The 72,089-nt window shown below is 43.0% G+C and overlaps 1 protein-coding gene and 1 long non-coding RNA gene across 2 annotated transcripts; both read right to left on the reverse strand.

Annotated features, from left to right (window-relative positions):
- Positions 1–30,676: 30,676 nt before the first annotated feature.
- Positions 30,677–34,990, reverse strand: LOC308317612 (protein kinase C epsilon type-like). The gene is made up of 2 exons (XM_080766750.1): positions 33,939–34,990; positions 30,677–30,747 (listed from the first exon to the last, which is right to left on the reverse strand). The coding sequence occupies exons 1-2, from the start codon at positions 34,284–34,286 to the stop codon at positions 30,718–30,720; spliced, it is 378 nt and encodes a 125-aa protein (XP_080622876.1). The 5' UTR covers positions 34,287–34,990; the 3' UTR covers positions 30,677–30,717.
- Positions 34,991–38,065: 3,075 nt separating this feature from the next.
- Positions 38,066–40,319, reverse strand: LOC308317614. Its single transcript, XR_013964274.1, has 3 exons — positions 40,236–40,319; positions 39,636–39,787; positions 38,066–39,500 (listed from the first exon to the last, which is right to left on the reverse strand). It is a non-coding gene; the product is annotated as an uncharacterized lncRNA (long non-coding RNA).
- Between the last annotated feature and the right edge of the window lie 31,770 nt (positions 40,320–72,089).

Below are 72,089 nucleotides of genomic sequence, written 5' to 3' on the forward strand. Positions count from 1 at the left end.
GACCCTTCTATTGCTGTCACCTGCCCCACCACTTTCAGCCATTTTGAGCCTGTATCCCTTTTTCAGCTACAGGAAATAATTTCCCAAATAAAACCAACTGGCTCCCCTTTAGACGTCCTTCCCCCTCGTCTGGCTAAAGAAAGCAGTGAGGCTACCGGGCCAGATCTCCTTTTGATCATAAACCAGTGCCTGGCAGGTGATGTACCAGCAATTTTTAAACATGCTGTGGTACAGCCGCTGCTTAAAAAGCACAACCTTGATCCTTCTGTCCTATCCAACTTTCGGCCTATTTCCAAGCTCCCATTTAATTCCAAAGTTTTGGAAAAATGTGCCCTGGCCCAACTGATGCCCCATTTGAACACACATGGCATTCTGGAAGTGTTCCAGTCCGGGTACAAAGCTCTCCACAGCACCGAGACTGCACTGTTAAGAATATTTAATGACATATTTTTGGCTACAGACTCTGGTGACTCTCTCATTCTGGTGCTCTTGGATCTTACCGCGGCATTTGACACTGTAGATTACAGTATCTTGCTCTCTCGCTTGGAGCACTGGGTTGGCATTAAAGGGCCAGCACTAGAGTTTTTTAGTTCTTACTTGTCAGGGAGAAGTTTCCGTGTCACCCTAGGGGATGCCACATCCACCACAGCATCCCTCCATTGTGGAGTGCCACAGGGCTCTATTCTTGGACCAATTCTGTTTATGTTGTATCTGCTCCCCCTAGGATCTATTTTTCGAAAACACGGTGTTTCTTTCCATTGTTACGCTGATGACAGCCAAATTTATTTGCCTCTAAAGCGTAACAATCCTGACTCTTTAAAACCACTCCTTGCTTGCCTCGAGGATGTAAAAGCATGGCTGGCTTTAAACTTCCTAAACTTCAATGACAGCAAAACTGAAGTTATGGTGTTTGGGCCTACACAAGCACATGTGTCCCCTCCTGGTGTTTTAGGCCCCCTTGAGCCCTTCTTGAAGCCTACTGCCACCAATCTAGGTTTCAAAATCGACTCTGACCTAAAGATGGACAAACAGATAAATGAAGTAGTAAGAAAGAGCTTCTTCCAGCTTAGGAGGCTATCTAAGGTTAAGTCTTGTCTATCCCGCTCTGTGTTTGAAACTGTAATTCATGCTTTCATGACATCCCTCCTTGACTACTGTAATGCCCTGTATATTGGAGTAAACCAGGTTTCTATCTCTCGATTACAGCTAGTCCAGAACGCAGCTGCTAGGTTACTTACAGGCACACGTAAGCGAGACCACATCAGCCCTGTACTAGCCTCCCTCCACTGGCTTCCTGTGCGATACAGGATTGACTTTAAAGTATTGCTCTTTGTCTTTAAGTGTCTAAATGGTTTGGCACCCAGTTATTTATCTGAGCTGCTGAAACCCTATGCTCCGACACGGACGCTCAGGTCCTCTGACCAGCTTCTCCTGGTGGTGCCTAAAACCAGGCTGAAGCTCAGAGGTTACCGAGCCTTTGCAGTGGCAGCTCCCAAGCTCTGGAATGAGCTGCCTCTGCACACAAGACAAGCCCCCACCCTCCAGGTGTTTAAGTCACGCCTCAAGACTTACCTTTATTCCATGGCTTTTCCAAGCACAGTATGAGATGTTTCGATGTTTAATGTGACACTGTGCATGTTGTTCGTGGTTGTTTTTGTGGTTTTTAAATGAAGTTGTGTTTTTTAATGTTTTACTGTAAAGCACTTTGGTACAACGTTGTTGTTTTAAAATGTGCTATATAAATAAAGATGGTATGGTATGGTATGGTATGGTACCTACAATGAAATACAAAAAATATATATATATTCACAGGAAGCAGGCATTGATCACACGCCCCCCACCACCTCGTACAATTCAGTCTCTCAGTATCTCTGCCAGAGACCATGGGGTGGTGAGACTGGGGTGGCATACTGGGAATGAGGGAGGGCAGAATCCTGGGAGTGAGGGACAAGGAAGAGCAGCTTGGAAGAGTGAACAGTGTTATGGACACAAGTGCTGACAAAAAAATAGATATGTATTAACAAAAACAACACATCACATACGGCCTGACACTGTGAACTATGTTCAGTGCTTCAAATAATACACCATTAAAACTCACCTTCATCAGCAGAAAATTATCAGACAATTTACTGTTGATGAATTTGGGCTTTAATGGACTCGGCAAAACTGTTTAAAAAGATGTCATTTCCCCTATTGGTCAAATGAACTTGATCATGCAGAAATAGCCCAGGAGTGTCAAACTTTATGTGAGGGTGATCAACAAAGCTGCCACTTAAACAATGAACATATGTAGCCATAACACTGTTCACAAATCGACGACCCTTGTCGATCTTCCCCGGATTGGCACCAGTCTTCCACCTGCATCTCTGAGTGATGGCAGAGAACATTATCTTCATCTGTGGAAGATGCAGATGGAGCTGGTGCAGGTCCTCCTTCATCACTGCGACAAGTTTGGCACTTGAGATGTCACCACCAAGGTCATTACCGCCGCAGTGAATCAGGAGAACATCCGGTACTGCTCTTCCTTGTAGGGCCTGGTAAAAGAAGGGGAGGAGGCTTTTCCACCGTAGACCACCCCAGCCAAACCAATGGATGTAGCTGGTGGCATCCACACCAAGATTGTTCCCCATGGTCTCCAGAGCTCGATCCTCCCCACGCCGGACATAGCTGTCCCCAATGATCCAGATGGACAGCATGGCTGTTGAGATTGAGAACCATAAACAATAGTTGGTTACTACACATTTTAAAATGAAAGTCAAGGAAATGTATTTATCTATTTGTACTTAAAATAAAATGAAACCCAGACTGGACAACAATAACATTAACAATAACAAAAATAATGAATGAATCAAAACCAATGCAAAACTACATTCTAGAAACATAGTTTAAACCTTAGCAGTAAAATAATTGTAGTAGCATGCTTTTACTAGAAGATCATGTAGGTAGGCCTACTGTTAGCAGACCTTCATGATTCATGTACTAAATTATAGCTTGAATGTAACCTAATATAGACTGCACAGAGATTATTTACAGAAAGTTACTCAAAACCCGGTGGAAGTCTTGACAGAGAGAAAGCTGTGCAAAATTAGTGATGATGACTATAGCTGCATGTCTAATACAATCAGAGTATATCACGCTGCTTTCATTATTACGGCTAGTCTTTTTAATCATGGTTGAGAGTAGCCCTAGAACGGCTCTTGTTGTTACATACAGTACAGTATATGTAACAGTTACAGTATCAACAAGAGCCGTTCTAGGGCTAGGTTGAGACTATCTGGCGTGACGATAAAAGAGAAGCAGCTAAGAGGCAAATAAAATGCATTACGTGAAAACAGTGAAGAGATTCAAAGTTAAAGTTAACGTTACACTACTAGGATTTGAAGAAGAAAGCAAAAGCAAGCACTGCTGGGGGGAACAAAATAAAACAATCCAACGTGAGTGCTGGTATTCATTTTTACACACTACTAGGATTAACACGTAGGCCAAGTCTAAATATACAATTTACCTTGTATGAAGAGACAGCAAAAATATCGTCTTGACGGAGCTGAAGTTATTCAGACATAGCTGAAGTTATTTCTTTGTAGTGTGTTTGTTTGTTTACGCTGCAGAGTGCAGACTAGCTTGTGGGCTTGGGGGCGTGATTTTGGTACTGAGTGACTGCCCCCGTGGTTCCACCCCCGATCCACCCCCCGCTCAAGTCAAAATAAAAACCAACGAAGAAGAAGGGGGGAAGTCCCGCCTCGTTGTCTGGGCCAGCCAATGGCCAGCTGGGCCAAAACGGATCTAGAAAGATGGCGGCCTCTATGGCAAAGAAATTTAGGCTTCATTTTACATGCATGTTAGACCCGGGGAACGCTTTGTCCATATATTTTACAGTCTATGGTCTGAGCACTATGTGTGTGGCTTGCTGGCTGACTGGCTCAGTCTGAGCATAGATAGATAGATAGATAGATAGATAGATATTATAGCAGTGACTGACTGAGACATCGAGCGTGCGTCCGCAACTGGTTGTGGCCCCCATCAAGTGACCTTTTGACCAATGCGGCCCTCGCCCCAAGTTGAGTTCGACACCCCTGGTCTAGAGGGTTCTGTCCTCACTATGTCCATGTTGGAATGATGGAGTCTAGAGGGTTCTGTCCTCACTATGTCTATGTTGGAATGATGGAGTCTAGAGGGTTCTGTCCTCACTATGTCCATGTTGGAATGATGGAGTCTAGACTAGAGGGTTCTGTACTCACTATGTCCATGTTGGAATGATGGAGTCTAGAAGGTTCTGTCCTCACTGTGTCCATGTTGGAATGATGGAGTCTAGAGGCACGCACACACACACACACACACACACACACACACACACATAACATAATACTGTGTGTGTGTGTGTGGGGGGGGGGGTCATATTATCATTATTTTGGGGGTCCCCAGTTCAAATATGATTATTTTGGGGGTCCCCAGTTAAAAATATGATTATTTTGGGGGTCCCCAGTTAAAATATGATTATTTTGGGGTTCCTCAATTCAAATATGATTATTTTGGGTTTCCTCAATTCAATTCATTAATAAATATGTACAGGTACTTCACAAAGGTTCTCATTAATCTGTAGATTAACTTTGGAGGATGAATTATAATGATTCAAATGGCCCGGAAAGCTCCATTGTCTTGTAACTTGTTAAAAAAATTAACCCATTTAGGCATGACGTCGAAATGTATAAAATGTCTTCTAAATTCTGACAGTTTTCTGAAATACCTATATGTTTGAAACATATAGGTATTTTCAGAATGATTTGCACAAATGTTTCAAATGTTTCACATACTGCATGTCTTTTTTTGTATTTTGTCCTCCTTGTTTCTCGTTGTCTGTTTTTATCAGTTTTTTGTTTGTTTGTTTGTTTATTTTTTTCTTTTATAAATGTCATTTGTTTTTTTTGTTTATATGTTGATTGTTATGCATATCCTCATTAGTATTTTGGAATACATTGGGATAAGGATAGGCACTAATAAACTATAAGCTTCTGCCTATGCCTTTTCGATCACCTTAAACTGTTTTGTGTAATGTCTCTCTGAAGGATCGTGTGTGTGTGTGTGTGTGTGTGTGTGTGTGTGTGTGTGTGTGTGTGTGTGTGTGTGTGTGTGTGGATGGATGGATGGATATATACAGTATGTATTTTTTAAGAGTAAAGAGAGCCTATACTGTCAGCTGTCCAGAAGTCTAAATATTATTACATTAAACTTCAGAATGGTAGACCTGAGGCCTATACCATACCAGGCCTGAGGCCTGCAGCCTACCATTGCGTGGCACATCTATGCACGGAATGTCTATGTTCACAGGCTTCTGTGTGCGGCCTAGAGGGCATCTGAGCATGTGCGGCACTACAAGTCTTACACTAAATGCGTTCGGGAAACCCAGCCATTGACAATGAAGGGAAAATGTACGTCATTATGTAGACGAGAAAATCACATAATTTCAGTTGTTCATGAAATGATGTGTAATGACAAGAGTGCCCCTCACTTTACACGGGTGTGATTTTTGCCTCGAATCATGAATGGTGAAACTGTGCTTGTACATTCCCACTAGACAGCGGAATAAACGTCACCCTTTTCACCTTGGCCCATAATGCATCTATGAGGGCTTGAAGATCTGTGTGAGCTTGTAGATCTATGTGAGCTTGTAGATCGGTGGGTATTGAGTGTGTGTAACCCTATAAGTACAGGTGTCCCATGAGAATGCAGTGGATTAAGTATAGGGTTTGGGTGAGGCGATGGTGGAGGAGGTTGGAAGGCAGCCAGCCTGATCCTCAGATTAGCGACATCATTGCAAAGTACCAAAAGTAAGCGATAGGCTACAAGTGGGTGAAGGATCCGACTTCTACTTGTATTGATTCATTTTGTCCACGTGAGGGCGACAAAGACAATAAAGTGCTGTGTAAAATGTATAGAAATACTATAATCAGTTATTGTTCTTATAGTTGATTATAGTGTTTTTTATAATGTATAGAAATACTATCATCATTAATATTCAATCAATCAATCAACTTTATTTGTTCAGACTCAAGGTCCAATAACAACAGACAACATAAAACACTACATACAGAGAAGAAACACCCCTAACCCATAAAAACATCATTTTACAATAAACATTCATACCAGTGCTTCCAAAAAGCAGACCGGTACCTGGTGCTACTGAAGCTGGGGTTACATAGCAGCATAATTATACAGTTTTTACTTTTTAGACTCATTGAGCCGACACATACATTTGTACATCAGGTTTCTCAGTAGGGCATGAAAGGTGTAAACTCCCACACTACAGAACAACTCACTAGCACTGCTCCACCTCGGTTTGTTCAATAGTATACGCATGCAATCGTTATAGGCAACCTGCAGTTTATACAGCATGCTTTCTTATATTTTACCCACAAGGGGGCGGTATAGAGGGGAGTACAGTTAGCTCTGATCCATATCCTTCTACTTCTTCTACGATTCTGCCCTGCGCAGTACAAGGCTATGGGACTTTAAATCTCAAATCGAAATCAGACCAGCCTCTCCTCTTTGGCGTAAATAAAAATAACGTTTTTGCTACTCACGTTTTTGCTACACTAAAGAGTAGAGGCTGGTCTGCATTCATGCGAGCGGCGGAAGTTGATAGTAACATAGCTCTAATGCACGCATTAGAGCTATGGAACAGAGCTAGAGTACAGTATGCTCTGAAGAGATTAACCTTCACCTCAGGTGAACATGAGCGCAATTTCCTCCCCAGCATGTTTGCCTGAGCATACAGTATACGGCGCTGCCTATACAGATCCTCATCATCAGACAGTTGGTCAGTTATCACAAAACTTAGCTTTACTGCAGATGGATACCACCTGATCTGATAAATAAAAGCTTTTTTTGGCATTATATTTAACATCATACGCTACCCCATATTCAGAGCATACATTTAGCAGCTGTTGAAAGCCAGCACTACTGGGAGAGAGTATTGCCAAATCATCAGCGTACATCAGATTGTTAACCAGGGAGTTTCCAATCATGCACCCTGTGCTACAGTTATTCAGCTGAACAGAGAGATCATTCATATAGAGATTATATTTTTATTTTCAATAATAATAATAATAAGAGAACTTATACCACTGTAAAAGCGGTTACACAATTAAATCATTAATAAAGACAAAGCATTCTTTTTAGAATAAATTTCAATTGCGTGTGAACACTCAAACAAACACCCACACAAACACATGCAGGCACCCCCACGCGTGTGCACACTCAGACACTCATAGCCTAAACTAAATGAAAACTATATTATAAATAAAAACTAGACTAAAATGTCAGGGAGGGACATTAACTAAACATTAATTATGTTTGGTTGTGGTCGGGTCTGAAAATAGCAGATCTACAAGCGCACAACACATCGCAGCGCGGTGCGTTGTGAGCTTGTAGATCTGCTATTTTCAGCATGCAACCGAGTCAAATCAGCCATTATGGCGCCGTCAAGGACGACCAGAATGCATTTTTGTCAACAAAATCAGCTGTAGATTTAGTCGACTGAAATCATATGATATTAGTCGACTAAAAGTAGACTAAACACCAAAACATTTCAAGTCTAAAATATGACTGAAACTAAATCACTACATTTTATTCAAAAGACTATGACTAAAACGAAATCAAAATTGGCTGTCAAAATCAACTCTGACCCACGCATACACAAGTGCGCGCACACATGTACGCATGCACACAAACGCACGCACGCACACACACACACACACACACACACACACACACACACACACACACACACACACACACACACACACACACACACACACACACACACACTTAAATGTGCATGGACATATACACAAATGCACACACACATGCAGAGGAGCCACAACCCCATTATACGATAGATAGATAGATAGATAGATAGATAGATAGATAGATAGATAGATAGATAGATAGATAGATAGATAGATAGATAGATAGATAGATAGATAGATCTTTATTGTCATTGCAACAAGTAGGCCTATACAACGAAATTAAAATGTATATAGCTCCTCCTCCTCCTCTATCTGACTCACAGAGACACTGAGGAGTCATAGCTGTAGAACCAGAACCCAACATACAGAGGTTCACTCACAGAGACACTGAGGAGTCATAGCTGTAGAACCAGAACCCAACATACAGAGGTTCACTCACAGAGACACTGAGGAGTCATAGCAGAACCAGAACCCAACATACAGAGGTTCACTCACAGAGACACTGAGGAGTCATAGCTGTAGAACCCAAACCCAACATACAGAGGTCCAGTGAACGTGGACTGGAAGGTGTGCAGGTGTGTGAGTGTGTCAGAGGACAATGTGTAGAAGGAGAAGGACACAGTGCCAGCAGCATGGTCTAGGCTAATAGGCCTACACCGTATATCGCTAATGCCGCATTCACATGGAATCAGGCGCAGACGGCATGACGGAAAAAAACCAAACTAATTTGGTTGGTCGGGGACGGTAAAACGGAACGGGACGTCGGCACGGGTATATCGATGTTAAAATATTTCATCTTTTTACCGTTCCAGCAGGTTTCGCCGTTTGCCGTCTCTATACCAGCATTAGGCAGTATAGGAAGGAACCTTTGTTACAGGTGGTATAAGCCTACTGCATACACAAACCTGTTAAGTGGTTGCACCAATGTTTAGATTTGAGCCGGAGAGCGTGTCGCAAACTCATTCAACCCATCTTGGGGGCGACGGGCGGGAACCCCTTTTGGTGTCTTGAAAACATCATGTTATAATTTAGCTATTGACAAATATGGGGGTCCGACGGTCCGTGGCCCAATAGAGAGAATTTCTGGGGGGGTCCTTGAAACATGAAAAGGGTTGAGCACCACTGACACATAGAAACATGGGTTTTAGAAGCAACTATATTGCCTGGTTGGATTAATTAATTGGATTAAAGGGAAGGCACATGATAGGTAAGACATTATACGTTATTGTTTATTGCTGCTGCTTCTGCCGCCATGCAGAAATGGGGTGTTCAAATGTGTGTCGCGTGTCATGTGTCGTGTGTCATTGACTGTGATTTGCATCATGTACACATGCTCTTAATCTCCAATACAAGTAACTGTATAAAGTCCAACACTATTGGTTCTATTGGTGAAATAGAACACTGTATTTGCTGTGTGTATGTGCGTGCGTGTGCGTGTGCGTGTGTGCGTGTGCGTGTGCGTGTGTGTGTACACTACATGCTGCGCTACGTGCTAAAAAAATCACACCTGTGTGAACCAAGTGGTGCAACTGCCCTCTCTAAAAGCTGAATAACTCCTAATCTACGGAGCTCTCCATGGTTTGGTCCATTAGCGCGATTTTCGGAGGTCTTTGCTGATAATCCGGTGGTCTAGATGGAAACATTGGCGCTTTCTAGAGCAAGGATGGCTATATTTTAGCTCGCTAGCATTGACGCTAATTATGTAGCAACAACATCCACACACCAGTGGTGCACGCTGGTGGCGCACACCAGTGGTGCACGCGCACATGCACGGCACTACACACACGGTTGCGGGTGCGTGCGCACACCAGTGGTGCACGCGCACGCATGCGCACACCACTCGTGCTCATTTGACGTACCTATACGACACAAACGGGTACATGGACATTGCGAGGTGGTTGTAGAAGTGGTTGCACCACTTAAAAACAGTTTTACTCTATCAGCCCCCATTGCTTCCAGCTCCCCTGCCATCATGTCCGCAAGGATTAACTCATCACGTAATCCACAGAGGCTCGGAATGTCATAACAATAAATGATGATGATTATGACGATGACAAAAGGTAAAAGGTAAAAAGGTTACTGCCGGAAGTGATTATTGCAATCGCCTGAAATGATGCGGAATCTATACATCATCACTGTGTCTTAGTATGACTTACAAAAATATACCGCTTCCTGGTCAGTATTATATATCTTTAACTCTTTATATATTCTGAAAGAATATATATTCAAAGATTTGTGCCACATTTTCACGATTTTTCTAAAATAGCAGACCTACAGGCTCGTAGCGCGCCACTCGGTGGCGCGCTACGAGCTTGTGTAGGTCTGCTATTTTTCAATAGCTAAAGCACATGACATGATGCTTTGTTAAAACACCGAAAGGGTTTCCCGGCCCAGAATGGGTTAAAATGCATGTAGTGTGCAAAGAGATTGCCTCCAATTGCTGACGGAAATCAAACCCTAAACCCTAAACAGTACGTAGCTTATATATAATAAAACCCTAAACCCTAAACAGTACGTAGCTTATATATAATAAAACCCTAAACCCTAAACAGTACGTAGCTTATATATAATAAAACCCTAAACAGTACGTAGTTTTAATCTAACGTATTCAATCGTCAAATGACCCAAAGTAACCTACTGTATATGACCCAATTAGGCTACTCTAAAAAAAAAACACCTAATTGACGTCAAAGCCCATTGTGATCATAGTCATGATGTCATTGAGATCAGTAAATGGCGTTATGACGTGCTGGCTATAGCTATGGGGTCAGCTATCTGTGCCTCGCCTCACCTCACACACACACGCACACGGACACGCACACACACACGCACACACACACACACACACACACACACACACACACACACACACACACACACACACACACACACACACCGCCTCCCTTCCTCTAAGGTCACAGGCCCCCCATTCATCAGCTGCTTTGTGAGCGTGCTCAGACACGCAGGTGCAGTTGTCACTAAATATAGAGCTAGCTAAGGAAGGAAAAGGCCCCTGTGTGTGTGTGTGTGTGTGTCAGTGTGTGTGTGTGTGTGTGTGTGTGTGTGTGTGTGTGTGTGTGTGTGTGTGTGTGTGGGTGCGTGCGTGCACGTGCGTGCGTACACCATGTTAGCATGTGACTCATTGCGGTGTGCATCATTGTATTACTTTAGCACCAAAATATCTCCCACATTGTATCCCTTATACTGTGTTTCTGTATGTAGGCTGCAACATGGGTGCATAAAGGACCCTATATGAACCTCAGTAGTATCAAGCCCTGGAGAAGAGAAGATTTGTACAGCTCTAGCAGTGATTCTCAACCCGTTTAATTTCAAGGATCCCCCCATAGTTTGACATGCATTTATAGTCTACGGACCCCCCATTTAATGGCATTTCTATTCCATCTCTGCAGGACCCCCCAATTAAGATTGTATAAAATCAATGTTAAATTTAACTCTGAGTATAGAAATGGAACCAAACGGACCCGTTTTGGGTTCCATTTGTATACACTCTCAGAGTTACAGACCCATAAGGTTCCATTTGGGTTCCAAACTATCATTTAGCTATACCATACTGCTGAAGCTAGGTATTAACCATAGACTGTAAAAAATATGGACAAAGCGTTCCCCGGGTCTAACATGAACGTAAAATGAAGCCTGAAATCCCTTGCACTGTAAGTCGCCATCTTTCAAGATCCGTTTGAGCCCAGTTTGACCATTGGCTGGCCCAGACAACGAGGCGGGACTTCCCCCCCTTCTTCTTCGTTGGTTTTTATTTTGACTCGAGTGGGTGGGGGATCCCGTTCATGAACTGTAACGGTAGCCACGCCCCTCAGAACATGCGCGACTTTATGGTCATTTTTTTTAATAAATGGCCATCATTTTCCAAAAAGAATATTATGACATTAGAAATGAGACTTTAAACTAGTGACTGGAAGCGAAAAGTATTCATGACCATGTTTATTAAGGTAATACAGTCTAGGTGAAGTTGGGCCCAAATACATGGACTTCTATGGGGCTATGGGTTTTTTTGAGCCCAATGACAGCGCCACAACAGGCCATTATATGAACTTTCATTTCCTTAGTGGCTTCACAAAAAATCTGTCTGACTGCCCCCCTGGTATATTAACCCATTTAGGCCTGACGTCAAAATAAATTTTTTTTTTTTTATTTTAAATGTCTTTTTTTTTCTTCTGAAAAACCTCATGTTTCTGTATCAGTGGTTCTCAATATTCCATGTCCAAGGACCCCCAAAAATGATTATGCCGCCGACCCCCCCCCCCCCCATCTGAACATATGTTGTTCCAGGGATCCCCTCCCCTTAAAAAACTGAAACTCTGTGAGGCACATTTTCACTATTTTTCAAAAATAGCAGACCTACAAGCTCGTAGCGCGGCACTCGGTGCCGCGCTACGAGCTTGTAGGATCTGCTATTTTTCAGTGGCTAAACTAAAGTATATAACATAATGCTTAAAACACCAAAAGGGGTTCTCGCCCCAAAAATGGGTTAAGTTGACCAGAGCGCCCATCTGTGACCTCAATCTCCGCTCTATATCTCCATGGACTCGGTCTCAGTTTTTGGCAGCACATTTCTATTTTAGTTTAGTCATATAAGTCTTTGGACTGAAACTTCATTTAGTTTTAGTCACATTTTAGTCACCTGGAATGTCTTAGTGTTATTGTAGTTTTAGTCGACTGAATGTCATAAGATTTTAGTCGACTAAATCTACAGTTGATTTAGTCGACTAAAATGGTATTTTGGCGGGCGTTGATGCCGTCGTAATGAGTCGTTTTTACACTCGCTGAAAATAGCCGATCTACAAGCTCGTAGATCAGCATGCAACCAAGTGTAAAATGACTTATACTGGATCTCTTGTCCACCACTAGTCCCTTCCGAACATTTTAGTCTAGTTTTTATTTGTCGACGAAATCGTCAGTATATTTAGTCTTAGTTTTAGTCATCGTAGCTTAGTTTTCATTTAGTTTTCCATTTGTTTTTGTCAGTGAAAAGTCTTCGTTTTAGTCGACGAAAACAACACTGAATGGCATGCCCCTGAACATTTTGTCATTTAATTCTTTGGCATCTGCCACTTGAATTAAAGTGACTTGATTAATTGACATCCTGTCCGCTCCAACCTGCACATTGTGATAGGACTGTACTTTCTTTTCAAGGGAGCTGCACACAAAAGCACTCCAAAGTTACAATACAAAACAAAACTCTACCAATTCCATTTCCCCCACTCAAATGTGTCCCATTCCAAGTGCATTTGTCTCAATTATAACGCCAGCACCCCTAAGGTACATTTTTTTTTTTTTTTAACCCATTCTGACCTGAGATCAGATTCATACGAGGTTTCCACTGGACACACACTGGTCTGATCAACCCATTCTGACCTGAGATCAGATTAAAAAAAATGTCAGTCGTTCTTCGATTTTTCAAAAATAGCAGACCTACAAGCTCATAGCGCGCCACTCGGTGGCGCGCTATGAGCTTGTAGATCTGCTATTTTTCAATGGCTAAAGCATAACATGATACAGCTAACACCAAAATGGGTTCCCGTTCAGAATGGTTTAAACTACTGTATTTCCAGCATCGAGCTAATATTTCTTTGATGGGTATATAGGTCTTGTTGAGCTGGTCATTTTGAAAGTATAGCTCTCAAGTCAAAAACAAAAGTGTGGGCACCCCTGGTCTACATGCTAACCAAAAGGTCCAGGGCCCCAGTAGTACACTGTACAAAATGTGAGTGGATAATACGCAGCTGCTGCTACCATACAGACCATTCTCTATATCCATATTATGGTTAAAGCTTATACTCCCTAGTTAACCGCTTCAAATGTCACATGGCCTTCATCATCATCATCACGTGGCGAGGGTTATAGCGTGTGTGTCTGCCATTTGAGTCTGTGTATACGCCTTTGTATGTGGAGGGGGGGGGGGGGGGGGGTCTAAAAACCAAATCTGCCTGTCTTTGTTGAGCACATTCTGCATGCATATTTATATGTATGCAGACAATAGTCTCTCTCTCTCTCTCTCTCTTTGACACGCACGCACGGAAATCAAATTGAAGCCCTTAATTCAATTGAGCCGTTTTCTCTCTATCCGGCCTCCTGTGTCCTCCTAATGCTTTTGTAGCATGTTGACACAATTACTAATTGTGCGTGTGTGTGTGCGTGCGTGCGTGCGTGCGTGCGTGCGTGCGTGCGTGCGTGCGTGTGTGTACTACATATGGTATTATATCACGGGCAAATTAGAACTGAGCGGTTTCAGACGTTATCTCCGTATTTAATGTCCGTATTCGGCCGCCATCGGCACCCTTCCACGCAGCCAGTCTATGGACATTTAACACATATACTGACCTGAGATCAGTTTCTAAAAATGCCTTCTACACCCTGACAGTTTTCCATTCCGACCCGAGATCAGATTCCAAAAAATGTCTTCCAAGTGTCAGTCGCTCTTCGATTTTTCAAAAACAGCAGACCTATACAAGCTCGTAGCGCGGTGGCGCGCTACGATAGCTCAATAGCTAACGATAGCTCAATAGCTAAAGCATACCGTAATGCTAACACCAAAAGGGGTTCCCGCGCAAAATGGGTTAAGGCATACTGACGTTGTCGACGTGGCGCTGGTCCTATATAACCCTTACTCTCCACGTGAGTCAGTTTCGTAGATGTTCTCACTTATAGGCGGCGGTAATGTCACTTCGGCATTCCCTGGTCGCCTATATACTCGTGGTATAGGCATTCAAAGCAACCAAAGGTATGGCTCCCCCGCATATCTTGCAAGTATGATCGAACCCTATACAAACCCTCCCGCTCACTCAGATCAGCCAACGCAGGGAAGCTGGAAGTATACCCTCACTAAAAACACCGGGACAACAACGCTCCACACGTCACCAAACTCTTCTCCCTTCTGGCTCCAAAACGGTGGAATGCACTTCCCGTTGCAGTCAGAACTGCAGCATCACTCCCAAATCTTCCGCCGTAGTCTGAAAACCCACCTTTTCAGACTCCACCATGGCCCGTAGCACTTACCCCACCCCCTTAGATAGCAATTCTGTAGACTTAGATAGCATTTGATACAGACTTATAGCATGTTATGTAAACAGCATAAGTGCATTGTATGTAGTCATAGCACGTCATAGTACATAATGTATATCATAGTAGTGTAGATGTATAGCTTATATGTATAGTTTCATTATAGATATTCCACTGTTACTTTCTTAGCTTACGCATGTTTCATGATAAATGTTTTTATGTGATGTATTCCCATGTTTTTTTTTTGTTCTTGCTTAATGTAAGTCGCTCTGGATTAAGAGCGTCTGCTAAATGCCTAAATTGTAAATTGTAAATTGTATATTGTCCATATACGGTACGTACAGTATATGTGGTCCATACTGGCTGCATTGGTCTTGATCAGAACACACTGGTGAGTATAGGTCGATAACGATTGAAGTGGGTGATATTGCACATGGCTGAAGTTGATGAAATGAGTACAATGGACCACAATGGGGAAACTGTAATGGTGTTAGCATTACGTTATGCTTTAGCTATTGAAAAATAGCAGACCTACACAAGCTTGTATAGGTCTGCTATTTTTTGAAAAATGACTGACGACTGCCACAGAAACATGCAGGCTTTTTCAGAAAACTGTCAGAAAAGGAACGCGTGTGTCGAATTTGAAGTCGGCGGGCCGAACGGTTCTCGAGTTACGTTGGATTTCAGACGTACAGGCGTATACGTGTTGTAAAGAGACTTGGTGCATTTACAGTTAGATAGATAGATAGATAGATAGATAGATAGATAGATAGATAGATAGATAGATAGATAGATAGATAGATAGATAGATAGATAGATAGATAGATAGATAGATCGATGTGGAAAAAACGGACATTTTTGATTGATTGTTCATTGTCCCTGTTAATTAATCAAAACAAGGTGTGTGGCCTGGGCCGGCTTAGCGCCGCCGGTCCAGGCACCTTGACTGGGAATGTCTGGTCTGTCTGTCTGTCTGTCTGTCTGTCTGTCTGTCTGTCTGTCTGTCTGTCTGTCTGTCTGTCTATCAATAAAGGCAAGAAATCTTTAAAAGACAATGTCCGTCCTGTTCTTTCACCATTCACTGTGTCCATGCTCCATTTGATATGAGCGGAGCGGGACTCAACCCTGTCTGAAGTTGCGCAAGAGAAAAGAAAGAGAGAGAAATTACATAAAGATGGAGAGACGGAGAGAAGGAGAGAAATACGGACAACAGCGGGAGCATTGTGCTTTATCTTTGCTCGCAGTGACAGAGAGCACACAGCGCCTGTGTGGAGTGACAGACACCAGAGCCTTCTGCCTGAGACACACACACACACACACACACAAACACACACACACACACACACAGACACACACACACACACACACACACACACACACACACACACACACACACACACACACACACAGAGAATACAGCAGTTGCAAAGAAATAGAGAGACCAAAGTGATTTCCAAGCGTGCACACTTGAGGCTATATGTGTAGTGGACTCCAAGAGATGTCCATTACAAGAGATCACGCACACGCGCGCGCGCACACACACACACACACACACACACACACACACACACGCAGGCATACGCACGCACGCACGCACGCACGCACGCACAAAAGACAAGCATGGAAAACACATGAGACATTCACACAAACACATTCAGAGAGCCCTAGAGAGAATAGCTTCACAGCTGGCCTGACTCCTGCTGCTAATGCACCGGCCCCACTTCAAACAAACCAGGCGCGCGCACGCACACACACAACCACACACACTCACGCGCACGCACACACATGCTCGCGCGCGAGCACACGCAAACACTCAGCCACTCATGCCTATCCTTCCGTTTAGCATGCATGTCTGTCTCTGCCATAAGTTGTCCCTGTTGAATAAATGATGCTTATAGCCTGTGAAAGGCAGGTGATTATTAGTGACTGGAACTCTATATATAGTGGTACAGTACAGTATGTGTACAGCATTATCCCCATATGACATGTTGCTTTAAGAGTATACAATACGCAGTAAAGGACAGGCGGCCATGTGGCTCATCGCGGTATTGTCAGCATCAAAGACGAAGGGCGACGTCATAGAGGTGTCTGTGTTTTCTCTCAGTCCAGGAGGGCCCATTCTGACCTGAGATCAGATTCTAAAAAATGTCTTCTACATCCTGACAGTTTTCCATTCTGACCTGAGATCAGATTCTAAAAAAATGTCTTCTACATCCTGACAGTTTTCCATTCTGACCTGAGATCAGATTCTAAAAAAATGTCTTCTACACATCCTGACAGTTTTCCATTCTGACCCGAGATCAGATTCTAAAAAAATGTCTTCTACATCCTGACAGTTTTCCATTCTGACCTGAGATCAGATTCTAAAAAATGTCTTCCATGTCAGTCGCTCTTCGATTCTTCAAAAATAGCAGACCTACAAGCTCGTAGCGCGCCACTTGGTGGCGCGCTACGAGCTTGTAGATCTGCTATTTTTCAATGGCTAAAGCATAACATGATGCTAACACCAAAATGGGTTCCCGTTCAGAATGGGATAATGTCAGCTAGCTCCCTTTCATCCATATAATGTCTGTCCAAACACCGTATGAAAGGAGTCGGAGCAATTGGAAACATTAACCCATTCTGACCCGAGATCAGATTCTAAAAAAAATGTCTTCTACATCCAGACAGTTTTCCGAAAAAGCCATGTCAGTCGTTCTTCGTTTTTTTGTTTTTTTTTTAATAGCAGACCTACGAGCTTGTAGATCTGCTATTTTTCAACAGCTATAAAGCATAACACAAATGCTAACACCAAAAGGGGGTTCCCGCCCAGAATGGGTTAATATCACATGATGCTAAAGCTTATAACAAACTCGGCTTCATTTTAACCTAATCATACAGCATAACAGCTGGGAAACATTCCTCGGAAAACACGCGCCTGCAAGTGCATGCACACACACACACGCACGCATGCACACACACACACACACACACGCGCACACGCACAAACAGACCCACAGAGAAACAGCACGCTGTGTGTTTGTGGTTGTGTGTGTGTGTGTGTGTGTGTGTGTGTGTGTGTGTCCAAGAGCTGTTACAGTATCACATGAGGCTAAGTCAAACTGGAGTCATGTGCCTGCTTACAGTATCCTCCCCAAAGACACCTTAAGCTATACGACAGTCACAGACTCTCTCTGATTCTTACACACACATATGCGCACACACACACACACACACACACACACACACACACACACGCATGCACGCACGCACACACGCGCACACACACACACACACACACACACACACACACACACACACACACACACACACACACACACACACACACACACACACGTAAGAAAACACAACAGAGCATGCACACACAACAGCATAGCTTACACTGGATAGCAAAAAGCAACACACATATATGCATGGCATGAAGCAGGAATAGCAGAAAATGAAAGTGACTATACATAATTATGTATAATGCGGTAGCTATTAGTAGTAGTAGTAGTAGTAGTAGTATGCAGGCAGATCAGATGAAGAAATCAAACGGTATGAATCTCTGTATTCCAAACGGGAGTGGGCGTGGCTCCAATATGTGGACAGCCACTGGCGTCAGCCATCATCGATGACATCAGCCATGATTACATCATTATTTACGATGACTCCATCAGTCCGGCGCGGTTTGCGAGTTCAGCTCTGGACACACACACACAGACACAGACAGACACACGCACACACACACACGCGCACACACACACACACACACACACACACACACACACACACACACACACACGCACACACACACACACACACACACACACACACACACACACACACACACACCCTCGTATAGACGGCTATAGAATCCTTTTTTTTCTCCATGCTTTTGTCTATGTAGAAGTGCGTAGATTTAAACTGGTACTAGAAGAGCATGGGGAAGGAAGGTGGCCGCAAATCTTCTCCCTATATATAGATGTCAGAACAGGTTCTGACTGACATATATCCATAATAATATTGATGGTATCAGGGATCTCCATATATGGGCTTAATTGTGACGGCAGGTTGCATTTGTTATGACATCGGGGGATCTCCACGCCTGATGATGTCATGTGATGTCACGAGACCTGGGCACCATATATGGGGCTTTTGAATGATGACACTGACTGACTGACGGGGGAATGGCACGATCGCATATAGTTAACTGTGACCTTTGCGGCGACCACTGGTGGTCCCCGGGACCCCCTGGAACCTCTGCAAGGACCACTGGTGGTCCCCGGGACCCCCTGGAACCTCTGCAAGGACCACTGGTGGTCCCCGGGACCCCCTGGGAACCTCTGCAAGGACCACTGGTGGTCCCCGGGACCCCCTGGGAACCTCTGCAAGGACCACTGGTGGTCCCCGGGACCCCCTGGGAACCTCTGCAAGGACCACTGGTGGTCCCCGGGACCACCTGGTTGAGAACCACAGACTTTACACATCCGGGACAGGACAATGAGCACAACAGTACAGCCGGACACCTTTGGTTCCGATGCTGCTTAATTGAACGTTGCATAATAAGCCGAGTTGGAATATGATCTTACATAACCGCCCTCAGTGACACTGTGGGAGCGTTACTTTATAGCCTTTGATTTGCCCGGAGGAGGCTCGAATGGAGCCGGGTTGACCCCATGACGGCCACCACGTTAACACGTGATCATATCCCCCCCGTCCCCCCCGTCCCCCTATATCTCCTCTCTGACCTGAGATCAGATTAAAAAAAAAAAAATGTCTTCTACACATCCTGACAGCTTTCTTGAAAAAGCCATGTTTCTATGTCAGTGGTTCTTCGATTTTTCAAAAATAGCAGACCTGCGTACAAGCTCGTATAGCGCGTTGGCCCGGTCGATGCCAAACTTGAACTTCCATCTTTTTTATATATAAAATAAAAAGTGGTGCCAGGTGTTTCCTCCACCTCCATGTTACCATTGTTTACTTCTCTTGCAGTCTATACCACCGAGTAACACTACTTTGTTTACTTCTCTTGCAGTCTATACCACCGAGTAACACTACTTTGTTTACTTCTCTTGCAGTCTGTATACCACGAGTCACACTAGTTTGTTTACTTCTCTTGCAGTCTATACCACCGAGTAACACTAGTTTGTTTACTTATCTTGCAGTCTATACCACGAGTCACACTAGTTTGTTTACTTCTCTTGCAGTCTATACCACCGAGTAACACTAGTTTGTTTACTTCTCTTGCAGTCTATATACCACCGAGTCACACTAGTTTGTTTACTTCTCTTGCAGTCTATATACCACCGAGTCACACTAGTTTGTTTACTTCTCTTGCAGTCTATACCACGAGTCACACTAGTTAGTAGTTTGTTTACTTCTCTTGCAGTCTATATACCACCGAGTCACACTAGTTTGTTTACTTCTCTTGCAGTCTATATACCACCGAGTCACACTAGTTTGTTTACTTCTCTTGCAGTCTATACCACCGAGTCACACTAGTTTGTTTACTTCTCTTGCAGTCTATATACCACCGAGTCACACTAGTTTGTTTACTTCTCTTGCAGTCTATACCACCGAGTCACACTAGTTTGTTTACTTCTCTTGCAGTCTATATACCACCGAGTCACACTAGTTTGTTTACTTCTCTTGCAGTCTGCATACCACCGAGTCACACTAGTTTGTTTACTTCTCTTGCAGTCTGCATACCACCGAGTCACACTAGTTTGTTTACTTCTCTTGCAGTCTATATACCACCGAGTCACACTAGTTTGTTTACTTCTCTTGCAGTCTGCATACCACCGAGTCACACTAGTTTGTTTACTTCTCTTGCAGTCTGCATACCACCGAGTCACACTAGTTTGTTTACTTCTCTTGCAGTCTGCATACCACCGAGTCACACTAGTTTGTTTACTTCTCTTGCAGTCTATATACCACCGAGTCACACTAGTTTGTTTACTTCTCTTGCAGTCTATATACCACCGAGTCACACTAGTTTGTTTACTTCTCTTGCAGTCTATATACCACCGAGTCACACTAGTTTGTTTACTTCTCTTGCAGTCTATATACCACCGAGTCACACTAGTTTGTTTACTTCTCTTGCAGTCTGCATACCACCGAGTCACACTAGTTTGTTTACTTCTCTTGCAGTCTGCATACCACCGAGTCACACTATAGTGTGTTAATTCCGCGTTCCGGACGGGTTAAGGCCCGCCCCTTCTGCATCCGATAATACCTCACACAGAACAGTATACAGACGAGTATTCCATTCCACGTTTTCCATATATCCGCTCTGGAGTCCATACAGATCTAGAGGCCGGATCAGCAGCCCAAAGCAAAGCAACACATTTCTTATTTTCTACCTACGCGTTTATATACCTTTGTGTTAACAGTCTTTCTGAAACTGCAATCGGATCCATCATCGGGGCTCGTTATACACAGTGGCCTATACAGCATAGATCTGATTATAGGACAACGCAGGAAATAATGGGAGGGGAGACACGAGGGATCTCCATTAAGCCATTCTGAACGGGAACCCATTTTGGTGTCGGCATCATGTCGTGCTTTAGCTATTGAAAAATAGCAGATCTACAAGCTCATAGCGCGCCACCGAGTGGCGCGCTACGAGCTTGTAGGTCTGCTATTTTTGAAAAATCATTTTTTAGAATCTGATCTCAGGTCAGAATGGGTTAATCAGACCAGTGTGTGTCCACAGTGGAAACCTCGTATGAATCTGATCTCAGGTCAGAATGGGTTAAAGATATAGCCCCCTATACTACACGAGAGGAATCGCCTGGAGAGAGAGAGAGAGAGAGAGAGAGAGAGAGAGAGAGAAGCGCACAACCACTGAACTGCTGACCACATAATCACAATGTCCTGGGAGTGAATTTGATTCTCTTTCACATGGCTGTATGACAACGCCTTGTTTTCTACTAAAGCGATACTGATAAGAAGAGCAGCTCCCCCCTCCCCCCCCCCCCCCGCCCCCCCCCCCTCTCTCTCTCTTCATCAGACATTCCTTAACCCATTCCGTACAACGTTGTTATGTCACACTTCAGCCATTGAAAAAATAGCAGATCTATATACAAGCTCATAGCCGCACTGTACGAGCTGCCGCTTGTATAGGTCTGCTTTTTTTGTTGAAAGATCGTGAAAATGTGGCCCGATTGTTTGAATTGTATTCTTTCAGAGCGAACGTTTTTTTTTAGTTAACTCAAATCGTTCATGCTATCACAATAATGCTATCACAATATATTTTCAGATGGGCGTCGGCAGCCAATTACATATAATCTTTCGGGGGTCCTTGACATGAAATATTGAGCGCCGTCCAACTGATATAGAAAACAAACGAGGTTTTCAGAAAATGACCGTGATTTAGAAAACATCTTTTTTTTTTAAATGTCGACGTCGTCAGGCCTAAACGGGTTAAGCCATTCTGAACGGGAACCCAATTTTGGTGTCGGCGTCATGTCGTGCTTTAGCTATTGAAAAATAGCAGATCTACAAGCTCGTAGCGCGCCACCGAGTGGCGCGCTACGAGCTTGTAGGTCTGCTATTTTTGAAAAATCGAAGAACGGCTGACATTTTTAGAAGCAGATCTCAGGTCAGAATGGTGTTCATCAGAACCAGTGTGTGTCCAGTGGGGAAACCTCGTGTGAATCTGATCTCAGGTCAGAATGGGTTAAATAAAAACACGGGGCTGAGGTGGGTACCTATAGAGAGTGATCTGCCCCCCCCGTCTTTCTCTGGGAAGTAAACTTGGAGAGTGAAAACAGGAAGTAGGGCCTACCGTGTGACTCAAACACACCGCCCCTATTTTTAGATGCGTACACACACACACACACTCTCTCTCTCTCACACACACACACACACACACTCTCTCTCTCTCTCACACACTCTCTCTCTCTCTCTCTCTCTCTCTCTCTCTCTCTCTCTCTCTCTCTCTACACAAACACACACACACACACACACACACACAGCCCTGCCCTGCCCTTGTTTCCTTTGGGTCCGTAGGGGAGGACATGTGGTGCGCCCCCTCCAGTGTGTACGGCCCGCAGGGAAACAGGGTCAAGAGGAGTCCAGTGTTCTTCCTCAGTCATATACACGTAGAGAAGAGTTCACAGTCACACACAGTCACACACACACACACACACACACACACACACACACACACACACACACTGAGCTGGAAAGAAAACAATATTTTTTTTAACCTTTATTACCATTACTAATTAGGTGACACAGTATAGAGCGGCTGCTTGGTTCCCTGTTCGATCCCGGTCTCCCCCAGAGTTAGTGTCCTAGTGTCCTGTGTGTAGCAAGACGCCGGCTGGACCCCCAAACATTGCTCCCGACGAACACGCGCGTTGCCTTTGAATGCATGCATTGGGTCTAATCGCATGATAATGCACAAGCAAAAGAAATGATGTAAAGCGCCTTGGATAAAGGCACTATAAAAATGCGCCGTTCACCATTTACTTACGACCTATAGATTCGGGGTCCCGTGCAGCCAATTCCGAGACTCCTGAGACGACAGTACTGTGTATATATAGGAAGCAGTTTGTTTGGACGGGTGCACGTTACGTGTCTGATGTGAAACACGTGTCAGTCAGTGCTGTATAATGTGTTGTCTGATTCTTGGATTCTACACAACGATGCAGTTGAACCACGGTCGTCGTCGTCGTCTCTCTCTCTCTCTGCCGACCGCAGAGTATCGTCATCACACGTTCAACGCCAACACTCGATTGACACACTTAATGCGATACACAGCTTACACACTGTCTATTTCCACGTCAGGCCTGAATGGGTCGTTGAGCCTCATTTATCCGCCATAGTATGACAGTGTCGCTTGACAAAAAAAATCCATAATGTGCTTCTCTGGCCAAATAGCTATGATCACACACACATGCTATGAGGTAACATTCTGACTGAATGGATGTGTCTTCTGCAACGTATACAGCACAGGAACTATCCAAAGAGACAATCATTTATATATATATATATATATATATATATATAGACCTTATTAACCCATTTAGGCGTCGAAATTCATAAAATGTCTTCTAAATCCTGACAGTTTTCTGAAATACCTCGTGTTTCTGTATCAGTGTGGTGCTCAATATTTCATGTCAAGGACCTCAGAAATGATCTGTATAATTGGCCGCCGACCCCCGTCTGAAAAAATATTTTTCCAGGGACCAGCAAAGGTTTGAGTTCAAATGTTCGCTGTGAAAGAATATATATTCAAAGATTTGCGCCTCATTTTCACGATAAAAAAAAAAATAGCAGACCTACAAGCTCGTGGATCTGCATGCAGATCTACGAGCTCACAATGTGCCACAATGAAAAAGTAAATTAATTCACAAAACTAACGTCATTTGTATTACCTAATTCTAAAATATTAGCGCAACTTTCGTTCAACTTTGACCCCTCTATCACATGGAACTCTTTTTTGGCCGTAGTGATATGGACACAAAAAACATAGTTCTGTGTGATAGAGGGGTACAAAATGAACCTGGAAATAGGTCAACAATACAAATGACCGTAGTTTTGTGGATTCATTTACTTTTACTGCGTGGCCCCCTGTGACCCCCTCCCCCCCCCATATTTCACCAAAACCAGAGCAGAACTCCCACCACGGGACTCGGGCAATCAATTAATACAGTTGCAACCCCTATGTTAATGGCAAGGATTTCATACAGCTTAAAACGAATAACTAACTATCCCTTTAAATGAGGGCTGGAGATGTGGCATCATGTGCAGATGAATACAGTTAAATCTCACTCAGCCCAAACCAACTCACTGACCCAGAAATAAACTGCCAGGCGGTATAATACGCCGCCTTCAACACCTCTGCATTCATCTATTTTATGTTTTTTTATAATCGCTGTTCTAATACCAAGCTGAAGAGGAAAGAGGGACAATACCGTTAATGGGAAAGTAAAAGAGAGAAGGGAGGGAGCCAGACAGGGAGGCCTACATATTATGTATGTACATCGTGTGTGCGAGAGCTGTGTAAAGGCCAGTCAATAGGAAGACAGGGTGTGTGTGTGTGTGTGTGTGTGTGTGTGTGTGTGTGTGTGTGTGTGTGTGTGCGTGTGTGCGTGCGTGCATGCGTGCGCATGCATGCGTCTAGCCTAATTGCACAAATAGCAGACCCACAAGCTCACAAGGTATCGCAGAGCAACTCATTGAGATCTCGTAACTTTAATGTCAGCCCTGTAATTAAGCCCTTATATGTCTCAGCTGTGGAAGAGTAAAAGAGTGCAAGCACTATGCCAGCACTATGACTGGGATATTTCAATGGTCCCGAATGGGGGGGGGGGGGGAAACCTATGCCTGTGTATTTGTCAAATTCGCAGTAACTAATTCATTTAACTCTTGAGTATACGAATAGATAAATAAACACAGGGGGATTTTACTGTGTCGTGTACTTGTGCACGGTCCATTTCCCATAAGCGGAGGTGATCCTGCATGCCGAGCGGTGACACGACCAGTGTCTGTTGAACCGTGCGAAGTGGACGGTCCACCTATACTGTCGTCGCCTCAGCTTTGAGTTGAATTGGACATGTGTTAAAACTGAAATATGTAACGTAATGTAATGGAAATGCACTGCTCCGTGTTAACCTCAGGAAAGGTTGAGTTGGCTCAGGGGCTATATGCGCGTGTGCATGATAATCCAAAAGATGCATGGGAAGTTATAGTTGCTGACTATAGTGAACAGCTTCGTGTAACGATGTATTGAAATCATGATGTCTTTTGGGGTTGTTGACGAGGGGGATTTGTTACACCTGTTCTGTAATCTGTAGTATTTGTTTTTTTTGCATCTTTTCAATTCATTTTTATGTTTCTCTCATTGCTACCCAGTATTATTATTTTACTGTTGTATTATGTCTCTCCAGCTTTTTATGAAACAGAAAATGCATTTTCAGAAACTGAAACTGGGACGCCCATTTTATCCAATCAGGATAGAGAACGCAGCCAGGGATACAGATTAAACAGATTAAACAAGTGGAATTGTAATAAGTAATGACACAAAGAAATGAGCAGACAAAATTGGAAACTTGAATATTATAAAAGATTAAGCTCATAAATAGCTACTCTCTCCTGATTGGTCTGACATTTTGTCACCTACCTGAAAATGTTAGTTTTAGGTGTGTTTTGTTTACGTTAGTTTTATTAAAGGGACAGGGTGAACCCTGTTACCGAACACACACGCTATAGCAATGATCGACTATATCAGAATATAGTCATATGACCATATAAACAAAAAACGTTTTGTTTTAACCAAAAACTATCACTTACACAACCTTTAACACAGTCTTTGTGCAACATGTCCCTGTTTTTACCACAAAAGGAAAGAAAATCCCTTCTTGATTCTTGATCCCCGAAATGCCTCCACAACGTCCCTGAAATATATGCCCTGGTGTTCCGGTCTTTGTACTATCATACGGTATTTAAAAATACTGCAAAAATAAAAACACGTGACGGAACAGGAAAGGGCAGTAATACTGCAAAAAACTGTCCGACTGATGTGTTAAAGATTAAACGGTGAAAACAAAGAATCGAATGACACAGTCTATGGCTTAAAGTATATAGGGGGCGACATCTTACAATGTTCATAGTGCAATGTGCTGGAACTGAATTAAGGTGAAAGACTGAATGGAATTTAACAAAAGGCTCCAGGCCTCTGGAGAGACCTATAAGGAGTTGCCCTGGTTGTTACATATTTAGATAGTTATTTGTTTGCGCATCGTCATGAAAGTCAGATATTGCAATACCTATCCCTATTTTTATTTTTTTACTTTATAATTTTTGTGCCACCGAAAAATTCCTTTTTTTTTTTAATGCTTTTCGAGAGTTCACTGACTGCGACACGTTGTAGAGCTTGTAGATCGGCTATTTTTTAACCCATTCTGACCTGAGATCAGATTCATACGAGGTTTCCACTGGACAACACACTGGTCTGATTAACCCATTCTGACCTGAGATCAGATTCTAAAAATGTCAGTCGTTCTTCGATTTTTTCAAAAATAGCAGACCTACAAGCTCGTAGCGCGCCACTCGGTGGCGCGCTACGAGCTTGTAGATCTGCTATTTTTCAATAGCTAAAGCATGACATGACGCTAACACCAAAAGGGGTTCCCGGTCAGAATGGGTTAAGTATATGGTGGGGGGGGGGTTAACCCATTTTGGACGGGAACCCCTTTTGATGTTATAGCATTATGTCATGCTTTAGCTATTGAAAAAAGCAGATCTACAAGCTACGGGGATTTAGAAGATTAAATGGATTAGTTAAACACCAGCGCTTACCCTGCATCCATCCCCATCCACAACAACTGTTTACATCAAAAAGGAAGCTCTCTGGAATTCAGTGCGATATTCGGCCTGACCCCGTGTACATATTCTGTCAAATAATAATGGCTTTAGTTTCCGACATACTATTGGTCCGACTGTCATCAGAACGACAACCTATACCTCAAACCCTAACCTAACCATGACCGCAAGCACGGAGCAGCGCGCGTTCGCCAACCCTGACGCATGTCCGCCAACCTTCACCCATTCTGACCATGAGATCAGATTCATACGAGGTTTCCACTGGACGCACACACTGCGGTCTGATGAACCCATTCTGACCTGAGATCAGATTCTAAAAATCGTCAGTCGTTCTTCGATTTTTTCAAACTCGTAGATCTGCTATTTTTCAATAGCTAAAGCATGACATGATGCCAACACCAAAATGGGTTCCCGTTCAGAATGGGTCAATCCGATCGTTGTTTCCGCATGTCGGTCCTATGGCGTGTCAGATTAAGCGTGCGGTGCAGACAGACTGTACTGCAACGCATACTGTACAACTCACTGTCATTAGATTTCTTCGTTAGTTTCCGTTTCTTTTTCCTTGCTTCCTTAAATCTGAAGATGTCAATAAAAACTGCCTCGGAGGAGATGGAGAGAGAGGAACAGTGTCAGTACCTCAAAGACTGCTGAGTCATGTTACCATGGTTTTAGCATATAGCTTAGGTACAGCAGTGATCTGTTGTGAGACCAGAGTGAACCAAAAATCTCTCGCACGCACGCAACGCACGCACACACGCACGCACGCACGCACGCAGACACACACACACACACACACACACACACACACACACACACACACACACACACACACACACACACACACACACAATACAAAGAACAAACCTCTTATCCTTCCCTATGGGGTTACATTCAGAACTGAGTGGTGCAACTCCCCTCTCCCCCCCCCCCCCCCCCCCCCCCTCCTCCTCTCTCTCTCTCTCTCTCTCTCATTAGCAGGCAACAGTGCAGCACTGTCCCCTCTCTCTGTTTCTGGCACAACAGCCTGCAGGCCGGGGAGCTGCGACGCTCTCGATTGGTTCAGATACTTCAGAACCAGCAGCGTTTCAGAGCTATATGAATCTCAAAGTAAAATGCCCACCATTCCGTTTCAACTGCACCTTTAAAACCTGGAGTATGATAGGCCTCGGCATTTCTATCAAAGGTATGTGCACTGCGCGCATTAGCTGTATAAGGGCCTGCAGGAGAGCTATTGTAGGCCCGTCGGAGGGCTAGGAGGGAGACCACGTTTGTCTGCTCCCGAAACTCTTCCCTCTGCTTCACTTAATCAACAAAGCAAATTGTCAGTCAGACCCTCTCACACACACACACACACACACACACACACACACATCTTCTCTAAGACTATCTCCTTGAAGTGTTGCGCCAAGACAAACAATCTGTCTCTCTGTCAATCTCTCCTCTCTCTCTCTCTCTCCTCTCTCTCTCTCTCTCTCTGTCTGTGATCACAAGTTCTAACAAGGCAAAATGAAACCACGTTGGCAGGATCAGATAATCTGACACGCCATAGATTTCACAATGCGTTTATGCATTTTGTTTGCTTTATATATATATATATATATATATATATATATATATACGGATGATGAAATAGAACACATGCCTGATATTCTTGGAGGCACATACATGTATACAGTGCGGCGAGTCGTGCGGGTTAAGTATATACTGGGAGCTGATGGTATATATAGGTGTGGCGCTTCACCTCAGTAAATTCCGTCTCCCAGGAGTCTATAGCGCTTTGTAACGGGGACAGACTTAGTGTGTTACCGGCCGATACCGGCAATAAGCCCCTCCCCTCCCCTACTGTATATACGGGTATTTGGGGCCTGGCCAAGTCATTGTCTTGGAGGTGCAACCAAACAGATCACATACAGTGATGACACCCAAAGTGAGTTTGAAAACACGATCAACGACAAATAACTCCCATACCTATTTGGGGGGGGGGGGGGGGGGGTTTGTGAACTGCCGCGATACAAGGTTAGCCAATGGAACACAAGCACTCTTACGGACTACCTTACGGAGTAGATCTCTACGTACTCAGTTTGTGGTGATATAGCTTATCACCGCGGTGTCGTTTTAAAGGGTTGGAAAACTACACACCATTGCGTCAGTCGCGGTGACGATCAGCTATCACCTCGGACACAGACCCATCTCTCTGTTTTACTGTCAGACTATAAGTCTTTTCACTCTGGAGCTATATCGCCCCCCGTTCACTGATTGGTCTAGAAAGCTGGGTAAACCACAGGGGGGGCGGGGGTCAATCCTTAAGGACGTCACCGCGAGTGTGATGGCCTCAACTCTTATCACCGTTTTAGGTGATAAGCTATCACCTAAAACGGTGATAAACCTGTCACCAAAAACTGAGTATGTATGAGCCTTCACTGTACATCTAAACAGGGCTCCTGCTTTTACACACATTTTAAATGTGAGACTTTTTTTATTTTGTATACTCTAAATAGTTTTGAGGACTATTTATCCCAAAGGGAGTTTCATACACACAGTATATAACATGTATATACGTAGCCAGGGGGTCCGCAAAATAAATCACATTATTATTATTATTTTTTTTTTTCCAAAAATGGTATGTGTGATTTGTGTTTGTGAGCACACCATAATCAAAGTAATCCTTAATCACGTTCCATCATTCAAGGGCTTCTGGATAGAAATGAAACAAGACTCTGTGACTGTGACCAGCTGCTACACTGATGCAAGTCGGCCCCGGCCTCCGATGAGAAGCTGCTATATACCGTCAAACCATAGCGAGGGAAAGCCAAGATACATGACTGGGATATCCTGCACAACACAACACTACAGTGGAAATAGAGCCAAGCAAGCAGACTCCATCCAGTCCCAACATATACCCTTTAGTTCACAACAAGGTGGCACAAGAGATGCTATACGTTCCGTCCCGGAGGACTCATCCACGGCGGCATCTAGGAAGCAGGAGTGGAGTCTGCGGGGCCCTCCCGTATGCATCGCTACATGTGTGACGGCGTTGAAGGAGAGGACATACCACGCCGGCAGTGGACCCTACACTGAACCGCCTGCTCACTTCTTCAAAGTGGGGCTTGACAGACAGTGGACCCTACACTGAACCGCCTGCTCACTTCTTCAAAGTGGGGCTTGACAGACAGTGGACCCTACACTGAACCGCCTGCTCACTTCTTCAAAGTGGGGCTTGACAGACAGTGGACCCTATACACTGAACCGCCTGCTCACTTCTTCAAAGTGGGGCTTGACAGACAGTGACAGTGACAGCGTGCAGAGTGTGGGGAGCCTGAGCAGTCTGCCGAACACATAATTAACACCTGCCCCTGTACAGACCACCTTCGGAGGCCCGGCCTCTTCCACGTGGGACCAGAGACAGATTATAAATGATGTGTGACCGTATGCACGTCGGTTCTGAAACTCTTAACAGCAGTAAGATGGTGAAATTGTGGCTGCTATCTCAACACCACACCATTAGTTGCTATATGCTGTGTGTGAATATTACAGAGAAAGCTGACGATATTCTGCATGCCCATACAGGGCCTGTCAAGTCATCACTTACAACACTGGAACAGTATACCGGCCCAGCCAGTCAAACTGTCAACGAAAGAACACAGTCAACCTGTGCAAGCACGCACGCACACACACACACGCACGCACGCACGCACACACGCACACACACACACACACACACACACACACACACAACTGTGTCTATAAGAAACAACATCTGCATGTCCCCAGAGAGTCAAAGTTAACCCATTTTGGGCGGGAACCCCTTTTGGTTTTTTAAGTATTATACTTTAGCTATTGAAAAATAGCAGATCTACAAGCTCCATAGCGCGGCACCGAGTGCCGTGCGACAAGCTTGTAGGTCTGCTATTTTTGAAAAATCGTAAAAATGTGGTGCAAATCTCTGAATATATATTCTTTCAGAGCAAACGTTTTTAACTCATATCTGGAACAACATATTTTCAGATGGGGGTCGGCGGCCAAATACAGATCATTTTTGGGGTTCTTGACATGAAATACTGAGCACCACTGATATAGAAACATTGGTATTTCAGAAAACTGTTTAATTTCGATGCCAGGCCTAAATGGGTTAAAGGAGAGTGGAAGACAGGAGCAGAAAGAGAACAGACAGACATCAACGCAAAGAGGACACGTCCAGAAACAACACAGAGAGCAGCTGATATTGGTTAGGTTAGAATGATTTACATTGCGCTCTGTATGCAGATGCTTTGGTAAATACCTGGGGTTGTGTACTGTACAGGTCACTGTGCAATATGACATGCATAATGTCTTGCAATTGCTGATTCGGCCTAGCACCATGGACACATATGTAATATAAATAAATATAATCTTTTTGACCAAATACCTCAATATTGATATTGAAACGACATTGTGGGGATAATTGATGCTTTCACAAAATATTGAAATAAATATAATCATGTCATGCCTATATAATAACTAAGAGGGAAAGGCAAATAAAAGAACAGGCAGAACATTCCATTGCAGCCTTTAAAAACCAGGAAAAGACAACACATCATAATATTACGACATCCAAAATCATGAAGCAACCTAGCCTGAAAAAACATATATACAGTACATAATCTGATCTCTACTTTGCAGATGTTCAAATGGCTCACTGAAGACGAAACATTGACTGCCTGACAGAATCACCTGAGTTTCCTTTTCTTTTTTATCTTTTAGTTTCATCCCAATAATCAATGGTCAAGAATAGAATGCGCATATACACAGACTTGCAAAACAATCAAAGTCCAGACTTTGCTACCAAAACAAGCCCAGGAATATCCCACAGTGCGGTCTTGAAATAGGCTAGTTAAAGTTCCATGCTCTAAGTATGTAGCTATAGGCTAAATGCTGATGTTTATCGCAGTAACGGAATCAGCAGGCACAGCTAAAGGGCTAAAAAGGTACGGGTCAAATGAAAAGAGACAATCCCTATTAGTAGGAGCTCAATTACACCCATCCTGATCAAAGTGATTGAACCGACCGACATTGCCCTGCATGCTTAGAGACTGCCGCTCTCTCGCTATAGTGGGGCTAAGAAAGTGGTATCAGCAAAGTCCTATATATGCACATGTACTGTAGGCCTATACCTACAGTATATAGAAAGAAACATAAACCAGTGCATGTCCTCTGAGAAGTCTGGGAGTAAATATAAACGTTCCCCAAAGAGCTTATAATGCCATTTCTAAAGGACCGTCTTGTCTTGTTTTTATCCCACTGTATGACCATTTCCCAAATCATATCCGACATACAGTGTTTTGATTTTCGAGTCATTTGATTGATTTAAAACTTGCTTCAAATATGTAATCCTACAAAATGAACTTTACTACTTTACTTATATATCGTCCCAGTTATTGGTAGCTACAACCAGGCCTGGAATTTCATCCTTTTAGGGGCAAGGCCACTTGGCCTTTAGTGTGGTCAACTTTTTGAGGGCACAAGGCCGAGTGCCAGGGCATGAAGGCCATCAATTAAAACAATGATTTTAAGTCCCCGGTCATAATTATTTTAGCTTAAAGGTTCAGAACATTGGTTCTGAACAGTGCTTCTTAAATAAATAATCACAGCTTTAAATAACAAAACAAAAAAAGTAGCTACTGTTACATGTTTTGGGGTCCAAGTCCAGAGATGAAAATCATAATGAAATGGCCTAGGACCCTGTCACCCTAGGCTCATTCATATACATTTAATGTGGGGGTCCTTGAAATGTAAATGGCAGAGGATCACTGGGTTAAACTGTGAGTTAATTCACAGAAAATACAATGACAGTAACTTTTGAATAAGGGCTTGGTTTAGAAAAGCCTATACCAAAGACGATCCAGTGCCTCCCTATACTTGGTACTCAGCATCAAGGGTTGGATTGTGGGTAAGTCCCTGCGACATAGCCTACTAGGCCAGGGGTTCTCAACCCATGGGTCGCGACCCCTCGGGGGGGGTCGCCAAATTATTTGGGGGGGAGTTTACATATAGTACGTGGTGCATGCATAAACTTTCCTTAATGATTATATCTGGTTTAAGTATTAATTTATGATATATTTTCTCTATTATTATATGGTTATTTTTTACAGTCAGTTTGTATTGGTGGTGGGCAGGGGGACGGGGCGGGGGTCGCGAGACATGGCCAAAGCATTTCCGGGGGGTCCCCAGGCCAAAACGTTGAGAACCCCTGTACTATAGGCTATACTGTCATGTCCTGGGACCCCCTGTCATGATGTACTTCAAACCGCTGCATGGCACGCTACAGGACAGACTCGCTATATAATATGCAGCTGAAACATGCCACATTATCACTTGAATTTATGTTTCCAAATGCTGCGTGTCAAATTGTGCATCAATTGAAACGTGCAGCTTTCATTTACCATATGAAGTGGTGCTGGAAGCCTTAGTAAGGCCATGATGGCACACATCATCAGTTGCAGTGCTTTCTGTATACTGTGATTGTGCAAGTGTGGGCAAGCACATTCTTGCACTGTTGCATACAGACATTTCCCCTTATTTGCAGTTTACCATGGCATGTTCCCTTTCTCCGACAAAACATCCTCCCATTAGCCCTATCCAAACGTATATATATATATATATATATATATATATATATATATATATATATATATATATATAGGGTGTGTGACTGTGTGTGTGTGTACCAGATAGCCTATTTGGAAACAGAAATAGAATAGAATTGTGGTGGACGGTCGGGTATAGTGAGTGACAGTCCTGATACAGTGAGTGACAACTAAGTGCCATGTACATTAATATTACTAGGCCTGCTATACTGCTTACCCAGTCTTCGAAGTGTTTGCTGCCATTGTGCAGGATATCTTCAAACTGGATGATGCAGTTGGCCACGAAGTCGTCGTATCCGATGGGCGCGTCATGGAACACAGACAGTTCGATTTTCCTCCCGTCGTAGACCTCGGTGGTGAACTCGTCGTTCCACGCCGGACTGTTGGTCTTCTGCTTGGTGGACGTCTGGCCCACCCTGGAGTCGTCCACGTTCAGGGCTATGTACGTGTCCAGCAGAAACGTCTGCGTCTTCGGACCGACGGCATGTCGAAGGGACCAAGCCGTCGGTTTCAGGTCCAGCGCCTCGCAAATCTTGATTTTCAGCAGCCCATTGAACACCACCATGGCGGTGATGCGGACACAGCTGTCCAGATATGGAACACCGTTGCTGTAATAACTCCTTCCAGTTTTGGCCAAAATGCGGTCCTTGCTCAGTCACACGGCAACCAATTATAAATGTAACGGTCCAGACAAAGCGATGCTTTTATGGCCTTGTCGCTATAACGTCACGCTATAGTAGCCTATTATAATTTAAAGTCATATTTCTATACAGTCACACGAACACGACATAAACAGCAAATTATGCCAGCCCTGGAAGTGCACCAAACCAGAGCATGCATGCAGTAAACAATAGCAACAGTCAAAAAGAAAATATTAAATATTGAAAAGCCCCAAAGTCATGGTCTTGACCCCCCCCGAAGCAGAAAAACAACTCCGTTAGTTAGGGCTCTGTCTGACTCTGCCTGCCTGTCTGTGGAAGCACTGTTCTGCACCGCTGGGTGGGAGAGAGAGAGTGGGTGGGAGGCTCCGCGCCGCGCATTCGGGATGTTTCTGCAAAAAGTCTAGCCCGCTGCACTGCGGATGAAGCGGCTTGTATACAGGCTATACAACGGGCGACAAGCGTACACTGTGTCAATGTTGCCGTTGGGGGCCTCTGATCCGTTCCTCCTCCGTTCTCCCTGTTTCATCCACTGTTGTTGATCTTTACTTCCTGACTGTGGCTGTGTGGTGGACCCTCTACCTCCTCCTGCCTCCCCCAACTCACTCTCTCTCTCTCTCTCTCTCTCTCTCTCTCTCTCTCTCTCTCTCTCTCTCTCTCTCTCTCTCTCGCTCTCGCTCTCTCTCTCTCGCTCTGTCTGTTTGGTGCAGGAAATGCGCAAAATACGTCAGTTTTGTGGGAGCCTGCCCTGCCTGCATCCAGCTTGAAGTTGTGTTGTGTCAGACTCAGACGGATGACTACTACACATACACATAGACATAGCTATAAACGTAGGCTATGTAAATCACAGAGAAAACAGGATCGGTGCACACTGCGGGACGCAAGCACGCACGCACACACACACACACACACACACACACACATACGCGTGCGCGCACACGCGCACACACACACACACACACACACACACACCAGGCACGCAGCATATATGCTACAGTTACATTGACATTTCAAATCCCTCACCTCAGGCTCTCAGATTTTATATTTTAGTTACGTGATTCATAAAGGCTACTGTATGATGGAGCTATGCAGCTTCCTCAGCTGACTATTTTGAGAAAAGTTTATTCAGCCTGTCTAGCCTATAACTAGGCTATGTGTTTGTTTCTCTTTACCTGCTATTTCTTTGATTGCTCATTAAGACTGACGGACAGTCTTAAAGTAATATAGGCCTATAGGAGTTTATTCAGTGGGGTGTATTGATAGTCGAGCTGTCTCTAATGAACAAAAAATACATTTCCAGGTCGGCTAAAGGTTGCCAATTTCAGAGAGTAGGTCTACCTATTTATCAGATTCTAAATGTATAAAGTTCCAGTTCAAAATTAGTTTCTTTGTGTAGGCCTACTACCGGTATTTACATCTCTGTCAATCATGATGTAAAATGTATTTTATGTTTACGAAAGAGGAGACAAACAGTCCCATGTTACTGAACTGAACAATAGTGTAACAATGATTACTAATAGGGAGATATTTAGACTATAGTTTTAACATAAAACTGCATGGGTCCCTACCTATTTATTTTTAGTCTAGCTACCTCACACTCCACTGCCATTTCAATTCTTGACACTCAGTGCTCTCTAGTGGTGATTAATCTGAACTTCAAATTGTTTTGGGATTGGGAACCAACCAGCACCCATACCCAACTGGACTGCAAAAGTAGCCTATGGGCACTACAGTCTTGGGGCTTGAGTGACACTCTCAAATGAACGATTTTCTTCTAATGACGAACGTTAGCCTACAGCTGCATTTAGTTTACGGTACGTCCATAACGCTGCTCTGACTGGCCTATGGTATGTTTTTGTGTTTTCACAAGTTACAAGTGTGTAGTAGAGTGTAGTAGAGTAGACTATATAGTCTTACCGTTCCCGAAGTTACGGGGCTATGTGTACTATGCAGCGTTCGGTCACACAAACGCACTTCTTTATTCAATCCTACGGACTAATAGCCTACATTGCGTCTCGCACTTCCAGCTGACCACTGTATTCTTCATCACACATTCTGCAATCTGACTTGAGTTTAGTGGAAATCCAGTGACATAGAGATACAAAATATATTATAAGCAGGACTGTTGTGACAATTTCCTGTTAGTTTATTATGGACACCCGAACTCTTATAGAAGGTAAAGAAGCTACCAATAAGTCAAGCAATCACTGTCCTTGGACCTTTTAATATAAGCCCAGTCCACAACTATGCAAGTTGCAGACCCGGGGTGCCTTTGGGGATAATTGTTACAACTAGTACAGATGCACTGTGAATTGTGGTGGACTGGGCGTTAAGGGGAATGGAATATTTCACACATAATATACACAAAGTGTGTAATGGATTCGTAGGGACCTATATAGAAGAAGGACATAAGACTACTGAAACAGCTATAGTGTGTGTCTCATGTGACAGTGACCAAGCATTATCCATGGCAAACTTATTTGCAGTTTTGGCTGCTTCTTTAATGTGTATTTTGTGTATTCCTGAAGCAAGGTGGAACAATAAGCTGGAACAAGTGAACACGTCAGGGTATTAAGAGAGCAAATGACAACAACAAAATGACAACAATCTTCATCATCATAACATTGCCGTGGCTGTTAAACGAGGCCAGGCCACCTGACGAAGACCCAAAGGGGTCGAAACGTTGTCATCCTTATACCTAATACAATTCCTGTGGGAGCTACAAACAGTCCTTCTCCTGTAGCCTACATATCCTTATGGAACCATGAGGGAGAGGGGGAAAACACCACGAGAGTGACGAGTGATCAGTCAAACATGTGTTCTCTCCGCAGTAAATAAAAAATCTGTCTGTATGCGATGATCTGACCATTATTATTTTGATTACACTGTCATGCTCGTTTGAGGACAGGTAGAGAGCAGAGCATAGTAAAGTTCGAGGTAACACACCAGTGAATCGCAGATATCTGATAGGTTTGATGTATGTAATTTCCAGCAGAGCCACGCCCACGCGTCAACATCACCACGTGTTAAAAGACCTTCTACCACTGGTGAATAGTGAAGAAAAGTGGGGGGGGAAAGCAGAGCATGGTCTAAAGTGCAGCAGGTAGATATATTTAATTATGAGTGAATAAATAGATGTGCAGTCTTCACTCTGCATTCATTGTTTCCGTGTTGCTTTGAATGAAAATGTGTTTGACGAGGCTCTTTCATGGCCAAATCCCTCTTGAAAAGGGTTAGTTTTTTTGCCAATAAAGTATTTAATCTATGTTAAAATGTCAGTTTAGTTACCATAGCAGCTTGTCTTCTGCTGCTGCTGTTGGATGCGTTTGTGTTCATGGTAACCGATGGGAGCTGCTGCTTCCTCTACTACACACAACACATTGTGGAGAAACATTCTTCATTTTCAGGACTTTTGTCTTTATTTCAAAAGGCACAAAGAAAAAAACATTACATTATCTCATCAATTCAACTGTTTAAAACTGTATGAATAGTTATAGTTAAGTGACAGCCGTCGACTTCACAGTAATGAAGGTGCATTCAGTTCCAATGCGCTTTGAATGGGTTTCATGCCTTCATAATGGACTATATGTACAGTATACCAACTTCAATGAGGTGTTCATCCAACAATAGAGATAAGTAACACAAAGAAAAGGATACAATACAAAGTAAAGTTGCTTAACTGTGATTTAAAAAAAATCTTTAAATCTTTAAATCTTAAAAAAAAAAAAAAAAGATGGTAATATATCACATACATAATTTTTTTTTTTGGAACAATAACCTCCTATTTACACTATGGCTTACTGCTCATAACAAACACTGTTCTGTAAAAAAAAATATAAACAAAACACAAAGCAAAAATGGAGGGATTACACATTAGCTTGAATGACAAAGCAAGATTATTCATATTAATACCCTAATCGCATAAAATATGTAAAAGTAACAATTGTATAGCAACCACTGACTATAGCCCTTCATCAAGTTGACTATTTTAATTATCCTACATACACGACTATTTACGTGTTGCTGTTGCCTGCTTGGGATATTAATTCTCGGGGCATGGTTCCATAGAGGAACCACAGAGAGCATCCTGACTGGATAGGCGGCGGTTGAGCCTGACGTTTGGGACGGCTAATATTTGTAGTATTATACAGCGCCAGCATGGATGACTGACCGTGACACTACATAAATTGATTTAACCATGCCCCCATAACAAGCTAAATAAAAACGCAACAAGGCTTCCGTTTCAAAATCACATCTTCTGTCTGTCCTCGTTTAGCTATGGTCTGTGTGGACTGGGAGGAATTATTTCTATTTACAACCACAAACACCAGGTAAAGTACAGTACTTGTTCGTCTGTCTGTTCCTGTCAATCTTTTTTTTCTTTATTTATTATTTATTTTTTTGCCCCTTTTTATCCCCAATTTCTATTTACAACCACAAACATCAGGTAAAGTACAGTACTTCTGTCTGTCTGTTCCTGTCAATCTTCTTTTCTTTTCTTTTTTCCCCCTTTTTTTGCCCCCCACACACATTTCTGTACATTGTCACAAGCTCACCTGGAGATCATACCGGGAGGATGTAGAGCCTTCATCTTACTACTACTTAGGATTATGTGCAGTGACTATATACATTATATATCACCCTCCCCGCCCGGCTTCTCTACCCCGAACATGGGCCAAATGTGTTTGTGTACATGCTCGACAAAGCCAGATGAGGTGGATTCGAACCCCCCTAGACTCCGCAATGGTGGGCACAGCTACTTTACTGTGCCACCCGAGCGTCTCAAGTGTCTATGGGGCCTGGACTCCTGTCTCAGCACTGGGTCCAGCTTCAACAACTCCTTGTTGATCTATCTCTTCATACTGGTGGTATTCTGTCTCCTCACTGGGTCCAGCAGCTTCAACAACTACTTGTTGATCTATCTCTTCATAGTCTGAGTCGTCTGCCTCTTCAATGGAGCCAGATTCAACAACTACTTGTTCATCTATCACTTCATACTCGATGCCAACTTCAGAATCAGAACCAACAACATTATAATACTCGATATCAATGTTCTCATTTCCGACATTATAATGAACCGTCGCAGTGTCCCACACTCCTGCATTATGTCTTCTGCTGGCCTGGAGAAACACAGAAACACCCAACGTTAAGTCACTGAATCACATCTGGCTGAAAACCCTCCTATCTCTCTCCTAACTCTGGTTTAACTGTGATTTATACACATTCCAGTCTTGTGTTGTGTAAAGATGTATTACCTGCCAGAGACAATAGAGGGCATGGATGGGTACCAGCAGCACCAACAGCAGCACCAACAGCAGCACCACCACAGTGACTGTAACTCTGCTGCTGTCGTCCTCAGGTGTCAGAGGGACTGTAGGAGGGACTGTAGGAGGGACTGTAGGAGGGACTGTGAAAAATAAAACATCATCAAATCATGTAAGAACATTTGATAAACTTTCATGTTTGATTGAATCATGCCTGACGGAGATTCATATTGTGAGTTTAACCCATTTAGACCTGAGGCCGATTCTAAATCAGATTTCTGAAAAACCTGTGTTTCTATGTCAGTGGTGCTCAGCCTTTTTCATGTCAAGGACCCCCCTCCCCCTGCCACCAGAAGCAAAGATTTGAGTTAAAAACATTCACTCTGAAAGAATATATATTCAAAGAATTGAGCCACATTTTCAAGATTCATCAAAAATAGCAGACCTGCAAGCTCGTAGCGTGGCACTCGGTGACGCGCTACAAGCTTGTAGGTCTGCTATTTTTCAACAGCTAAAGTATAACATTAACGCTTAAAACACCAAAAGGGGTTCCCGCTCAGAATGGTTTAACGGAAATTTCATTCAGGTTACCTGTGACGACGGTGAGAGAGAGGATGTCGCTCTCAGAGGAGACATTGTGAGAAAACACGTTGGTGTGATTTATAACAACGTCGATGTGATAAGCACAGCTGTAATTCCCTTGGTGGCCGGGGCCTGCTTCGAAGAACAGGAAGTTGGCAGAGTGATTGACAGCTGGCTGGGTGTGGTTGTGTGTGCTGTTGGCTCCAGTGAAGGTGAGGTAGAAGGAGCCGTCTGGGTACTGTGGCAGGATGGAGCAGCTGATGCTGAAGTTGGAACCTTCCAACACCTGCTGCCCCTGCTGCTGGCCCTCAGAAACCCCGTTTAGAGACACCTGATGCCCCTGCAGCTGGCCCTCAGAAACCCCGTTTAGAGTGGGGAAGACGCTGATGTTTGGCTTAAACAGAAGATCTGTAACAAGACACGAGTGATTGAATTATAGTACAGCAGATATTTACATTTACAGTATAGAGTAGCCAATGAGATGGAACCAAGATTAGAGATCCAACATATTGTATGGCTTTTGCTTAAATTAGACGATGCAAAAAAGTTATTTTAAATTCATTCAGAAAAAGAAACATCCTGTTTCTATGCTGTAGATAGGTATAGGTTAAGTGAGTAGGCAAGTAGACGGACGTCACTGTTTGTGTTACCTGAACAGATCACCTCCAATGTGACAGTGGAATTCTCAGACAGTGTCATTCCACACTCCCTCAGTGAAGCCTCGGTTCCAACACAGTCAGCTGTGATCCACCACACAGGTTGAACCGTTGAAGCAGGACTCCTTTGTGTTGAAACGTCAGAGCCACAGTCCATCTGCCTACACACGACAGAGGATGACTTCAGGTTCCAGTCGGACTGACCATCCACGGCTCTCCAGTCTCCCTGGTGTTGCATCTCCAGTACACCACTACAGATACTGCTTCCTCCCACCAGCCTGACGCCATCAGGCTCTGTACAGAGACAAGACCGTTACAAACCATTTAGAGCAGACATGACTTGTGAGCCGAAAGTGTTCAGTTCTCCCACTCCATGTTAATGGATGGTGGTGTTCTGTTGGGACGCATACTTTGGTTAGACATAGCATTGGTTAAGGTTGGTGAGGGGTGCGTTAAGACGACCGGATTAAAGTTGGTGAGGGGGGCGTTAAGGGTTGGGAGAGGGTTAAGGTTAGGTTTAGGTGTGCTGCACCAGCTCAGTGGCCTTGTGGTTAGAGTGTCCGCCCTGAAACTGGGAGGTCGGGGTTCAATCCCCGGCCAGGTCATACCAAAGACTGTAAAAATGGGACCCAATGCCTCCCTGCTTGACACTCAGCATCAAGGGTTGGATTAGGGGGTAAGTGCCTGCGACATACTAGCGTCATGTCCAGGGGGTGTACATCAAGCTGCCTCACGCTACAGAAACAGGAGTTAAGCTCCTGCCCTATGGGCCTCATGGCTCGGCAAGGCTACTTACTAGGTGTGCTGCCCCGTGGGAGGTTAGGGTGAGGGTGAGGGTTTGAGATATCAGACCAATGGTATGTCTAACCAAAAGCATGCACCCGTTCTGTTAACAGATGGTGGGGATCTATTCAGATTTCAGATTTTTATTGAAGGGACAGCCTCTTGAGATGCAGCATCTCATTTTCAAGAGGGACCCATAAAACCAAATACAGAAAAGCATACTTTCCTAACACTGTCTAACACTAACACATGGTGAGCTGTCACTCCCAAGACGGCAAACGGGTGAACTTCTTGTAACGGAAATGACCAAACGTCAAACTCAAAACTCAAAGTTTGAGCACGGAATATCACACCCGTTATGCCATGCTCAGCCAATCACAGCACATAATGGGAATAACGGCACAGCTTCCAGCCAATCACAACGGCCAAACACATCGCCAATGTCGGCGCCATACATGGTTAATTTTGCTGCAATTCCGTCCTCAAATTTTGGCGGCATAGATGGTCATTTTCCCTCCTCATATTTTGAGGACATTACTAAAATTATTAGATCATACCTGAGCAGGTGAGTCCAACAGTCTTGTCAGGTGAGCAGGTGGTGTTTCTAGTTGAGTCTGAGGTTCTACAGTCCAGGAGAGCAGACTCGTTGCCTTCACACTGGAACTCTTTGGTCCACATCGAAGCGTTCAGGCCTCCATAGAGCGCCCCCTGGAGGACTGAAGGAGCCCCGCAGCCAAGATCCCTACAGACCACCTCTGCATCCTGCTGGTCAAAGTCATCTTCACACACTGAGACCCACGACTGGTTAGATTTCACCACCACTCTGCCTGAACACACACCGGTCCCGTTCACCAACCTCACAGAATCTGGAGAGAGAGAGAGAGAGAGAGAGAGAGAGAGAGAGAGAGAAAGAGAGGGGGGGGGGAGGAGGGAGAGAAGGGGGGTGTCAATGTACATGTATCTTATTAAACACGCATGTGCATGCACGCACACACGAAGAGTTGTGGAGGTGAAGTGGAGGTCACTGTTTATGTGTTTTACCCGAACAGAACACCTCCAGTCTCTCAGTGGAATTATGAGACTCCTTTGCTCCACACTCCCTCAGTGAAGATTGAGATCCAACACATGGAATCTTCCACACAGGTTCAACGGTTGCATCAGACCTCCTTTGTGTTGAAACAGCAGAGCCGCAGTTCAGCTGTCTACACACTACAGATGATGACTTCAGGTTCCAGTCATAAATAGAACCCGCTGGTCTCCACTCTTCCTGGTTTTTCACCTTCAGGATACCAGAACAGTTACTGGTTGTTCCTCCCTCCAACATGACGTCACCAGGCTCTGTACAGTGGCAAAAAAGAAAATAAACTACTATTACTTTCATTGTTAAATAGGAATGCGAATTACAAGTATAGTTGGTATTTTACTGTTTTATCTCAGGCTAGCAATGTCATTTTCATGTTCTAAACTAGAAATATGTGCTCCTCTGAGCACAGGGCAATATAGTAGAGGTCAATCTTATCCAATCATGATGACATGTGAAATATTGGACAAGTCTCCCTTGATGACATTACTATAGAGGTAATCAGGGCCGCTGCTGGCCATTTGGGTGCCCTAAGCATAACATATTTGTGGTGCCTTGTGCTTTGTGGTGCGGTGCTGGATTACTTCTTCAATTCGACCAATTCCACAATTCAATTGGACTACGGTGGCAGCAGGAAGTACAAGGTAATAGCCTAATTAGCTCCAGTTTTTCCACCTTGGTGATTCACAACCATGTGCTTATATTGGATGTGATTTCTCATCCCATCAGAATCAAAGTAATCACAGACATGACAGTGTCTGCAGCTAGAGTACATTCCACTCACTGCACAGGAAAGTGAATGATGCCAGGCTGCAGGTGACCACAAACCAGTCACATTATGTGAAATGTTCTTTTCTAGTTTTATGATTATTATTACCTGAGCAGGCGAGTCCAACAGTCTTGTCAGGTGAGCAGGTGGTGTTTCTAGTTGAGTCTGAGGTTCTACAGTCCAGGAGAGCAGATTCGTTGCCTTCACACTGGAACTCTTTGGTCCACATCGAAGCGTTCACTTCTCCATAGAGCGCCCCCTGGAGGACTGAAGGAGCCCCACAGCCAAGATCCCTACAGACCACCTCTGCATCCTGCTGGTCAAAGTCATCTTCACACACTGAGACCCACGACTGGTTAGATTTCACCTCCACTCTGCCTGAACACACACTGGTCCCATTCACCAACCTCACAGACTCTGGAGAGAGAGAGAGAGAGAGAGAGAGAGAGAGAGAGAGAGAGAGAGAGAGAGAGAGAGAGATCATTTTAATCATAGAACATTACACTTTTCCAGGACTGCTCCGCTCATCTCTGAAATGCCATTTTTTTAAGAGTGGGGATCTTATTTGAGATCATTCAAGAATTCATTTTCCAACATGACCACGCACAAATAAGGAGTTGTCTAAATGTAATAACTAACTTTTGTGTATTTGCGAATTCAGTGAGCACTTACTATGAGACCTAGCAGATCATGTCTGTCTGTGTGTGTGTCTGTCTGTCCCGCTATCCAAATATGGAGTGTGTTGCATCAGCAATCACTCAGCTCCATATATGGGCACAAAAGGGGCCAGGTCCACTCAGCTCCATATATGGGCACAAAAGGGGCCAGTGATTTGTTTGTTGTGGACCTGGCCCCTTTTGTGCCCATATATGGAGCTGAGTGATTTGTGAGTCATGGTGACATGAGTGTGATGGCGTGGTCCTGCTTTGGGGACTCCTTATATGGTTATGGCTGAGTCATGCTGACATCAGTGTGATGGCGTGGTCCTGCTTTGGGGACTCCTTATATGGTTAATTGTTATTGCAATTTACGATCTGCGTTCGCTTCCCGCGTTCGCGCGTCTTACTCGTTGCTCGAACGCAGTGAGCACTTACTATGAGACCTAGCAGATCATGTCTGTGTGTGTGTCCGTCTGTCCCGCTATCCAAATATGGAGTGTGTTGCATCAGCAATCACTCAGCTCCATATATGGGCACAAAAGGGGCCAGGTCCACTCAGCTCCATATATGGGCACAAAAGGGGCCAGTGATTTGTTTGTTGTGGACCTGGCCCCTTTTGTGCCCATATATGGAGCTGAGTGCGTTCGCGCGTCTTACTCGTCATAATTCCTAACATGTCTCTGTAATGGACAGTCAGGACTCGGTAACCTATTAATATGTGAGCATTTTGTTGGTGGTACTTTATTTCGTACTTTAGGTTAATACAAGTAAAGAACGTGTAGCCCTCAGTGGCAAGGGAGGTGTGTGTTCTGTGTGACAGACAGACAGACAGACAGACAGACAGACAGACAGACAGACAGACAGACAGACAGACAGACAGACAGACAGACAGACAGACAGACACCTGAACAGGTGTTACCTGAACAGATCACCTCCAGTCTGTGGGCTGAAGTATAAGACGCATTTGTTCCACAGTCCTTCAGTGAAGACTCAGAGCCAACACAGGGAGATGTTATCCACCATACAGGTTGTTTTGCAGAACCAACCAGTCTTAGTGATGAAACAGCAGAACCACAGCCTAGCTGTCTACACACTACAGATGATGACTGCAGGGTCCAGTCAGAATCATCCACTGGTCTCCACTCATCATGGAGTTTCATCTCAAGTTTTCCAGCACAGTTACTGGTTCCTTCCACCAACCTGACATCTGTACAGAGACGAAAGTAAGCAGTAAAAACAAAAACAAAATTAGAAAATGCATTACTTTCATTTTAAGTAATCGACACAAAAGATGCTACACATACTCGTAGTCGGATAATATAGGATACCGGATAAGTTTGTGAAAACTGTGGCCGAGTCTTACACACAGTCTGTCCTACAGGGGACACAGAAAGCACCACCGGTACGTTCCAAAAATATCTGTCAACAAGAGTAAGTAAAGGGGCAGTGGATCAGGGGTAGAGTGGCCGGTAGAGTAGCCGGTTCGATGCCGGGTTCCCTCAGAGTTAGTGTAGGTTCTAAGTAGGTTAGACTAAAGGTGGTTGCACACCGGCCGCGTTTTTCGGAAAATCGATAGAAACGCAGCTAAAAATCCGAAAAACACGCTCGGTGTGTGGGGACCTTAACTCTGCCATCGGTGTGTGAATGTGTGTGTGAATGGGTGAATGTAATGCACAATCTATGTAAAGCACTCTGGATAAAAGCACCATTTAAAGCAAATCACACACATGAAAAGAATGCTAATTAAAGTGATTGAAATGATGCTTCATGTCTCTGCGGCCCATCATGGTCATGCCAATGAAATGATAGTTTTTGTACTTTCAGTGTGGGCCTGTGGGGAAAGCATTTGCAATCGTGATGACATTCAGCTGATATAGGAAAGTGACCTGGTATCTGTTCTATTCTATTTGATGTTGTTCGTTTCATTAATGTATTTAAGTATTCTTTTTGTTAGAGTATATATTGGCTTTACTGCATCATTGCACTGGTTACAATTTGTTCTAGATCCTAGTGTTCATTTAAAATGATATATTCCTCTAAATCTGGGTAGTAAAAAAGAAAAGAATCAGGCCACAGCCCTGGCTCTCCTGGTCCCTCTGCACGTCCCTGATTACCTGAGCAGGTGAGTCCAACAGTCTTGTCGGGTGAGCAGGTGGTGTTTCTAGTTGAGTCTGAGGTTCTACAGTCCAGGAGAACAGACTCGTTGCCTTCACACTGGAACTCTTTGGTCCACATCGAAGCGTTCACTTCCCCATAGAGCGCCCCCTGGAGGACTGAAGGAGGCCCATAGTCAAGCTCCCTACAGACCACCTCTGCATCCTGCTGGTCAAAGTCATCTTCACACACTGAGACCCACGACTGGTTAGATTTCACCTCCACTCTGCCTGAATACAGACTGGTCCCATTCACCAACCTCACTGACTCTGGAGAGAGAGAGACAAAGTGTGTTCAACATTTTTATTCATTATTCACAACAGATGAAAACATGAGGACACACACACACACACACACACAATTTATAATGTAGGCATTTAGCAGACGCTCTTAACCCATTCAGGACGGGAACCTTTTTGGTGTTTTAAGCATTGTGTTATACTTTAGTTATTGAAAAGCGCAGCACTAGCTTGTAGATCTCCTTTTTTTTTATCGTGAAAACGTGTGCAAATCATTGGATTTAAATTATTTCAGAGCAAACGTTTTTATTTCACATGTTCGCTTCTGGGGGGGTCCCTGGAACAACATATTTTCAGATATGCCAGCCACATACATATAATTCTGGGGGTCCTTGACATGAAATAGTTTGAGAACCACTGACATACTAGAAACGTAGGTTTTTCATTTGTAAAATAGTCCTCAGGTCTAATTGGGTTAAATTAATCCAGAGCGATTTACAGTAAGCAAGAACAACACGGTAATACAGCAAATACATAACACACACACACACGCACGCACGGACGGACGCACACAGATAGACATGAATCAACGGATGGACAGACGTATGGGGACAGACAGACAGGCAGACTGTACAGATTACTGTTATTGTTGAAGTATTGTTTGTGTTACCTGAACAGATCACCTCCAGACTGTAATAGGACTTGCTGTTAGAGCTCATTGCTCCACACTCCCTCAGTGAAGACTCAGTACCATCACAGGAAGATATAATCGACCATGCATCAGTACGACCAGCAGATCTCCTTTGTGTCGACAGAGCAGATCCACAGTCTATCTGCCGACACACTACAGATGCTGCCTTCAGGTTCCAGACAGTTGACTGACCATCCCCTCGTCTCCATTTTCTCTGGTGTTTGATCTCTAGTCCACCAGTACAGTTACTGCTTCCTCCCACCAACCTAACATCATCAGGCCCTGTACAGAGACAAGAGAGAATACCGTAAGTACAGTTAAACAAAGTACTATTACTTTTCCTTACAAAAGAATCCTAACAAAGAGTGTAGATTGTTATGTCAGGCTATCGAAACCACATCCTTGTGTTTGTTTTCTGTTTTAACTGATTCTAGCCCCTCCCACGTCCAGAGTCTGTGTCCATAGTCGTGTCATAGTGTCTGAGCAAATAGACAATGTGTCTAATTTTACGTCATGCTTATGTGCCCCTCACTTCACATGGGTGTTATTTTTCAAATAAGATTTTGGTTTGTAAAGCTGTCCTATTTTTGTCCGCTATGTCCAGCTTTCAGTGTTTACACAAACATTGGATACAAAAGTGTGTAAACCCAAACATTGAGGACAAAAGTGTGTAAACACAAACATTGAGGACAAATGTGAGGACGCAAATTGTAATTGGCCGGAATGTGATGATGTATGATGATAAGAGCGCCCCTCACTTACATACGGGTGTGATTTTTATTATTACCTGAACAGGTGAGTCCAACAGTCTTGTCAGGTGAGCAGGTGGTTTTTCTAGTTGAGTTTGACCTTCTACAGTCCAGGAGAACAGACTCGTAGCCTTGACACAGGAACTCTGTGGTCCACACTGAAGCGTTCACTTCTCCATAGAGCGCCCCCTGGAGGACTGAAGGAGGCCCACAGTCAAGCTCCCTACAGACCACCTCTGCATCCTGCTGGTCAAAGTCATCTTCACACACTGAGACCCACGACTGGTTAGACTGCACCTCCACTCTGCCTGAACACACACTGGTCCCATTCACCAACCTCACAGACTCTGGAGAGAGAGAGAGAGAGAGAGAGAGAGAGAGAGAGAGAGAGAGAGAGAGAGAGAGAGAGAGAGAGAGAGAGAGGGAGAGAGAGAGAGATCATTTTAATCAAGAACATTAATGAGAATCATTTCATTTGAATAGAATGAAGGCGTGAACGAAGTATGCCATTGTTACAGGAGGCTATTGATCTGTTATCAGCTAGGCAAAGCAGTAGCCATGCAGTGGGAAATCAGCTTTTGATGGGCACAGTCTAAGATGAAATAAATATCACTTTTGTGGGGCAGGTTGTCGCAGACCCCCAGTGAATGGGCTCCAATTTTGACAACCCGTGCCCTGCACGGTCCATAGACCGTCCAGTCACCAGCGATTATATCAGAATACAAACCAGACCCGCCCCACCCGTCAAATTAGGGACCCGTTGTAAGCCCTGTTACCCGTGATTACATAAATAGCCTACAGCCAGTCACTCAATTTAAAACTGTGTTAAAATGCTTTTGACACAAGACAGCAGCCGTCAACCATAGCGGTACATTCAGTGGTCAAGTTCGTTCATAAATCTACACGTCAAGTGAAGAACGGAGGAGTGAGCTTTCCATATAGCCACGCGCCAGAACGTGCATACATGCAGTACGAACGTGTCGTTGTTTGCATTGTCAGATGATTCTTATTTGAAGGTTAAACAGGATGATAAATGTGTTTTTGTGAGTTAAGTCAACTGACCGGCGTGCTGTGTTAAGTTACGTGCTAGTGCTATGAGGATGATATCCCAAAGCGCCCTCCCGCTCATAAAACATATGTTTTGTCAAGCCACTGAGGAGAACCATCCAGAACAGGAGTGACTGACTCACTGACCGGTTTCCTTATTATAGTAGGATAGGGATAGGATAGTGAAGGTAGCAGATCTACAAGCTCACAATATGTCACATCGCAACATGTTGTGAACTTGTAGATCTGCTATTTTCACTGTATTTGAAAGTGCATTTAAGTGGTTAAACTTTTCCCTTCCTAGAGAGGTCTTTGAAATGTAGTGGAGTAAAAGTATACAAAAATAGAAGTACTTAAGTAATAGTACTCAATACAAGTAAACATACTTTGCTACTGTCCACCACTGTGCATAACAGACACGGACATGAGTTTTAACAAAGACAGACAGACAGACAGACAGACAGACAGACAGACAGACAGACAGACAGACAGACAGACAGACAGACAGACAGACAGACCAATTAAATGAACTGTACAGATTACAGTCATTGCTGAAGTGATTGTTAGTGTTACCTGAACAGAATACCTCCAGGACCATTTGGGAAGTATCAGACGTCTTTGTTCCACACTCCCTCAGTGAAGATTCAGATCCATCACAGGACACTGTCATCTTCCATACCGGTTGAAGTTGATATTCTGAATTATAACTCCATCGTGTTGAAACAGCAGAACCACACTCCATCTGCCTACACACTACAGAGGATGACTGCAGGTTCCAGTCAGACCGACCATCCACAGGTTTCCAGTCTCCCTGGTGTTGCCTCTCAAGTCTACCTGTACACTTACTGCTTCCTCCCACCAGCCTGACAGGCTCTGTACAGAGACAAGGGAGTAAGTAGTACAACAACGTTTTATTTCATCAAAAACTAAAGGTGTCGTTATCTCAGAGAGTCAGTGTCTTTTTGAATATCTTCAATATAGTATATTGAATATAGTAATATTTAAGTTGATACTTTTGAGTGGTGCAACCACTCCTACAACCAGCAATGACATTATTGAGCACGAGAATGAGTACCAGTAGGGGCGCTGTTGTGCCAGAAACAGAGAGAGAGTGCTGCAGTTGCCTGCTAATGAGAGAGAGAGAGGGGGGGGGGGGGGTTGCACCACTCAGTTCACACGGGTGTGATTTTTTTCCTCATGTATCTCGTTTGTGTTATATTATAGTAAAATATGTATCTTGTTTTGTCAAGCACAATATGTCATGACATGAAACAAATTGATTTAACCATAATAACAGTCCCAAAAAGGCCAACATAACTGCATGAGGAACGCTTTAAACGATTTATTTATGAACGTGGAAAACTCTCCCTCTCTCTCATCTGTGCATAAACCCTTGTTTCTCTTCTGTCTGTGCGTAGGGGACAAATTGTTACGGCTCGCTCCTCCTCCTAACCTTCACATCCATGTACTGTGACAATGTGCACGTGCAACACGCGTTATCACACTAAACACAATGTGCATGTGCAACAGGCTTTATCACACTAAACACAATGTGCACGCGCAACACGCGTTACACGCTTCATCACACTAAACACATGAAATACTCTCACTTTTGTCAAGCATTATGACAAAGAGAGATGCATGTCAATGTAAAGTTACTTGATGTATTTACTGACATCAACCTGGGAGAGGAGAGAACACAAGTGCCACTTAATTCTCTCATAACTTATAAACATTGACATGGAGTTGAAAACATTGACATGGAGTTGTAAACATTGACATGAAGTTGTAAACATTGACAACTGCTTTGACAGCAGGGGGAGGTGGGGCTGCAGAGCCCTCCATACCTAGCGTAATGAACAGTGATGACAGTTGCAACCATTTTCTTTTTAACAGCAAATTATGAAGTGGTTATTGTGACAATTTATGAATTTAACTAAGGTTTATTTCATGCATGGTCCTTTTTCCATTAGATTACGAGAAGGGATGAGGGGAGAATATTAAAGCTGAATATATACACTGTGTGTATATATATATATATATATATATATATATATGTAGAAAAGAGTCATCCTACTTATCAACAGTAACCCTCCCCCTGGCCTACTCATGGACTGGATCCACCCACTTCCTGCTGTCACTCCCTCTTGTTGTATTATAGTGTTCTGATACTTGGTACTGTGTTCGGATACTCGGTACTGATACGTGCAATGTACTTGTATGTATGGTGTACTGCCTGCCGTAATGGTAACATAAGAGTGGAGCTGTGTTAGAGCTGAAGGCCGCTGCGCTGGCAGGCAATGATTGTGATGTCTAGTCTGTGACGTCATTAGGACATGAAGTATCCGAGATATATATGCTGCTGTAAGTGGAATAAACCTTGTGAACGTTTTGATGTGACCAAGTCTCGTGTCATGTTAATCTTCTCCCGGGCCGGCCTGTCTGTCTGTCCGCCGCCGAACCATGGAAATGCCAACCGGGTCATCACACACCAGAACCAGACGAGGGTCCAATACGTAGAATACAGTATAACATAACAGTTGGTGTCAGAAACGGGACAGATAAGAGGTGAGTCACTTCATATTTTACTCTTCATTAGAGAAAAGTGTCTCTCCTCTTACCTGGTAATATATAGGTTATGATGCAGGGTTTACCTTAGTTAAACCTTGTCTTTTTTTTTAGTTCCCACAAGATTACATGCTTCCAAATTTCAAATATAGGCCTGGTAATTTAACATTTAAGTGACTTATACAGTTTTTGTTTTTTTTTAGTGACGTGACAGAGTTCAGAGATAAGACTGTTTGGGTTCAAGCAGCAATATGGTTAGAGTCCATATATAAGCCTAATGAGGTTCATTAGCAAAAGACTGCGTAGAGTTAGATACGCGCAGCAATATGGTTAGAGTCCATATTCAGCCTGACGTTTGGTACGCCAGCAGGGTTTATTACACTCTCCTTGTAGTAGGTCAGTGGTCCTAGTGCATGCGCACATGCTAGGATTAACAAAGCCGGACGAATGCTTCCGTCCGCACAACAGCTGTCAGTATACGCTGCAGACTGTTGTTTTTATAAATCTGTTAGATGTTGTCTAACAGGGTACGTCTGTGAGATAAGCGTACTAAGCCTGTGGTGTGTTTCCCACAGCAAACTTTAGTTACACTCTGGTCATAGTCAAAAGTCACTGCTAGATTTAGCTACCAATTTCAAGGTAGCAGAGATAAGGGCTGGTGTGTGAACAGACATCGTTGTGCATTCCATGTGGTTGTCAATTCTTTTGTGTTTTGTGTTTTGTGTCTTGTCGCAAATGGACAGTCAAAGTTAAGATACCCCCAGAAAGAGGGGTGGACATGTGCAAGTAAAGTGACGTTGTGTTTCCCTGTCACGCTTTAAGAATACACAGTAGTTGCTACATTCATCCAAATATGCCAAGGAAATGGGCATATAAGAGTGGTTTAACGTGTTATCCCTGGGGTTTTCATATAACACTGGCATGCTGCTGAGCTACACTCTGTGTATTGAGTTGAATGTTAAGCGATTACAAAGTTAAAACAACCCCTAACCTAAGGGGGCTGATGGATTGAATAAGTGAAATATTAATCAGTATTTAGTGAGACAATGAGTAGTTTCTGTTTCATTTCACTTAAATGAGTGTGCAAAATAGCCAATCTACAAGATGTAAATAGCGAAAATCTGTGTGGGAAGAAAGATCACAAATATAGTAATCTAATGTTTGATTAGTGTAAAGTGTCTATTTAGCCTGCCCTGGGAGCTGGAAAAGTCAGTACACCAAACGTACTCGAAAGAAAAGGAAGGCCTTAAAGTAAGGACCAGAAGCGCATAGAAAGTTCTGAGAAAGCTGTAAGCGTTTTTGGTTGGTAGAGCCCGTTAGAGACGAGTATTCATCTTTTCTGATCAACGGGCCATACTCTCGCGACGGGAGAGCGCAGAGGCTTGTGTAACCATGGCAACTTGGTGATTTCTTTCACCAGCACACTGGCCTTATCAGAAGAGGAGAAGCTATCTCTTTTCTCACTGGGCCAAGGGAGGAAAGCCGAAAGAGCAGTGTTGTGAACTTGTTTATAAACCTCCCCCACAGCAGTCAGCTAGTAAGAATCACTCCCTCACGAATCCAAGGTAATAGCAACAGGACGGGAGAGCGCAGAGGCTTGCGTAACCATAGCAATTTGGTGACCTGGCACCAGGGCACTGTGGCCATAAGAGAGCTGTTGGTCTTATCTGTGGAATGCGTGGGGAGTACAAGTACTCTGATGGGGTGTGAGTGAGCATATGTGTGTGCGTTTTTCTTCTCTGTTCCCCTGTCTGTCGGGGTTGTGATTTGGCTAGTGACAGGGGAGAGTGGGGGGGGGCGCGCGTGCGTGATTTCACCCCTGTGTGCGTATGGGAAAGCGTGAAGAAATGACTGGTACAAGAGGGAAAGTTTGATCTTCCTGTATATTTTTCTGTCTGCGAAGCTGTATGATACGAGGTTGTCTGAGCGTTGGTGTTTCTCACACACAGCAAAAGAGTCCCTTCACGGAGAGTGTTATCTCTTATCTCATTAAGCCAAGGTCATATACATGTAGGCTCAGACAATAATAGACCCTTCATTATGCCAAGTTAGGAGACTGAATGGAATTCAGTCAAGATATTAAATGGGACAGAATAAAACACATTATAGCCATAAAACATGAATAAGGTGACAGTATTAATGATCCCGCCTTAAATGTATAGGGCTGAGATGCGTAGGCACGTGTATTGTGACATGACAGGAATGTTATTCAGGAAAAATAACATATATTGGCATTAGGCCAAAGAACAGAAGTGGATGAGACATCATCCACTGGACATTAGTGTAAGTAAACAAATAAAAGAAGCTAAAGGAATAAAGATAATGCCACGACATTTAGGATCTAAATGTAATATTCCCAAGAGCACTAAATATACCTGCGGTAAAAGTAAATAAAGGACCGAAGGTGTAGTTCTTGTGACTTGACAGAGTTTGGAAAGACTGCGTTGTGTTTCACGCAGCAATATGGTATTAGTCCATATTTAGTCTGGCGTTTGGTATACCAGCAGAACAGATTCATTCTGTATTCATAGTAATCTGTTAGATGTTTCTAACGGGGTACGTCTGTGATACGGAGATATCACAGCGTACTAAGCCTGTGGTATTCTTCCCACAGCATACATTTTGTGTGGTTCCACTCTGATCATTTGTATTAAAAAGTCACTGTAGATAGAACATTAAGGTACCCAACTGAAGTGTTCAGTTTGAGAACTAAAAAGTGCAGTTCTAGAAGCTCGTAAAGGCCTGTAGGGCCTCATTTCACTGTCGGAAAAAATAACAGATCTACAAGCTCGATAATGGCCATAGAGCCTCGTTCACTAAGTGTCATAGCTCAAAATTGGCCAGCTTAAGTACATTTAGTTCAAGTTTAAGTAATATGTATCAAGAAATGTAAGCTAATACAGGAAGGAAAATTAGTCATTATTCCGTTATAATGCAGTAATTGGTGGAGTTCCAATCAAAATACAATCATGAGACAGCTTTTTAGGTTGCACCAAATTCATGATCCCAAATTTTGTGTCCCATATGGAGGGGAGGTGTGTGGAATATGAATCAGACAGGCCTGAAGCATATAAGTCCATAATGAAATGACTCAAGTACGACAGGATATATTTTAAGCGAGTCAGCCTGGGAGGCCAGGTCAGATTCAAGATGTGTCAGCCTGAGGTCAGTTCATATGCTAGTGCAGTCAAAGCACTCCATGTGTGTACATTTCTCATACAACTACACACACAGACACACTAAAAGGAAGTGGAAAGTTTGTCGACATTTATGTTCAAAAACATTTTAGTAAAACTGCCACATTCAAATATATATATATATATATATACCCAGTGTATTAAAAATATTTATAATTCCCATTTTTTGTCACATCTAAAAAGCTGAATCGTCATCTGCCCACCCAGCCAGCACCCACCCAGCCGAAGGGGGGGTGAACTTCAACCAGAAAGACAATACAATGACTTTTTGTCCTAAGAGTGGATGCCGAAAGACATTTTGTGGAGTTTTACCACTGAACATTTGTTTTTGGCACTGAACTTTGGGGACATGGGTGTTCGGGGGACACATTGATGTCATGCGATGGTTTGTGTGTTGAGCACACAAGCGATTGAACTGAACAATGAACCTGGACCTTTTCTTTTTGTACTAAGAGAGGAAGCAGAATGACATTTTGTGGAGTTTTACCACTGAACATGTGTTTTGCACTGAACAGGAAGTGTTGGGTCGGGGGGACACATTGATGTCATGCGTTTTGTGTGTTGAGACCACACTAAATTGAACAATGAACATTAAGGGTTTTTGCATCTCACTTCTGCATGTCACTTCCATCACGGGACTACAGGAAGTGTTGGGGTCATATCTACAGCAACAGCGGAGTACGATGTGGAATGGGAATGCTAAATATTTATTTTACCAGTTTTATGTGGAATTCGGAAAAACGTGGCAAGTTATTTTTTCACATTTAGAGGTAGAACAGCTCAGAGGCGCATACTAATGTGCACACACGCACACGCGCACGCACACACACAGAAAGATAGACAACAGGGTTGTTTGGTCTAGGAAGAAGTGCCTGTTCAAAGGGAGGTACGCGCGTACGTGTGTGCATCAGGGTAGAATTGACATTTTCAGTATTAAAAGTCAATAAATCAAGTATATTATGACTCAAGTAAGGAAGGGCTAATTCATTCTTTAGCCCAGAAGTTGGTGCAATTTATAAGCTCAGCTGTAATCCATTTGGAAGGGAACTCCAATAATAAAATAAAATATAAAACCAATACTGTGTAGATCCTAGGCCCGGTCAATAGTGAATTACAAGTAAGTGTGTCTCATTGGGTTAGACCAACCTTAGTCCTATAAAGTCTGGATAAGTAAGTGCAAATGTGAACACTAAGGACAATAGAAAAGTTTTAAATAATGACCTAAGTGGTTTTAAAATGTAATGCAGGACTGCAGCACAACATACACCCGATACCGGTAGGTCCCATCAGTAGATACACCTGTGAAGGAGCGGGTATAGACTCACGAATAAATCGATCTTGAGACAGACGATTTTGTTTTGGTGTTTTGGGACAATGTTATGGTAAGGTTAGACAAAATAGGTGTGTAAGCGTTTGTGTAGTAAGATAGTCAGTGCACTAATCTAGTCAACAGGCCTGAAATAATTTGTAGTAAACATTAAGTGTGGTTAGGAAAAAACCCAAGTCGAGTTTATTAATTACTAAGTTCAAGTTGTTAGGGTAACCCCAGAAACAATGCTCAGCAGAGTAGGCTGTAGAGTAGGCTGAACGGGCGCTTCTTGTCAACCTACAACATGGACGCATGTTTTGTGGGAGGAGTGAGAGAAGGGTGCGTATTCGGTTCAAATAAATAAAGGATTTAAATGAAGTGTGATTCAGCATAGAAAAGGCCAAATTATGAAAGGTCCGTCAAGCTATAAAGGACCAGGGAAAAAATAATGGTCAAGAGTCTGACTAGTGTGAGTGAATTGGGCATTAGTAATATTAGGGGGCTCCACCATGGTTTAGCAAGCGTGGTTAAGAGTGGACAATTCTAACCCTAATATATTTCTATTTTCACAGAAACACACAGGAATGCAGTCATGCTGAATCAGGACCTGAGTCGGCTGAATAACTATCATTCATGTTTCTATCTCCCCAAACGCCAGTTTTCATGAAATGTGTCTGGTTAATTGTGTTGCAAGAGGGCAAATACAAATTTTATTTGCATGTGCAAGAGTGACGCAAATGGTCTGAAAGGATTAACAAATTAACCCATAACAATTGAGTGTCTGTGCTTGGTGTCTTGTTGTGGTAAAGCAGGGCCCTGTTAGCTTATCTTGTTTTGAGAACACAGAGAGCTCTGTAGAAATTGTTTTACACAGAGCAGGTGGGCAGACACGAAGCGGAGGTGTCAGGAAAGCACCAGTGTCAGGGGTCATTCATGTAAGTAGTAGACACGTCACATGCTCAAAAATACACATTTAGAAATTTTAATTGTATCATTATTCCCCTTGGATGGGTGATTGATTGATTGGCGGAATATTGATTAAGTAAAATCAATATAGTATGAGGATGGGATATGAAGCTCCCACGCACACACACACAGTATGCGTGTGTATCTTTGTTTTGTTTGGGGGGGGGGAACCCAGTGCTTTTCAGTTTTGTCCACAGGAGACGGACAGCAGACGGGAAAATACAGAAATTGAGTGGGTTTCCAGACCCAGTACTGGTGTATCACCAGGTCCAGAAGGCCTAAGCGTTCAGCCGGGGAAGGGAGATCGCCTCGGGCATAGAACATCAACCAGGGTCCGACCAAGGGTCTGACAGCAGGGCCATCACATAGCTACTGCAGATGTCTGCAAGAGAGCAGGGCCAGACCACGGCCTACACCGGATGACAGCAGGGCCAGACCACGGCCTACAGCAGGGCCAGACCCCGGCCTACAGCAGGACCATCACATCGCCACTACGGCCTACAGCAGACCAGCATGACGGTACTGCAGACCCCCGGTAGGTCTGCAAGGGGGCCAGACCAGCCACCGGACGCAGGCCGCGTCCTGCAAGGGTCTGCATCTGACGGGTGATTCGGGTCACGGGCCAGGAGGGTCTGTGTCGGCCTAGACCGCAGTGACGCAAGTGTGCCATTTGAACAACGTCCTATGACCATTTTCCAGGTCTTGAACTCATGGAGGAAATAGGAACTAGTCACATTGTGACGAAGACCTATTTTGCTCAGACTATATGAGACAAGCATCCTGGATCAGAATGAGCGCGAGATTTGTTTGCGCGCGATGTTTATGGAGTAAGCGGGATGCTATATCATCAACAATGCACGGCCAGGTCTATATGACGCAGGCTGGCGCGGACAAGTCCATATGCATCGGCGCACTATCTGATGGATGCGGTACGGGACAATTGCGCGCGGTCGCCAAAATGGAGAACTGTTGCCTGGGCTCTGTGCGAACTGTTGCTTGGGCTCTGTGCCATATCGGTTCCAGTGGAGTAGGGTCGTAAGAGTGGACTGGTGGAGTAAGTCTTGAACATGGAGTAAGTGTTGGACTGGTGGAGTAAGTCTTGAACATTTTCTGTTGAGTAGTTTCGGGAACATTTTCGGTTCTTGAACGGAGGGAACATTTTGGAACATTTTCTTTTTATTAGATTAATGACTGGTTTCTTGTGTCTCAATGTCAAATATGTGTTTATTTGCTGTCATTACACACTGTCCCTATACATGACACCCACACATTCCCCTGTAGGAATGAGGGCCTCCAGAGATAAGGGAGGCAGCCATACTGCCAGTGTGGAATGGTATAAAAGAGTGGTTAGATGTAGGGGCAATGGTCAGTTATAAATGTCAGAGATGGTTGCCTTGTTCCAGTCCAGGTAAAGACAGGCTGTACTTCCGTTCCCAGACAGATCAACAACATGTGATAGATAAGATATGACGAAGAAGGGAGAAATGCCAGTAAGCCTGCTAGACTGAGAGAATAGATTAGAATGAACTAATCCTGTGGTGTTGAAATTAAGTGTGATTATTCATTATTCAGTGTGATTATTCATTAGTTAGAAATGAACTAATTCAAACATAATCAGTGATTTCAGGATGATTTCAGGTTGAGTGTATATTTTAATGTACCCTGTCCTATCCCCACGTGTATATGTTGTATATTATATAGTATATATTATATATTATTTATTGTTGATTTCTCCTCCTCTTTTCTTTCTGTGTTTCCTATTTTATCTATCTCTCTCTCTCTCTCTCTCTCTCTCTCTCTCTCTCTCTACACCTATGTCTGTGTTTCAAGTGTACAATCAGGTGGCGTGCGCGTGCTTGCTCAGAGATTGATCAATGATTATTGATTAAGCAAAGAGATCACATAAACGAGAGGCTCGATACAATTTCCCTGGCAGGAGTCCAGGTTTTTTGGTATCGATACGTGATTGTACACTTTTCCGCATTATAAATACAGTATCAGATGACGTTGTCCTTATAGGACAAAAGAGTGGGCTGTTGTATTATAGTGTTCTGATACTTGGTACTGTGTTCGGATACTCGGTACTGATACGTGCAATGTACTTGTATGTATGGTGTACTGCCTGCCGTAATGGTAACATAAGAGTGGAGCTGTGTTAGAGCTGAAGGCCGCTGCGCTGGCAGGCAATGATTGTGATGTCTAGTCTGTGACGTCATTAGGACATGAAGTATCCGAGATATATATGCTGCTGTAAGTGGAATAAACCTTGTGAACGTTTTGATGTGACCAAGTCTCGTGTCATGTTAATCTTCTCCCGGGCCGGCCTGTCTGTCTGTCCGCCGCCGAACCATGGAAATGCCAACCGGGTCATCACACACCAGAACCAGACGAGGGTCCAATACGTAGAATACAGTATAACATAACACCTCTCAATCAGTAATTTCACCTGCTCTCACTCACACCTTAATCAGTTGCCAGCTATATATACTGCTTGAGTGCTTGTCCCTACAGTTATTGTTTGGCAGCAGCAGCAACAACTCCACCACCTGAGAGCCCTCTGTCCTGGAGCCTCATGCCTTTGTTATGCATCAATGAAGTGAGTTCAGTTCATGTATTTATTGGTTATTGTGATTAATAGATCTCAACTGTTTGCCTTGAAACTCTATAGAGAAGATGGTGTGTAATGCGCAGTGCACATAATTGACTTGTTCAGTATTCATAGAAATGCAGTATTTAACCTATAGAGTTCATTGAAATGTGTTTGTATTATAAGTTTGCTTGGTACTCTTTAATGTATCTAGTGGTAGCTACCCACCCACACCTTGAGTATACCAAGTTTGTATTAGGCCTAATTGTCTATTTATCTGTATAAATGTGATGTGTATATAATGAATTGTAATTATGTTTCTCTGTCTTTTTATAGTAAAAACCATAACTGTGAAGCCTCACCACCTCCTTGCTCACTATAAATGCTCATGTGTACAACGGAACAATAAAAGGCTTTGATGGAACTCTTTGTATGCATTCTTGCCGATGCACCATGGTGATGCTAAATAACCTGTGAACCTAGAACTCTTATCTATTAAATAATATATATATATTCATTTACCTGAGCAAGTGAGTCCAACAGTCTTGTCAGGTGAGCAGGTGGTGTTTCTAGTCGAGTCTGAGGTTCTACAGTCCAGGAGAACAGACTCACTGCCTTTACACTGGAACTCTTTGGTCCACATTGAAGCGTTAACTTCTCCATAGAGCGCCCCCTGGAGGACTGAAGGAGCCCCGCAGTCAAGCTCCCTACAGAGCACCTTTGCGTCCTGCTGGTCAAAGTCATCTTCACACACTGAGACCCACGACTGGTTAGACTGCACCTCCACTCTGCCTGAACACACACTGGTCCCATTCACCAACCTCACAGACTCTGGAGAGAGAGAGAGAGAGAGAGAGAGAGATTTAATTAAAAGAAGCTCTTGGTCTATCTATAATCTATGATGATTTATTGATTTGTAATCTTTGTTTACCTGTTGTTACTGTGTTGTGTGTTTGTTCAGCCTGGAGAGCTGAAGGGAAACAAATAACACAATCAATTAGCTTCACAACAGAGAACGTGGATTGTCTCTATTACTACATTGTCTCCACCAGTTCGGGCGTTACATTTCGACCCGTAACTCTTGAATCAAAAGTCGTACAATCAAAAGTGACATTCCCTGGATTCCTTGGATCATGACAACTACCCACACAGTCAATGCCCACCTCAGAATGAGAATCAGATGGGAACTCGCGCAGAAAGTTTCAAACACCCAGTTCTCTTTTCTCATTGGACAATATTTTCCCCCAGCGATGGGATCCACGCAAGACGTTAACGTCACCAAAGGCCAGCTAGCTGGCCCTGGCACTTGAAAGAAGACGCCCAGCAGGGAAAACTTGAAATCTGATTGTGGAAATCTGCATCAGGAAAGTGCAGGGCCAGCAGAGAAGGCCTTGCTGGCCCACCACTAAAATACATGTGTTTCAATGCATTTGTATTGGTGGATATCTGCTTTGTGCCTGTTCCTGGAATATAGCTATTTTAACTAAGTTTCAAATGGCATAGTGGACGGACGACACATTTTGTTTCACTACCGTGAACAATCCTCAAACCTGACGCACTTCATATTTGAGGATTGTCCAATGTACATTACGGTATAGTATTACTTCATAGCATGTATAGCCTATAGTTCAAAACTTCAAACGGCCACCATCAAACAGTATAGGCTACAGTGAGTAAGAAAAATGTCTGCTGTGTGTCGACAAAGGACATTTATTATCACCTGGCTTTCAGACAGAAGTATCCTACATAAACTGATGTCTTACCAGATAAACCGTGATGGCATGAGGCCATGCTGCTGTGCAAGGTTACGACTGTTGTTGGACCAATCATCACTAAACTCGCAGGATGACATAAGTACCTAAAAATACCCTGAAAGATGTATTCTGTCGCATGTCGGTTCAATAACGTTTTCCGCCTTTTTAACTATTAAGTGTTCCCGGATCTCCGCTTTTTTCTACAAATGCACTGACTATAATGAATTGTTTAGTCCAAACATTACAACTCACAGGACATGTTTCATAACACTGTGTGTAAAGTTATTTTGTAATTGCCCAACAGGGGAAGCCATCAGTTCTAAATGTGTGTGTGCACTGTGCATGGACTTGACCGAAATGTGGCCTTAAACCCATTCAGGACGGGAACCCCTTTTGGTATTTCAAGCATTATGTTATACTTTAGCTATTGAAAAATAGCATATCTACAAGCTCATAGCGCGGCACCGAATGCTGGGCTACGAGCTTGTAAATCTGCTAATTTTGAAAAATCGTGAAAATGTGGCGCAAATCTTTGAATATATATTCGTTCAGAGTGAACGTTTTTAACTCAAATCTTTGCTTCTGGGGGGTCCCTGGAAAGATGGGGGTACATGGCGAAATACAGATAATTCTGGGGGTCCTTGAACTGAAAAATGGAGTACCACTGACATAGAAACACAGGTTTTACAGAAAACTTTTAGGATTTAGAAGCCATTTGTTTTTAATTGTTTACATTAGTAGGCTATTTTATTAATTCGTTTTTTCTTTTTTTTTTTACATTGTTTTTATGGTCTGTTGGATGTTGGTTGTTTTAAAATGGACCTCTATTTAATTTTTACCAATAGATTGTACTCAAAAAGGACTCATAGCACGACACAGAGTGCCGCGCTATGAGCTTGTAGATCTGCTATTTTTGAAAGATCGTGAAAATGTGGTGCAAATCTTTGACTATATATTCTTTCAAAGTGAACATTTTTAATTCAAATATTTGGAACAACATATTTTCAGATGGGGGTCCACGGCCAAATGCATATTATTCTGGGGGTTCTTGACATGAAAAGGTTTGAGCACCACTGACATGCAGAAACAGGATTTTAAGAAACTGCCCACCTCAGAATGAGTATCAGAATCAGAAGGGAACTCGCGCAGAAAGTTTCAAACACCCAGTTCTCTTTTCTCATTGGACAATATTTTCCCCCAGCGATGGGATCCACGCAAGACGTTAACGTCACCAAAGGCCAGCTAGCTGGCCCTGGCACTTGAAAGAAGACGCCCAGCAGGGAAAACTTGAAATCTGATTGGCTAAGGAAATCTGCATCAGGAAAGTGCAAGGCCAGCAGAGAAGGCCTTGCTGGCCCACCACTAAAATACATGTGTTTCAATGCATTTGTATTGGTGGATATCTGCTTTGTGCCTGTTCCTGGAATATAGCTATTACTTGCGCAAGCAGAGCGCGCAAGTAATCGTTTCGCTTGGTCTCTTCGAAGTGAAGACAAGTTTTCTTCAACGGTAAATCTGTGCCTGGTTTGCTGGGACTAGTTACAACATTACGTCATCCTTGAGAGAGTACATGGTGTGTATATGACGTAATGTTGTAACTTGTAACTTGTAACTTGTAACAACTTTTTGGAACCAAGTAACCACAGTATACTGCTAATCAAATTACAACTACATACTCTGTATGTAGTTACTTGCGCAAGCAGAGCGCGCAAGTAATCGTTTCGCTTGGTCTCTGCGAAGTGAAGACAAGTTTTCTTCAACGGTAAATCTGTGCCTGGTTTGCTGGGACTAGTTACAACATTACGTCATCCTTGAGAGAGTACATGGTGTGTATATGACGTAATGTTACAAGTTACAAGTTACAACATTACGTCATATACACACCATGTACTCTCTCAAGGATGACGTAATGTTGTAACTAGTCCCAGCAAACCAGGCACAGATTTACCGTTGAAGAAAACTTGTCTTCACTTTTTGGAACCAAGTAACCACAGTATACTGCTAATCAAATTACAACTACATACTCTGTATGTAGTTACTTGCGCAAGCAGAGCGCGCAAGTAATCGTTTCGCTTGGTCTCTTCGAAGTGAAGCCAAGTTTTCTTCAACGGTAAATCTGTGCCTGGTTTGCTGGGACTAGTTACAACATTACGTCATCCTTGAGAGAGTACATGGTGTGTATATGACGTAATGTTACAAGTTACAAGTTACAACATTACGTCATATACACACCATGTACTCTCTCAAGGATGACGTAATGTTGTAACTAGTCCCAGCAAACCAGGCACAGATTTACCGTTGAAGAAAACTTGTCTTCACTTTTTGGAACCAAGTAACCACAGTATACTGCTAATCAAATTACAACTACATACTCTGTATGTAGTTGTAACTAGAACAACTACATACAGTCTGTGCCTGGTTTGCTGGGACTAGTTACAAGTTACAACATTACGTCATATACACACCATGTACTCTGGTCCCAGTTCACAACGATGACGTAATGTTGTAACTGGTCCCAGCAAACCAGGCACAAACCTACGGTTGTGCCTGGTTGTGCCTGGTCTGCTGGGACCAGACTACACAGATGACCATATCTCTTACGTCATCACTGAGAGCTAGTCATACATATACACACCATGTACTCTGGTCCCAGTTCTCAACGATGACGTAATGTTGTAACTGGTCCCAGCAAACCAGGCACAGACTTACGGTTGAAAAAAACTTGGCTTCACTTTTTGGAACCAAGTAACCACGGTATACTGCTAATCAAATTACAACTACATACTCTGTAGTTAGAGACACATATTACTCTGATCATGATTTAGTATTAATATCACTATAGTACAAAATGAAATACATTTAAAACAATTGACAATTTACAATAAGTAATAAAATAATTATACTGTATAATATATTTTAATTCAGTTTATATACCTTTTTTTTCATCACATATCAATGATTCATTTTTCTGTAAAAAAGTAGTTAGGTAGCAAATAGTTACACGTAATGATTATACATTTCAAACGTTCCTTCACAGAGATACTGAGATGTGATACTTTCCAGCGGTCGAAAGTACTTGCGCGCTCTGCTTGCGCACTAGTAGGCCATTTATGGCCTACTAGTGTGCAACAAGCAAGTATGCACTCGGCAGAGTGCAGTTCTAGTTTTAACTAAGTTTCAAATGGCATAGTGGACGGACGACACATTTTGTTTCACTACCGTGAACAATCCTCAAATATGAAGTGCGTCAGGAACTTTGTCCAATGTACATTACAGTATAGTATTACTTCATAGAATGTATAGCCTATAGTTCAAAACTTCAAACGGCCACCATCAAACAGTATAGGCTACAGTGAGTAAGAAAAATGTCTGCTGTGTGTCGTCAAAGGACATTTATTATCACCTGGCTTTCAGACAGAAGTATCCTACATAAACTGATGTCTTACCAGATAAACCGTGATGGCATGAGGCCATGCTGCTGTGCAAGGTTACGACTGTTGTTGGACCAATCATCACTAAACTTGCAGGATGACATAAGTACCTAAAAATACCCTGAAAGATGTATTCTGTCGCATGTCGGTTCAATAAAGTTTTCCGCCTTTTTAACTATTAAGTGTTCCTGGATCTCCGCTTTTTTCTACAAATGCACTGACTATAATGAATTGTTTAGTCCAAACATTACAACTCACAGGACATGTTTCATAACACTGTGTGTAAAGTTATTTTGTAATTGCCCAACAGGGGAAGCCATCAGTTCTAAATGTGTGTGTGCACTGTGCATGGACTGTGGCCTTAAACCCATTCAGGACGGGAACCCCTTTTGGTATTTCAAGCATTATGTTATACGAAAAATAGCATATCTACAAGCTCATAGCGCGGCACCGAATGCTGGGCTACGAGCTTGTAAATCTTCTAATTTTGAAAAATCGTGAAAATGTGGCTCAAATCTTTGAATATATATTCGTTCAGAGTGAACGTTTTTAACTGAAATCTTTGCTTCTGGGGGGTCCCTGGAAAGATGGGGGTACATGGCGAAATACAGATAATTCTGGGGGTCCTTGACCTGAAAAATGGTGAGTACCACTGACATAGAAACACAGGTTTTACAGAAAACTTTTAGGATTTAGAAGCCATTTGTTTTTAATTGTTTACATTAGTAGGCTATTTTATTAATTCGTTTTTTGGTTTTTTTACATTGTTTGTATGGTCTGTTGGATGTTGGTTGTTTTAAAATGGACCTCTATTTCATTTTTACCAATAGATTGTACTCAAAAAGGACTCATAGCACGACACAGAGTGCCGCGCTATGAGCTTGTAGATCTGCTATTTTTGAAAGATCGTGAAAATGTGGTGCAAATCTTTGACTATATATTCTTTCAAAGTGAACATTTTTAATTCAAATATTTGGAACAACATATTTTCAGATGGGGGTCCACGGCCAAATGCATATTATTCTGGGGGTTCTTGACATGAAAAGGTTTGAGCACCACTGACATGCAGAAACAGGATTTTAAGAAACTGCCCACCTCAGAATGAGTATCAGAATCAGAAGGGAACTCGCGCAGAAAGTTTCAAACACCCAGTTCTCTTTTCTCATTGGACAATATTTTCCCCCAGCGATGGGATCCACGCAAGACGTTAACGTCACCAAAGGCCAGCTAGCTGGCCCTGGCACTTGAAAGAAGACGCCCAGCAGGGAAAACTTGAAATCTGATTGGCTAAGGAAATCTGCATCAGGAAAGTGCAGGGCCAGCAGAGAAGGCCTTGCTGGCCCACCACTAAAATACATGTGTTTCAATGCATTTGTATTGGTGGATATCTGCTTTGTGCCTGTTCCTGGAATATAGCTATTTTAACTAAGTTTCAAATGGCATAGTGGACGGACGACACATTTTGTTTCACTACCGTGAACAATCCTCAAATATGAAGTGCGTCAGGAACAAAGTTCCTGACGCACTTCATATTTGAGGATTGTCCAATGTACATTACGGTATAGTATTACTTTATAGCATGTATAGCCTATAGTTCAAAACTTCAAACGGCCACCATCAAACAGTATAGGCTACAGTGAGTAAGAAAAATGTCTGCTGTGTGTCGTCAAAGGACATTTATTATCACCTGGCTTTCAGACAGAAGTATCCTACATAAACTGATGTCTTACCAGATAAACCGTGATGGCATGAGGCCATGCTGCTGTGCAAGGTTACGACTGTTGTTGGACCAATCATCACTAAACTTGCAGGATGACATAAGTACCTAAAAATACCCTGAAAGATGTATTCTGTCGCATGTCGGTTCAATAAAGTTTTCCGCCTTTTTAACTATTAAGTGTTCCCGGATCTCCGCTTTTTTCTACAAATGCACTGACTATAATGAATTGTTTAGTCCAAACATTACAACTCACAGGACATGTTTCATAACACTGTGTGTAAAGTTATTTTGTAATTGCCCAACAGGGGAAGCCATCAGTTCTAAATGTGTGTGTGCACTGTGCATGGACTTGACCGAAATGTGGCCTTAAACCCATTCAGGACGGGAACCCCTTTTGGTATTTCAAGCATTATGTTATACTTTAGCTATTGAAAAATAGCATATCTACAAGCTCATAGCGCGGCACCGAATGCTGGGCTACGAGCTTGTAAATCTGCTAATTTTGAAAAATCGTGAAAATGTGGCGCAAATCTTTGAATATATATTCGTTCAGAGTGAACGTTTTTAACTCAAATCTTTGCTTCTGGGGGGTCCCTGGAAAGATGGGGGTACATGGCGAAATACAGATAATTCTGGGGGTCCTTGACCTGAAAAATGGAGTACCACTGACATAGAAACACAGGTTTTACAGAAAACTTTTAGGATTTAGAAGCCATTTGTTTTTAATTGTTTACATTAGTAGGCTATTTTATTAATTCGTTTTTTCTTTTTTTTTTTACATTGTTTGTATGGTCTGTTGGATGTTGGTTGTTTTAAAATGGACCTCTATTTAATTTTTACCAATAGATTGTACTCAAAAAGGACTCATAGCACGACACAGAGTGCCGCGCTATGAGCTTGTAGATCTGCTATTTTTGAAAGATCGTGAAAATGTGGTGCAAATCTTTGACTATATATTCTTTCAAAGTGAACATTTTTAATTCAAATATTTGGAACAACATATTTTCAGATGGGGGTCCACGGCCAAATGCATATTATTCTGGGGGTTCTTGACATGAAAAGGTTTGAGCACCACTGACATGCAGAAACAGGATTTTAAGAAACTGCCCACCTCAGAATGAGTATCAGAATCAGATGGGAACTCGCGCAGAAAGTTTCAAACACCCAGTTCTCTTTTCTCATTGGACAATATTTTCCCCCAGCGATGGGATCCACGCAAGACGTTAACGTCACCAAAGGCCAGCTAGCTGGCCCTGGCACTTGAAAGAAGACGCCCAGCAGGGAAAACTTGAAATCTGATTGGCTAAGGAAATCTGCATCAGGAAAGTGCACGGCCAGCAGAGAAGGCCTTGCTGGCCCACCACTAAAATACATGTGTTTCAATGCATTTGTATTGGTGGATATCTGCTTTGTGCCTGTTCCTGGAATATAGCTATTTTAACTAAGTTTCAAATGGCATAGTGGACGGACGACACATTTTGTTTCACTACCGTGAACAATCCTCAAATATGAAGTGCGTCAGGAACTTTGTCCAATGTACATTACGGTATAGTATTACTTCATAGAATGTATAGCCTATAGTTCAAAACTTCAAACGGCCACCATCAAACAGTATAGGCTACAGTGAGTAAGAAAAATGTCTGCTGTGTGTCGTCAAAGGACATTTATTATCACCTGGCTTTCAGACAGAAGTATCCTACATAAACTGATGTCTTACCAGATAAACCGTGATGGCATGAGGCCATGCTGCTGTGCAAGGTTACGACTGTTGTTGGACCAATCATCACTAAACTTGCAGGATGACATAAGTACCTAAAAATACCCTGAAAGATGTATTCTGTCGCATGTCGGTTCAATAACGTTTTCCGCCTTTTTAACTATTAAGTGTTCCCGGATCTCCGCTTTTTTCTACAAATGCACTGACTATAATGAATTGTTTAGTCCAAACATTACAACTCACAGGACATGTTTCATAACACTGTGTGTAAAGTTATTTTGTAATTGCCCAACAGGGGAAGCCATCAGTTCTAAATGTGTGTGTGCACTGTGCATGGACTGTGGCCTTAAACCCATTCAGGACGGGAACCCCTTTTGGTATTTCAAGCATTATGTTATACTTTAGCTATTGAAAAATAGCATATCTACAAGCTCATAGCGCGGCACCGAATGCTGGGCTACGAGCTTGTAAATCTGCTAATTTTGAAAAATCGTGAAAATGTGGCGCAAATCTTTGAATATATATTCGTTCAGAGTGAACGTTTTTAACTCAAATCTTTGCTTCTGGGGGGTCCCTGGAAAGATGGGGGTACATGGCGAAATACAGATAATTCTGGGGGTCCTTGACCTGAAAAATGGAGTACCACTGACATAGAAACACAGGTTTTACAGAAAACTTTTAGGATTTAGAAGCCATTTGTTTTTAATTGTTTACATTAGTAGGCTATTTTATTAATTCGTTTTTTCTTTTTTTTTTTACATTGTTTTTATGGTCTGTTGGATGTTGGTTGTTTTAAAATGGACCTCTATTTAATTTTTACCAATAGATTGTACTCAAAAAGGACTCATAGCACGACACAGAGTGCCGCGCTATGAGCTTGTAGATCTGCTATTTTTGAAAGATCGTGAAAATGTGGTGCAAATCTTTGACTATATATTCTTTCAAAGTGAACATTTTTAATTCAAATATTTGGAACAACATATTTTCAGATGGGGGTCCACGGCCAAATGCATATTATTCTGGGGGTTCTTGACATGAAAAGGTTTGAGCACCACTGACATGCAGAAACAGGATTTTAAGAAACTGCCCACCTCAGAATGAGTATCAGAATCAGAAGGGAACTCGCGCAGAAAGTTTCAAACACCCAGTTCTCTTTTCTCATTGGACAATATTTTCCCCCAGCGATGGGATCCACGCAAGACGTTAACGTCACCAAAGGCCAGCTAGCTGGCCCTGGCACTTGAAAGAAGACGCCCAGCAGGGAAAACTTGAAATCTGATTGGCTAAGGAAATCTGCATCAGGAAAGTGCAAGGCCAGCAGAGAAGGCCTTGCTGGCCCACCACTAAAATACATGTGTTTCAATGCATTTGTATTGGTGGATATCTGCTTTGTGCCTGTTCCTGGAATATAGCTATTTTAACTAAGTTTCAAATGGCATAGTGGACGGACGACACATTTTGTTTCACTACCGTGAACAATCCTCAAATATGAAGTGCGTCAGGAACTTTGTCCAATGTACATTACGGTATAGTATTACTTCATAGAATGTATAGCCTATAGTTCAAAACTTCAAACGGCCACCATCAAACAGTATAGGCTACAGTGAGTAAGAAAAATGTCTGCTGTGTGTCGTCAAAGGACATTTATTATCACCTGGCTTTCAGACAGAAGTATCCTACATAAACTGATGTCTTACCAGATAAACCGTGATGGCATGAGGCCATGCTGCTGTGCAAGGTTACGACTGTTGTTGGACCAATCATCACTAAACTTGCAGGATGACATAAGTACCTAAAAATACCCTGAAAGATGTATTCTGTCGCATGTCGGTTCAATAAAGTTTTCCGCCTTTTTAACTATTAAGTGTTCCCGGATCTCCGCTTTTTTCTACAAATGCACTGACTATAATGAATTGTTTAGTCCAAACATTACAACTCACAGGACATGTTTCATAACACTGTGTGTAAAGTTATTTTGTAATTGCCCAACAGGGGAAGCCATCAGTTCTAAATGTGTGTGTGCACTGTGCATGGACTGTGGCCTTAAACCCATTCAGGACGGGAACCCCTTTTGGTATTTCAAGCATTATGTTATACTTTAGCTATTGAAAAATAGCATATCTACAAGCTCATAGCACGGCACCGAATGCTGGGCTACGAGCTTGTAAATCTGCTAATTTTGAAAAATCGTGAAAATGTGGCGCGAATCTTTGAATATATATTCGTTCAGAGTGAACGTTTTTAACTCAAATCTTTGCTTCTGGGGGGTCCCATGAAAGATGGGGGTACATGGCGAAATACAGATAATTCTGGGGGTCCTTGACCTGAAAAATGGTGAGCACCACTGACATAGAAACACAGGTTTTACAGAAAACTTTTAGGATTTAGAAGCCATTTGTTTTTAATTGTTTACATTAGTAGGCTATTTTATTAATTTGTTTTTTGTTTTTTTTACATTGTTTGTATGGTCTGTTGGATGTTGGTTGTTTTTAAATGGACCTCTATTTCATTTTTACCAATAGATTGTACTCAAAAAGGACTCCTAGCATGACAGCGAGTGCCGCGCTATGAGCTTGTAGATCTGCTATTTTTGAAAAATCGTGAAAATGTGGTGCAAATCTTTGACTATATATTCTTTCAAAGTGAACATTTTTGAATTAGAAGACATTTGTAGTTATAATTTAATGCAGGCGTCAGAAACAGTTAAAGGACATTGGAGTACAAAGTATTAAGTGTAATCAGTGTAAACACATGTAGTAAGATGTGTTTCAGTCTCTGAGTCTCTACTCACAGCAGTCTGCAGGTTCGTCTGAGCCGTCCCCACAGTCATCTGCCGTGTCACACTTCCACCACAACGGAATGCACTTGTAGTTCTTACAAGCAAACTGACGGGAGAGACGACACACATCTTTAGAATGACTATCGACAGCAGACACGAGACCTATAAAGACATAAACGCGTATAACACAAGTGAACTGGAGGTGAATCACCTGGCTGGCAGTGCAGCTGGACATGCACTGCTTGTTGTCCGCTGCCAAGTAGAAGTAGGTTGGACAGGAACACTTGTAGCCTCCTCCAGGTGAGAGCAGACACAGGTTACTGCATCCTCCATTGTTGGTCTGACACGGATGAGCAGACACTGCAGGAAAACATGTACACATGAATATGAATATGAGAGCCCTGAATACTACTACTGTACTACTATGATACAATACTACTACTACTACTATTATGTTACAATACTGTTTAGGGGTGCACAGTTATGAAATTATAATGACCGATATCCGATCTCCCATTATTTGCAGGGTCATATCTGCTGATACCAAATCTGACCAATTCCGATATTATACAGAGGGCCACAATGGAAACAAGCCTGTCCTCTAGGGGCTTGGCCCCAGTGTTGTTTTTGGCAGCAAATTTCTATTTTAGTCTAGTCATAGTCTTTGGACTGAAACTTCATTTAGTTTTAGTCACATTTTAGTCACCTGGAATGTCTTAGTGTTATAGTGTCTAGTTTTAGTCGACTAAATGTCATAAGATTTTAGTCGACTAAATCTATAGTTGATTTAGTCGACTAAAATGTATTTTGGCGGGTCTTGATGGCGTCTTAATGAGTGTTTTTACACTTGAAAATAGCCGATCTACAAGCTCACAACGCGTCGCAACGCGACGCGCTGTGAGCTTGTAGATCGGCTATTTTCAGCATGCAACCAAGTGTAAAATGACTTATACTGGATCTCTTGTCCACTAGTCCCTTCCTAACATTTTAGTCTAGTTTTTATTTGT

Source organism: Protomyctophum bolini (genome assembly GCF_963924005.1).
Source record: "Protomyctophum bolini genome assembly, chromosome: 6".
NCBI classification, from domain to species: Eukaryota; Metazoa; Chordata; class Actinopteri; order Myctophiformes; family Myctophidae; genus Protomyctophum; species Protomyctophum bolini.

What these genes read in the sequence shown, in the direction of transcription:
- LOC308317612 (XM_080766750.1), bottom strand. Translation starts at nt 34,286, where the DNA reads ATGGTGGTGTTCAATGGGCTGCTGAAAATCAAGATTTGCGAGGCGCTG. An exon ending in GCAAACACTTCGAAGACTGG is followed by an intron (nt 30,748 to 33,938) that starts GTAAGCAGTATA and finishes GTGCTTGCACAG; the next exon opens with GTTGACTGTGTTCTTTCGTT.